Consider the following 62,500-nt stretch of genomic DNA (forward strand, 5'->3'; position numbering starts at 1 on the left):
CAAACATTCACTGTATAATGGAAGATTGTTGTTTTTCGCAATATTTTTTGAAATTTGGGCTCTTTTACTAACATTAACACTTGCGCTGAGGCATCTTTTATGCTCATTTCTTGTCTTTAATGATTTATTCTGGGCTTTATTTTGTTTATTTGATGAAAATGAACAACAATACACACCATGGAAACATTTTTGTTTGATTCGTGTCGAATGAGATTTTTACCTAGAACCCAAAGGGGCACTATTCATGGAAAAATGTGAAAAATTAAAATTTCTAAAAATGAAATAAATGCCTTCTATACACCTCAAACATTCACTCTATAATGGATGATCGTTGTTTTTCGATATATTTTTGGAAATTTGGGCTCTTTTACTAACATTAACACTTGCGCTGAGGCATCTTTAATGCTCATTTCTTGTCTTTAATGATTTATTCTGGGTTTTATTTTGTTTATTTGATGAAAATGATCAACAATACACACCATGGAAACACACTTGTTTGATTTGTGTCGAGTGAGAATTTCACCTAGAACCCAAAGGGGGGGGATTGGCACTTTTCATGGAAAAACGTGAAAAAATTAAAATTTCTAAAAATGAAATAAATGCCTTCTATACACCTCAAACATTCACTCTATAATGGAAGATTGTTGTTTTTCGCAATATTTTTGGAAATTTGGGCTCTTTTTACTAACACAAACACTTGCGCTGAGGCATCTTTTATGCTCATTTCTTGTCTTTAATGATTTATTCTGGGTTTTATTTTGTTTATTTGATGAAAATGAACAACAATACACACCATAGAAACATTTTTGTTTGATTCGTGTCGAGTGAGATTTTCACCTAGAACCCAAAGGGGTATTGGCACTTTTCATGGAAAAATGAGAAAAATTAAAATTTTTTAATTTAAATTAAATGCCTTCCATACACCTCAAACATTAACTCTATAATGGAAGATTGTTGTTTTTCGCAATATTTTTGGAAATTTGGGCTCTTTTACTAACATTAACACTTGCGCTGAGGCATCTTTTATGCTCATTTCTTGTCTTTAATGATTTATTCTGGGTTTTATTTTGTTTATTTGATGAAAATGAACAACAATACACACCATGGAAACATTTTTGTTTGATTCGTGTCGAGTGAGAATTTCACCTAGAACCCAAAGGGGGGGGGATTGGCACTTTTCATGGAAAAACGTGAAAAATTAAAATTTCTAAAAATGAAAATAAATGCCTTCTATACACCTCAAACATTCACTCTATAATGGAAGATTGTTGTTTTTCGCAATATTTTTGGAAATTTGGGCTCTTTTACTAACATTAACACTTGCGCTGAGGCATCTTTTATGCTCATTTCTTGTCTTTAATGATTTATTCTGGGCTTTATTTTGTTTATTTGATGAAAATGAACAACAATACACACCATGGAAACATTTTTGTTTGATTCGTGTCGAATGAGATTTTCACCTAGAACCCAAAGGGGGGGGTATTGGCACTTTTCATGGAAAAATGTGAAAAATTAAAATTTCTAAAAATGAAATAAATGCCCTCTATTCCCCTCAAACATTAACTCTATAATGGAAGATTGTTGTTTTTTCGCAATATTTTTGGAAATTTGGGCTCTTTTACTAACATTAACACTTGCGCTGAGGCATCTTTTATGCTCATTTCTTGTCTTTAATGATTAATTCTGGGTTTTATTTGTTTATTTGATGAAAATGAACTACAATACATACCATGGAAACATTTTTCTTTGATTCGTGTCGATTGAGATTTTCACCTAGAACCCAAAGGGGGGGGGTATTGGCACTTTCCATGGAAAAATGTGAAAAATTAAAATTTCTAAAAATGAAATAAATGCCTTCTATACACCTCAAACATTCACTCTATAATGGAAGATTGTTGTTTTTCGCAATATTTTTGGAAATTTGTGCTCTTTTACTAACATTAACACTTGCGCTGAGGCATCTTTTATGCTCATTTCTTGTCTTTAATGATTTATTCTGGGTTTTATTTTGTTTATTTGATGAAAATGAACTACAATACACACCATGGAAACATTTTTGTTTGATTCGTGTCGTTTGAGATTTTCACCTGGAACCCAAAGGGGGGGGTATTGGCACTATCCATGGAAAAATGTGAAAAATTAAAATTTCTAAAAATGAAATAAATGCCTTCTATACACCTCAAACATTCACTCTATAATGGAAGATTGTTGTTTTTCGCAATATTTTTGGAAATTTGGGCTCTTTTACTAACATTAACACTTGCGCTGAGGCATCTTTTATGCTCATTTCTTGTCTTTAATGATTTATTCTGGGTTTTATTTTGTTTATTTGATGAAAATGAAAAACAATACACACCATAGAAACATTTTTGTTTGATTCGTGTCGAGTGAGATTTTCACCTAGAACCCAAAGGGGTATTGGCACTTTTCATGGAAAAATGTGAAAAATTAAAATTTCTAAATATAAAATAAATGCCTTCCATACACCTCAAACATTAACTCTATAATAAAAAAAAGATTGTTGTTTTTCGCAATATTTTTGGAAATTTGGGCTCTTTTACTAACATTAACACTTGCGCTGAGGCATCTTTTATGCTCATTTCTTGTCTTTAATGATTTATTCTGGGTTTTATTTTGTTTATTTGATGAAAATGAACATCAATACACACCATGGAATCATTTTTGTTTGATTCGTGTCGAGTGAGACTTTCACCTGGAACCCAAAGGGGGGGGTATTGGCACTTTTCATGGAAAAATGTGAAAAATTAAAATTTCTAAAAATGAAATAAATGCCTTCTATACACCTCAAACATTCACTCTATAATGGAAGATTGTTGTTTTTCGCAATATTTTTGGAAATTTGGGTTCTTTTACTAACATTAACACTTGCGCTGAGGCATCTTTTATGCTCATTTCTGGTCTTTAATGATTTATTCTGGGTTTTATTTTGTTTATTTGATGAAAATGAACAACAATACACACCATAGAAACATTTTTGTTTGATTCGTGTCGAGTGAGATTTTCACCTAGAACCCAAAGGGGTATTGGCACTTTTCATGGAAAAATGAGAAAAATTAAAATTTTTTAATTTAAAATAAATGCCTTCCATACACCTCAAACATTCACTCTATAATGGAAGATTGTTGTTTTTCGCAATATTTTTGGAAATTTGGGCTCTTTTACTAACACAAACACTTGCGCTGAGGCATCTTTTATGCTCATTTCTTGTCTTTAATGATTTATTCTGGGCTTTATTTTGTTTATTTGATGAAAATGAACAACAATACACACCATGGAAACATTTTTGTTTGATTCGTGTCGAGTGAGATTTTCACCTAGAACCCAAAGGGGGGGGGGTATTGGCACTTTTCTTGGAAAAATGTGAAAAATTAAAATTTCTAAAAATGAAATAAATGTCCTCTATACCCCTCAAACATTCACTGTATAATGGAAGATTGTTGTTTTTCGCAATATTTTTTGAAATTTGGGCTCTTTTAATAACATTAACACTTGCGCTGAGGCATCTTTTATGCTCATTTCTTGTCTTTAATGATTTATTCTGGGTTTTATTTTGTTTATTTGATGAAAATGAACAACAATACACACCATGGAAACACACTTGTTTGATTTGTGTCGTGTGAGAATTTCACCTAGAACCGAAAGGGGGGGGCACTTTTCATGGAAAAATGTGAAAAATTAAAATTTCTAAAAATGAAATAAATGCCTTCTATACACCTCAAACATTCACTCTATGATGGAAGATTGTTGTTTTTCGCAATATTTTTGGAAATTTGAGCTTTTTTACTAACATCAACACTTGCGCTGAGGCATCTTTTATGCTCATTTCTTGTCTCTAATGATTTATTCTGGGTTTTATTTTGTTTATTTGATGAAAATGAACAACAATACACACCATGGAAACATTTTTTTTGATTCGTGTCGATTGAGATTTTCACCTAGAACCCAAAGGGGGGGGTATTGGCACTTTCCATGGAAAAATGTGAAAAATTAAAATTTCTAAAAATGAAATAAATGCCTTCTATACACCTCAAACATTCACTCTATAATGGAAGATTGTTGTTTTTCGCAATATTTTTGGAAATTTGGGCTCTTTTACTAACATTAACACTTGCGCTGAGGCATCTTTTATGGTCATTTCTTGTCTTCAATGATTTATTCTGGGTTTTATTTTGTTTATTTGAAGAAAATGAACAACAATACACACCATGGAAACATTTTTGTTTCATTCGGGTCGAGTCAGATTTTCACCTAGAACCCAAAGGGGTAGGTATTGGCACTTTTCATGGAAAAATGTGAAAAATTAAAATTTCTAAAAATGAAATAAATGCCTTCTATACACCTCAAACATTCACTCTATAATGGAAGATTATTGTTTTTCGCAATATTTTTGGAAATTTGGGCTCTTTTACCAACATTAACCCTTTCGCTGAGGCATCTTTTATGCTAATTTCTTGTCTTTAATGATTTATTCTGGGTTTTATTTTGTTTATTTGATGAAAATGAACAACAATACACACCATGGAAACATTTTTGTTTGATTCGTGTGGAGAGAGATTTTCACCTAGAACCCAAAGGGGGGGTATTGGCACTTTTCATGGAAAAATCGGAAAAATTAAAATTTCTAAAAATGAAATAAATGCCTTCTATACACCTCAAACATTCACTCTATAATGGAAGATTAATGTTTTTCGCAATATTTTTGGAAATTTGGGCTCTTTTACTAACACAAACACCTGCGCTGAGGCATCTTTTATGCTCATTTCTTGTCTTTAATGATTTATTGTGGGCTTTTTTTTGTTTATTTGATGAAAATGAACAACAATACACACCATGGAAACATTTTTGTTTGATTCGTGTCGAGTGAGATTTTCACCTAGAACCCAAAGGGGGGGGGTATTGGCACTTTTCTTGGAAAAATGTGAAAAATTAAAATTTCTAAAAATGAAATAAATGCCCTCTATACCCCTCAAACATTCACTGTATAATGGAAGATTGTTGTTTTTCGCAATATTTTTTGAAATTTGGGCTCTTTTACTAACATTAACACTTACGCTGAGGCAACTTTTATGCTCATTTCTTGTCTTTAATGATTTATTCTGGGTTTTATTTTGTTTATTTGATGAAAATGAACAACAATACACACCATGGAAACACACTTGTTTGATTTGTGTCGTGTGAGAATTTCACCTAGAACCGTAAGGGGGGGGCACTTTTCATGGAAAAATGTGAAAAATTAAAATTTCTAAAAATGAAATAAATGCCTTCTATACACCTCAAACATTCACTCTATAATGGAAGATCGTTGTTTTTCGATATATTTTTGGAAATTTGGGCTCTTTTACTAACATTAACACTTGCGCTGAGGCATCTTTTATGCTCATTTCTTGTCTTTAATGATTTATTCTGGGTTTTATTTTGTTTATTTGATGAAAATGAACAACAATATACACCATGGAAACACACATGTTTGATTTGTGTCGAGTGAGAATTTCACCTAGAACCCAAAGGGGGGGGGGATTGGCACTTTTCATGGAAAAACGTGAAAAATTAAAATTTCTAAAAATGAAATAAATGCCTTCTATACACCTCAAACATTCACTCTATAATGGAAGATTGTTGTTTTTCGCAATATTTTTGGAAATTTGGGCTCTTTTACTAACACAAACACTTGCGCTGAGGCATCTTTTATGCTCATTTCTTGTCTATAATGATTTATTGTGGGCTTTATTTTGTTTATTTGATGAAAATGAACAACAATACACACCATGGAAACATTTTTGTTTGATTCGTGTCGAGTGAGATTTTCACCTAGAACCCAAAGGGGGGGGGGTATTGGCACTTTTCTTGGAAAAATGTGAAAAATTAAAATTTCTAAAAATGAAATAAATGCCCTCTATACCCCTCAAACATTCACTGTATAATGGAAGATTGTTGTTTTTCGCAATATTTTTTGAAATTTGGGCTCTTTTACTAACATTAACACTTGCGCTGAGGCAACTTTTATGCTCATTTCTTGTCTTTAATGATTTATTCTGGGTTTTATTTTGTTTATTTGATGAAAATGAACAACAATACACACCATGGAAACACACTTGTTTGATTTGTGTCGTGTGAGAATTTCACCTAGAACCGAAAGGGGGGGGTATTGGCACTTTTCATGGAAAAATGTGAAAAATTAAAATTTCTAAAAATGAAATAAATGCCTTCTATACACCTCAAACATTCACTCTATAATGGAAGATTGTTGTTTTTCGCAATATTTTTGGAAATTTGGGCTCTTTTACTAACATTAACACTTGCGCTGAGGCATCTTTTAAGCTCATTTCTTGTCTTTAATGATTTATTCTGGGTTTTATTTTGTTTATTTGATGAAAATGAACAACAATACACACCATGGAAACACACTTGTTTGATTTGTGTCGAGTGAGAATTTCACCTAGAACCCAAAGGGGGGGGGATTGGCACATTTCATGGAAAAACGTGAAAAATTAAAATTTCTAAAAATGAAATAAATGCCTTCTATACACCTCAAACATTCACTCTATAATGGAAGATTGTTGTTTTTCGCAATATTTTTGGAAATTTGGGCTCTTTTACTAACACAAACACTTGCGCTGAGGCATCCTTTATGCTCATTTCTTGTCTTTAATGATTTATTCTGGGCTTTATTTTGTTTATTTGATGAAAATTAACAACAATACACACCATGGAAACATTTTTGTTTGATTCGTGTCGAGTGAGATTTTCACCTAGAACCCAAAGGGGGGGGGTATTGGCACTTTTCTTGGAAAAATGTGAAAAATTAAAATTTCTAAAAATGAAATAAATGCCCTCTATACCCCTCAAACATTCACTGTATAATGGAAGATTGTTGTTTCTCGCAACATTTTTGGAAATTTGGGCTCTTTTACTAACATTAACACTTGTGCTGAGGCATCTTTTATGCTCATTTCTTGTCTTTAATGATTTATTCTGGGTTTTATTTTGTTTATTTGATGAAAATGAACAACAATACACACCATGGAAACATTTTTTTTGATTCGTGTCGATTGAGATTTTCACCTAGAACCCAAAGGGGGGGGTATTGGCACTTTCCATGGAAAAATGTGAAAAATTAAAATTTCTAAAAATGAAATAAATGCCTTCTATACACCTCAAACATTCACTCTATAATGGAAGATTGTTGTTTTTCGCAATATTTTTGGAAATTTGGGCTCTTTTACTAACACAAACACTTGCGCTGAGGCATCTTTTATGCTCATTTCTTGTCTTTAATGATTTATTCTGGGTTATATTTTGTTTATTTGATGAAAATGAACAACAATACACACCATAGAAACATTTTTGTTTGATTCGTGTCGTGTGAGATTTTCACCTAGAACCCAGAGGGGTATTGGCACTTTTCATGGAAAAATGAGAAAAATTAAAATTTTTTAATTTAAAATAAATGCCTTCCATACACCTCAAACATTAACTCTATAATGGAAGATTGTTGTTTTTCGCAATATTTTTGGAAATTTGGGCTCTTTTACTAACACAAACACTTGCGCTGAGGCATCTTTTATGCTCATTTCTTGTCTTTAATGATTTATTCTGGGCTTTATTTTGTTTATTTGATGAAAATGAACAACAATACACACCATGGAAAAATTTTTGTTTGATTCGTGTCGAGTGAGATTTTCACCTAGAACCCAAAGGGGGGGTATTGGCACTTTTCTTGGAAAAATGTGAAAAATTAAAATTTCTAAAAATGAAATAAATGCCCTCTATACCCCTCAAACATTCACTGTATAATGGAAGATTGTTGTTTTTCGCAATATTTTTTGAAATTTGGGCTCTTTTACTAACATTAACACTTGCGCTGAGGCATCTTTTATGCTCATTTCTTGTCTTTAATGATTTATTCTGGGTTTTATTTTGTTTATTTGATGAAAATGAACAACAATACACACCATGGAAACACACTTGTTTGATTTGTGTCGTGTGAGAATTTCACCTAGAACCGAAAGGGGGGGGCACTTTTCATGGAAAAATGTGAAAAATTAAAATTTCTAAAAATGAAATAAATGCCTTCTATACACCTCAAACATTCACTCTATAATGGAAGATTGTTGTTTTTCGCAATATTTTTGGAAATTTGGGCTCTTTTACTAACATTAACACTTGCGCTGAGGCATCTTTTATGCTCATTTCTTGTCTTTAATGATTTATTCTGGGTTTTATTTTGTTTATTTGATGAAAATGAACAACAATACACACCATAGAAACATTTTTGTTTGATTCGTGTCGAGTGAGATTTTCACCTAGAACCCAAAGGGGGGGGGTATTGGCACTTTTCTTGGAAAAATGTGAAAAATTAAAATTTCTAAAAATGAAATAAATGCCCTCTATACCCCTCAAACATTCACTGTATAATGGAAGATTGTTGTTTTTCGCAATATTTTTTGAAATTTGGGCTCTTTTACTAACATTAACACTTACGCTGAGGCAACTTTTATGCTCATTTCTTGTCTTTAATGATTTATTCTGGGTTTTATTTTGTTTATTTGATGAAAATGAACAACAATACACACCATGGAAACACACTTGTTTGATTTGTGTCGTGTGAGAATTTCACCTAGAACCGTAAGGGGGGGGCACTTTTCATGGAAAAATGAGAAAAATTAAAATTTTTTAATTTAAAATAAATGCCTTCCATACACCTCAAACATTAACTCTATAATGGAAGATTGTTGTTTTTCGCAATATTTTTGGAAATTTGGGCTCTTTTACTAACACAAACACTTGCGCTGAGGCATCTTTTATGCTCATTTCTTGTCTTTAATGATTTATTCTGGGCTTTATTTTGTTTATTTGATGAAAATGAACAACAATACACACCATGGAAAAATTTTTGTTTGATTCGTGTCGAGTGAGATTTTCACCTAGAACCCAAAGGGGGGGTATTGGCACTTTTCTTGGAAAAATGTGAAAAATTAAAATTTCTAAAAATGAAATAAATGCCCTCTATACCCCTCAAACATTCACTGTATAATGGAAGATTGTTGTTTTTCGCAATATTTTTTGAAATTTGGGCTCTTTTACTAACATTAACACTTGCGCTGAGGCATCTTTTATGCTCATTTCTTGTCTTTAATGATTTATTCTGGGTTTTATTTTGTTTATTTGATGAAAATGAACAACAATACACACCATGGAAACACACTTGTTTGATTTGTGTCGTGTGAGAATTTCACCTAGAACCGAAAGGGGGGGGGCACTTTTCATGGAAAAATGTGAAAAATTAAAATTTCTAAAAATGAAATAAATGCCTTCTATACACCTCAAACATTCACTCTATAATGGAAGATTGTTGTTTTTCGCAATATTTTTGGAAATTTGGGCTCTTTTACTAACATTAACACTTGCGCTGAGGCATCTTTTATGCTCATTTCTTGTCTTTAATGATTTATTCTGGGTTTTATTTTGTTTATTTGATGAAAATGAACAACAATACACACCATAGAAACATTTTTGTTTGATTCGTGTCGAGTGAGATTTTCACCTAGAACCCAAAGGGGTATTGGCACTTTTCATGGAAAAATGAGAAAAATTAAAATTTTTTAATTTAAAATAAATGCCTTCCATACACCTCAAACATTCACTCTATAATGGAAGATTGTTGTTTTTCGCAATATTTTTGGAAATTTGGGCTCTTTTACTAACACAAACACTTGCGCTGAGGCATCTTTTATGCTCATTTCTTGTCTTTAATGATTTATTCTGGGCTTTATTTTGTTTATTTGATGAAAATGAACAACAATACACACCATGGAAACATTTTTGTTTGATTCGTGTCGAGTGAGATTTTCACCTAGAACCCAAAGGGGGGGGGTATTGGCACTTTTCTTGGAAAAATGTGAAAAATTAAAATTTCTAAAAATGAAATAAATGCCCTCTATACCCCTCAAACATTCACTGTATAATGGAAGATTGTTGTTTTTCGCAATATTTTTTGAAATTTGGGCTCTTTTACTAACATTAACACTTCACTCTATGATGGAAGATTGTTGTTTTTCGCAATATTTTTGGAAATTTGAGCTTTTTTACTAACATCAACACTTGCGCTGAGGCATCTTTTATGCTCATTTCTTGTCTCTAATGATTTATTCTGGGTTTTATTTTGTTTATTTGATGAAAATGAACAACAATACACACCATGGAAACATTTTTTTTGATTCGTGTCGATTGAGATTTTCACCTAGAACCCAAAGGGGGGGGTATTGGCACTTTCCATGGAAAAATGTGAAAAATTAAAATTTCTAAAAATGAAATAAATGCCTTCTATACACCTCAAACATTCACTCTATAATGGAAGATTGTTGTTTTTCGCAATATTTTTGGAAATTTGGGCTCTTTTACTAACATTTACACTTGCGCTGAGGCATCTTTTATGCTCATTTCTTGTCTTTAATGATTTATTCTGGGCTTTATTTTGTTTATTTGATGAAAATGAACAACAATACACACCATGGAAACATTTTTGTTTGATTCGTGTCGAGTGAGATTTTCACCTAGAACCCAAAGGGGGGGGTATTGGCACTTTTATTGGAAAAATGTGAAAAATTAAAATTTCTAAAAATGAAATAAATGCCTTCTATACACCTCAAACATTCACTCTATAATGGAAGATTATTGTTTTTCGCAATATTTTTGGAAATTTGGGCTCTTTTACCAACATTAACCCTTTCGCTAAGGCATCTTTTATGCTAATTTCTTGTCTTTAATGATTTATTCTGGGTTTTATTTTGTTTATTTGATGAAAATGAACAACAATACACACCATGGAAACATTTTTCTTTGATTTGTGTCGAGTGAGAATTTCAACTAGAACCCAAAAGTATTGGCACTTTTCATGGAAAAATGTGAAAAATTAAAATTTCTAAAAATGAAATAAATTCCTTCTATACACCTCAAACATTCACTCTATAATGGAAGATTGTTGTTCTTCGCAATTTTTTTGGAAATTTGGGCTCTTTTACTAACACTAACACTTGCGCCGAGGGACCTTTTATGCTCATTTCTTTTCTTTAATGATTTATTCTGGGTTTTATTTTGTTTATTTGATGAAAATGAACAACAATACACACCATGGAATCATTTTTGTTTGATTCGTGTTGCGTGAGATTTTCACCTAGAACCCAAAGGGGGGGTTTTTGCACTTTTCATGGAAAAATGTGAAAAATTAAAATTTCTAAAAATGAAATAAATGCCTTCTATACACCTCAAACATTCACTCTATAATGGAAGATTGTTGTTTTTCGCAATATTTTTTGAAATTTGGCCTCTTTTACTAACATTAACACTTGCGCTGAGGCATCTTTTATGCTCATTTCTTGTCTTTAATGATTTATTCTGGGTTTTATTTTGTTTATTTGATGAAAATCAACAACAATACACACCATGGAAACATTTTTGTTTGATTCGTGTCAAGTGAGATTTTCACCTAGAACCCAAAGGGGGGGTATTGGCACTTTTCATGGAAAAATGTGAAAAATTAAAATTTCTAAAAATGAAACAAATGCCTTCTATACACCTCAAACATTCACTCTATAATGGAAGATTGTTTTTTTCGCAATATTTTTGGAAATTTGGGCTCTTTTACTAACATTAACACTTGCGCTGAGGCATCTTTTATGCTCATTTCTTGTCTTTAATGATTTATTCTGGGCTTTATTTTGTTTATTTGATGAAAATGAACAACATGGAAACATTTTTGTTTGATACGTGTCGAGTGAGATTTTCACCTATAACCCAAAGGGGGGGGTATTGGCACTTTTCATGGAAAAATGTGAAAAATTAAAATTTCTAAAAATGAAATAAATGCCTTCTTTACACCTCAAACATTCACTCTATAATGGAAGATTGTTGTTTTTCGCAATATTTTTGGAATTTTGGGCTCTTTTACTAACATTAACACTTGCGCTGAGGCATCTTTTACGCTCATTTCTTGTCTTTAATGATTTATTCTGGGTTTTATTTTGTTTATTTGATGAAAATGAACAATACACACCATGGAAACATTTTTGTTTGATTCGTATCGAGTGAGATTTTCACCTAGAACCCAAAGGGGGGCACTTTTCATGGAAAAATGTGAAAAATTAAAATTTCTAAAAATGAAATAAATGCCTTCTTTACACCTCAAACATTCACTCTATAATGGAATATTGTTGTTCTTCGCAATATTTTTGGAAATTTGGGCTCTTTTACTAACATTAACACTTGCGCTGAGGTATTTTTTATGCTCATTTCTTGTCTTTAATGATTTATTCTGGGTTTTATTTTGTTTATTTTATGAAAATGAACAACAAAACACACCATGGAATCATTTTTGTTTGATTCGTGTCGAGTGAGATTTTCACCTAGAACCCAAAGGGGGGGGTATTGGCACTTTTCATGGAAAAATGTGAAAAATTAAAATTTCTAAAAATGAAATAAATGCCTTCTATACACCTCAAACATTCACTCTATAATGGAAGGATGTTGTTTTTCGCAATATTTTTGGAAATTTGGGCTCTTTTACTACCATTAACACTTGCGCTGAGGCATCTTTTATGCTCATTTCTTGTCTTTAATGATTTGTTCTGGGTTTTATTTTGTTTATTTTATGAAAATGAACAACAATAAACACCATGGAAACATTTTTGTTTGATTTAAGTCGAGTTAGATTTTCACCTAGAACCCAAAGAGGTAGGTAATGTCACTTTTCACGGAGAAATGCGAAAAATTAAAATTTCTAAATATGAATAAATGCCTTCTATACACCTCAAACATTTACTCTAAAACAGAAGATTGTTGTTTTTCGCAATATTTTTAGAAATTTGCGCTCTTTTAGTAACATTAACACTTGCGCTGAAGTATCTTTTATGCTCATATTTTGTCTTTCAGGACTTATTCTGGGTTTTATTTTGTTTATTTGATGAAAATGAACAACAATACACACCATGGATACATTTTTGTTTGATTTGTGTCGAGTGAGATTTTCACCTAGAACCTGAAGGGGGGGGTATTGGCTCTTTTCATGGAGAAATGTGAAATATTAAAATTTCTAAAATTGAAATAAATGCCTCCTATACAACTCAAACATTCACTCTAAAAAGAAGATTGTTGATTTTCGCAAAATTTTTAGAAATTTGAGGTCTTTTAGTAACATTAACACTTGCGCTGAAGTATCTTTTATGCTCATATGTTGTCTTTCAGGATTTATTCTGGGTTTTATTTTGTTTATTTGATGAAAATAAACAACAATACACACCATGGAAACATTTTTGTTTGATTTGTGTCGAGTGAGATTTTCACCTAGAACCTGAAGGGTGGGGTATTGGCTCTTTTCATGGAAAAATTCGAAAAATTAAAATTTCTAAAATTGAAATAAATGCCTTCTTTACACCTCAAACATTCACTCTATAATGGAATATTGTTGTTCTTCGCAATATTTTTGGAAATTTGGGCTCTTTTACTAACATTAACACTTGCGCTGAGGTATTTTTTATGCTCATTTCTTGTCTTTAATGATTTATTCTGGGTTTTATTTTGTTTATTTTATGAAAATGAACAACAAAACACACCATGGAATCATTTTTGTTTGATTCGTGTCGAGTGAGATTTTCACCTAGAACCCAAAGGGGGGGGTATTGGCACTTTTCATGGAAAAATGTGAAAAATTAAAATTTCTAAAAATGAAACAAATGCCTTCTATACACCTCAAACATTCACTCTATAATGGAAGATTGTTGTTTTTCGCAATATTTTTTGAAATTTGGGCTCTTTTACTAACATTAACACTTCACTCTATGATGGAAGATTGTTGTTTTTCGCAATATTTTTGGAAATTTGAGCTTTTTTACTAACATCAACACTTGCGCTGAGGCATCTTTTATGCTCATTTCTTGTCTCTAATGATTTATTCTGGGTTTTATTTTGTTTATTTGATGAAAATGAACAACAATACACACCATGGAAACATTTTTTTTGATTCGTGTCGATTGAGATTTTCACCTAGAACCCAAAGGGGGGGGTATTGGCACTTTCCATGGAAAAATGTGAAAAATTAAAATTTCTAAAAATGAAATAAATGCCTTCTATACACCTCAAACATTCACTCTATAATGGAAGATTGTTGTTTTTCGCAATATTTTTGGAAATTTGGGCTCTTTTACTAACATTTACACTTGCGCTGAGGCATCTTTTATGCTCATTTCTTGTCTTTAATGATTTATTCTGGGCTTTATTTTGTTTATTTGATGAAAATGAACAACAATACACACCATGGAAACATTTTTGTTTGATTCGTGTCGAGTGAGATTTTCACCTAGAACCCAAAGGGGGGGGTATTGGCACTTTTATTGGAAAAATGTGAAAAATTAAAATTTCTAAAAATGAAATAAATGCCTTCTATACACCTCAAACATTCACTCTATAATGGAAGATTATTGTTTTTCGCAATATTTTTGGAAATTTGGGCTCTTTTACCAACATTAACCCTTTCGCTAAGGCATCTTTTATGCTAATTTCTTGTCTTTAATGATTTATTCTGGGTTTTATTTTGTTTATTTGATGAAAATGAACAACAATACACACCATGGAAACATTTTTCTTTGATTTGTGTCGAGTGAGAATTTCAACTAGAACCCAAAAGTATTGGCACTTTTCATGGAAAAATGTGAAAAATTAAAATTTCTAAAAATGAAATAAATTCCTTCTATACACCTCAAACATTCACTCTATAATGGAAGATTGTTGTTCTTCGCAATTTTTTTGGAAATTTGGGCTCTTTTACTAACACTAACACTTGCGCCGAGGGACCTTTTATGCTCATTTCTTTTCTTTAATGATTTATTCTGGGTTTTATTTTGTTTATTTGATGAAAATGAACAACAATACACACCATGGAATCATTTTTGTTTGATTCGTGTTGCGTGAGATTTTCACCTAGAACCCAAAGGGGGGGTTTTTGCACTTTTCATGGAAAAATGTGAAAAATTAAAATTTCTAAAAATGAAATAAATGCCTTCTATACACCTCAAACATTCACTCTATAATGGAAGATTGTTGTTTTTCGCAATATTTTTTGAAATTTGGCCTCTTTTACTAACATTAACACTTGCGCTGAGGCATCTTTTATGCTCATTTCTTGTCTTTAATGATTTATTCTGGGTTTTATTTTGTTTATTTGATGAAAATCAACAACAATACACACCATGGAAACATTTTTGTTTGATTCGTGTCAAGTGAGATTTTCACCTAGAACCCAAAGGGGGGGTATTGGCACTTTTCATGGAAAAATGTGAAAAATTAAAATTTCTAAAAATGAAACAAATGCCTTCTATACACCTCAAACATTCACTCTATAATGGAAGATTGTTTTTTTCGCAATATTTTTGGAAATTTGGGCTCTTTTACTAACATTAACACTTGCGCTGAGGCATCTTTTATGCTCATTTCTTGTCTTTAATGATTTATTCTGGGCTTTATTTTGTTTATTTGATGAAAATGAACAACATGGAAACATTTTTGTTTGATACGTGTCGAGTGAGATTTTCACCTATAACCCAAAGGGGGGGGTATTGGCACTTTTCATGGAAAAATGTGAAAAATTAAAATTTCTAAAAATGAAATAAATGCCTTCTTTACACCTCAAACATTCACTCTATAATGGAAGATTGTTGTTTTTCGCAATATTTTTGGAATTTTGGGCTCTTTTACTAACATTAACACTTGCGCTGAGGCATCTTTTACGCTCATTTCTTGTCTTTAATGATTTATTCTGGGTTTTATTTTGTTTATTTGATGAAAATGAACAATACACACCATGGAAACATTTTTGTTTGATTCGTATCGAGTGAGATTTTCACCTAGAACCCAAAGGGGGGCACTTTTCATGGAAAAATGTGAAAAATTAAAATTTCTAAAAATGAAATAAATGCCTTCTTTACACCTCAAACATTCACTCTATAATGGAATATTGTTGTTCTTCGCAATATTTTTGGAAATTTGGGCTCTTTTACTAACATTAACACTTGCGCTGAGGTATTTTTTATGCTCATTTCTTGTCTTTAATGATTTATTCTGGGTTTTATTTTGTTTATTTTATGAAAATGAACAACAAAACACACCATGGAATCATTTTTGTTTGATTCGTGTCGAGTGAGATTTTCACCTAGAACCCAAAGGGGGGGGTATTGGCACTTTTCATGGAAAAATGTGAAAAATTAAAATTTCTAAAAATGAAATAAATGCCTTCTATACACCTCAAACATTCACTCTATAATGGAAGGATGTTGTTTTTCGCAATATTTTTGGAAATTTGGGCTCTTTTACTACCATTAACACTTGCGCTGAGGCATCTTTTATGCTCATTTCTTGTCTTTAATGATTTGTTCTGGGTTTTATTTTGTTTATTTTATGAAAATGAACAACAATAAACACCATGGAAACATTTTTGTTTGATTTAAGTCGAGTTAGATTTTCACCTAGAACCCAAAGAGGTAGGTAATGTCACTTTTCACGGAGAAATGCGAAAAATTAAAATTTCTAAATATGAATAAATGCCTTCTATACACCTCAAACATTTACTCTAAAACAGAAGATTGTTGTTTTTCGCAATATTTTTAGAAATTTGCGCTCTTTTAGTAACATTAACACTTGCGCTGAAGTATCTTTTATGCTCATATTTTGTCTTTCAGGACTTATTCTGGGTTTTATTTTGTTTATTTGATGAAAATGAACAACAATACACACCATGGATACATTTTTGTTTGATTTGTGTCGAGTGAGATTTTCACCTAGAACCTGAAGGGGGGGGTATTGGCTCTTTTCATGGAGAAATGTGAAATATTAAAATTTCTAAAATTGAAATAAATGCCTCCTATACAACTCAAACATTCACTCTAAAAAGAAGATTGTTGATTTTCGCAAAATTTTTAGAAATTTGAGGTCTTTTAGTAACATTAACACTTGCGCTGAAGTATCTTTTATGCTCATATGTTGTCTTTCAGGATTTATTCTGGGTTTTATTTTGTTTATTTGATGAAAATAAACAACAATACACACCATGGAAACATTTTTGTTTGATTTGTGTCGAGTGAGATTTTCACCTAGAACCTGAAGGGTGGGGTATTGGCTCTTTTCATGGAAAAATTCGAAAAATTAAAATTTCTAAAATTGAAATAAATGCCTTCTTTACACCTCAAACATTCACTCTATAATGGAATATTGTTGTTCTTCGCAATATTTTTGGAAATTTGGGCTCTTTTACTAACATTAACACTTGCGCTGAGGTATTTTTTATGCTCATTTCTTGTCTTTAATGATTTATTCTGGGTTTTATTTTGTTTATTTTATGAAAATGAACAACAAAACACACCATGGAATCATTTTTGTTTGATTCGTGTCGAGTGAGATTTTCACCTAGAACCCAAAGGGGGGGGTATTGGCACTTTTCATGGAAAAATGTGAAAAATTAAAATTTCTAAAAATGAAACAAATGCCTTCTATACACCTCAAACATTCACTCTATAATGGAAGATTGTTTTTTTCGCAATATTTTTGGAAATTTGGGCTCTTTTACTAACATTAACACTTGCGCTGAGGCATCTTTTATGCTCATTTCTTGTCTTTAATGATTTATTCTGGGCTTTATTTTGTTTATTTGATGAAAATGAACAACATGGAAACATTTTTGTTTGATACGTGTCGAGTGAGATTTTCACCTATAACCCAAAGGGGGGGGTATTGGCACTTTTCATGGAAAAATGTGAAAAATTAAAATTTCTAAAAATGAAATAAATGCCTTCTTTACACCTCAAACATTCACTCTATAATGGAAGATTGTTGTTTTTCGCAATATTTTTGGAATTTTGGGCTCTTTTACTAACATTAACACTTGCGCTGAGGCATCTTTTACGCTCATTTCTTGTCTTTAATGATTTATTCTGGGTTTTATTTTGTTTATTTGATGAAAATGAACAATACACACCATGGAAACATTTTTGTTTGATTCGTATCGAGTGAGATTTTCACCTAGAACCCAAAGGGGGGCACTTTTCATGGAAAAATGTGAAAAATTAAAATTTCTAAAAATGAAATAAATGCCTTCTTTACACCTCAAACATTCACTCTATAATGGAATATTGTTGTTCTTCGCAATATTTTTGGAAATTTGGGCTCTTTTACTAACATTAACACTTGCGCTGAGGTATTTTTTATGCTCATTTCTTGTCTTTAATGATTTATTCTGGGTTTTATTTTGTTTATTTTATGAAAATGAACAACAAAACACACCATGGAATCATTTTTGTTTGATTCGTGTCGAGTGAGATTTTCACCTAGAACCCAAAGGGGGGGGTATTGGCACTTTTCATGGAAAAATGTGAAAAATTAAAATTTCTAAAAATGAAATAAATGCCTTCTATACACCTCAAACATTCACTCTATAATGGAAGGATGTTGTTTTTCGCAATATTTTTGGAAATTTGGGCTCTTTTACTACCATTAACACTTGCGCTGAGGCATCTTTTATGCTCATTTCTTGTCTTTAATGATTTGTTCTGGGTTTTATTTTGTTTATTTTATGAAAATGAACAACAATAAACACCATGGAAACATTTTTGTTTGATTTAAGTCGAGTTAGATTTTCACCTAGAACCCAAAGAGGTAGGTAATGTCACTTTTCACGGAGAAATGCGAAAAATTAAAATTTCTAAATATGAATAAATGCCTTCTATACACCTCAAACATTTACTCTAAAACAGAAGATTGTTGTTTTTCGCAATATTTTTAGAAATTTGCGCTCTTTTAGTAACATTAACACTTGCGCTGAAGTATCTTTTATGCTCATATTTTGTCTTTCAGGACTTATTCTGGGTTTTATTTTGTTTATTTGATGAAAATGAACAACAATACACACCATGGATACATTTTTGTTTGATTTGTGTCGAGTGAGATTTTCACCTAGAACCTGAAGGGGGGGGTATTGGCTCTTTTCATGGAGAAATGTGAAATATTAAAATTTCTAAAATTGAAATAAATGCCTCCTATACAACTCAAACATTCACTCTAAAAAGAAGATTGTTGATTTTCGCAAAATTTTTAGAAATTTGAGGTCTTTTAGTAACATTAACACTTGCGCTGAAGTATCTTTTATGCTCATATGTTGTCTTTCAGGATTTATTCTGGGTTTTATTTTGTTTATTTGATGAAAATAAACAACAATACACACCATGGAAACATTTTTGTTTGATTTGTGTCGAGTGAGATTTTCACCTAGAACCTGAAGGGTGGGGTATTGGCTCTTTTCATGGAAAAATTCGAAAAATTAAAATTTCTAAAAATGAAATAAATGCCTTCTATACACCTCAAACATTCACTCTATAATGGAAGATTGTTGTTTTTCGCAATATTTTTAGAAATTTGCGCTCTTTTAATAACATTAACACTTGCGCTGAAGTATCTTTTATGCTCATATTTTGTCTTTCAGGACTTATTCTGGGTTTTATTTTGTTTATTTGATGAAAATGAACAACAATACACACCATGGAAACATTTTTGTTTGATTTGTGTCGAGTGAGATTTTCACCTAGGACCTGAAGGGGGTGGTATTGGCTCTTTTCATGGAAAAATGCGAAAAATTAAAATTTCTAAAAATGAAATAAATGCCTTCTATACACCTCAAACAATCACTCCAAAACAAAATATTGTTGTTTTTCGCAATATTTTTAGAAATTTCTGCTGTTTTACTAACATTAACACTTGCGCTGAAGCATCTTTTATGCTTATTTCTTGTCTTTCAGGATTTATTCTGGGTTTTATTTTGTTTTTTTTGATGAAAATGAATAACAATGCACGCCATGGAAACATTTTTGTTTGATTTGTGTCGAGTGAGATTTTCACCTAGAACCCAAAGGGGTAGGTAATGTCACTTTTCACGGAGAAATGTGAAAAATTAAACTTTCTAAAAATGAAATAAATGCCTCCTATACACCTCAAACATTCACTCTAAAACAGAAGATTGTTGTTTTTCACAATATTTTTAGAAATTTGCGCACTTTTAGTAACATTAACACTTGCGCTGAAGTATCTTTTATGCTCATATTTTGTCTTTCAGGACTTATTCTGGGTTTTATTTTTTTTATTTGATGAAAATGAACAACAATAAACACCATGGAAACATTTTTGTTTGATTTAAGTCGAGTTAGATTTTCACCTAGAACCCAAAGAGGTAGGTAATGTCACTTTTCACGGAGAAATGCGAAAAATTAAAATTTCTAAATATGAATAAATGCCTTCTATACACCTCAAACATTTACTCTAAAACAGAAGATTGTTGTTTTTCGCAATATTTTTTAGAAATTTGCGCTCTTTTAGTAACATTAACACTTGCGCTGAAGTATCTTTTATGCTCATATTTTGTCTTTCAGGACTTATTCTGGGTTTTATTTTGTTTATTTGATGAAAATGAACAACAATACACACCATGGATACATTTTTGTTTGATTTGTGTCGAGTGAGATTTTCACCTAGAAACCTGAAGGGGGAGGTATTGGCTCTTTTCATGGAGAAATGTGAAATATTAAAATTTCTAAAATTGAAATAAATGCCTTCTATACACCTCAAACATTCACTCTATAATGGAAGATTGTTGTTTTTCGCAATATTTTTAGAAATTTTGGCCTCTTTTACTAACATTAACACTTGCGCTGAGGCATCTTTTATGCTCATTTCTTGTCTTTAATGATTTATTCTGGGTTTTATTTTGTTTATTTGATGAAAATCAACAACAATACACACCATGGAAACATTTTTGTTTGATTCGTGTCAAGTGAGATTTTCACCTAGAACCCAAAGGGGGGGTATTGGCACTTTTCATGGAAAAATGTGAAAAATTAAAATTTCTAAAAATGAAACAAATGCCTTCTATACACCTCAAACATTCACTCTATAATGGAAGATTGTTTTTTTTCGCAATATTTTTGGAAATTTGGGCTCTTTTACTAACATTAACACTTGCGCTGAGGCATCTTTTATGCTCATTTCTTGTCTTTAATGATTTATTCTGGGCTTTATTTTGTTTATTTGATGAAAATGAACAACATGGAAACATTTTTGTTTGATACGTGTCGAGTGAGATTTTCACCTATAACCCAAAGGGGGGGGTATTGGCACTTTTCATGGAAAAATGTGAAAAATTAAAATTTCTAAAAATGAAATAAATGCCTTCTTTACACCTCAAACATTCACTCTATAATGGAAGATTGTTGTTTTTCACAATATTATTAGAAATTTGGAATTTTCTACGAACATTAACTCTTGCGCTGAAGCATCTTTTATGCTCATTTCTTATCTTTCAGGATTTATTCTGGGTTATATTTTGTTTATTTGATGAAAATGAACAACAAGACACACCATGGAAACATTTTTTTTTTGATTTGTGAATTGAAAAAACTGTTTGAAAAAATAAAAAAATGCAAAAATGGCAGATTTGCCTTCTAAACACCATAATTGTTTAACCCATAACAAAATAAGGAGATTTTATGGCTAAATATGTGAAATATTGGCCGATTTATAGCCCAGAAGAATTATGATGCATCACTATAGTTAACCCTCCCCGAACACCACCTTGACGTGGTGAAAGGGCTTGTGCGTTCCTATGACACCTAGAGCTGGGCTGGCGGGATTAATAATAATTGCTCCTGGTAGGTTCACCCATGCCAGATAGGTCGAAGGTTAGGAGCCAGACGAAATATAGTCCACGCAGCGTCTTTTTCTCAGTGAGGCGGCTGCAATGGCGTCTGACCCCAGTGGGGCGGCCAGTAAGTGATGGTGTCAAAATAAAAACACTATTGAGGAAGGCAACGGGAAACCACCTCAATTATCATTCCCAAGAAAAATATGATGGGCTATCGAGCGATTTTGAATCCTGGCAACTACGGGACTCGGCCCAATCGGCCGTGTGTCGTGCCCGGCAGCGGGGGAGGCAAGGCTTCCACGCTCGTCATCCCACGAAACCCTTGCAGGGGAAAACCGGCAGCAGCAGGACAGAAGACATAGGAGAAGAAGACCCAATTAGTAAGAATAGGAAGGTGGAATGTTAGGACAATCATGAGGACAGGAAAATTAGAGAATATCAAGCGAGAGATGGGAAGGGGAAAAATAGATATTTTAGGGCTATGCGAGGTGAGATGGAAGGATAGCGGGGATTACTGGAGTGATAATTATAGAATAATATACAGCGGCGGGGACGAGAGCCAATGAGAGGTTGCCATAATATTGAATTAAGAGGCAGGAAGAAGCGTAGTCAACATAGAACAAGCACTGGGTTTTATAGTAGTTTATTTATAGTAGAGATAAAAGCAGAACCGACGAACTTGGCCATTGTTCAGGTATACATGTCATTGAGCAACTATACGGTGGATGAAGTCGGTAGGATATACAATCAATTAGAGGACATAATCGCGTGTGTACTTCAGGGAAACATTTGATAGTGATGGGGGATTGGAATGCAATGGTAGGCGGAGGAAGAGATGGTGATGGGGTCTACGGTTTAGGCACGAGGAATGACCGCGGGGAGAAAGCAGTTGAGTGCTGCAGGAGACGGGTTAGTCATCACCAACACTTGGTTTAGACACCACAAAAGACGCAGGTATACATGGAAAATGACAGGTGACTCAGAAAGGTATCAGCTAGATTATATCCTGGTTAGACACAGGTTTAGGAACAGAGTGATAAATTCGCACAGCTTCCCGGGAGCGGATGCGGACTCTGACCACAATTCAGTGATTATGAAATGTGGCGTCCGTTTCAAAAGGTTTAGGCAGGGGCGGCGAGTTAGAAAATGGAATGTAGAAGCATTAAATGGTTTGAAAAGGAAGGAATACAAACAGGCGGTCGAGGAAATCATTAAAGATGGCAAAGAGCTAGGTACTATCCACGAAAAATGAGAAAATGTCAAGAAAGGGTTGTCTAAAGCCACCGAAGACAATATTGGAACGGTTAATGCTAAAAGGATTAGGAAACCATGGATCAAGGATGAGATGATTACAAGGATGGATGAGTGGAGAAAATGGAAGAATGTAAATACAGAGTTAGGCAAAATGAAAGACAAAGAATTAAACAATAAATTGAGGTGGGCAACAAATAAGGCAAAAGAAGCATGGTGGAAAACGCAGTGCAAGGATATGGAAAGTCTGCAGAGGAAGGGTGAAATTGGTGCGCTGAACAGCAAAGTTAAAGCTTTATCGGGAAGTAAGAAAGGGAGATCTATGCTAACAGTGAGAGATAAGGCAGGTAAGGTAATAGTTGACACAGGAAACATCCAAGAGAGATGGAAGGAGTATATAGAAGAACTGTATAGTAAAGAACTTCGGCCAACAAAGTTAGACATTGAAACAGAATATGATGTAGAGGAAGATAGCTTAGGTCCAGGTATACTAGATGAAGAGATGAAGAGAGAAAGGGCATTAAGGGAGATGAAACTAAATAAGGCCGTGGAGGTGGATAACATTCCCGCTGAACTACTGAAATGTTTAGGAAAGTTTGGGAGGAAGAGGCTATATGGGCTGATTCGTAGTATCTTTGAGAAAGGAATATGGCCAGAAGACTTTGTGAGATCAATTTTAGTTCCTATTCCAAAAAACATAAAGGCTACATCATGTGAGGACTACAGGATAATAAGTTTGATATCCCACGCAGCTTAAGTTGTCCTCAGGATCATAAACAAAAGGATAGAGAGTAGAGCAAATGATTACTTAGGGGATGATGAGTTTGGGTATAGGAAGGGGAGAGGTACGTGGGATGCCATTGCAGTAATGAGATTATTAATTGAGAGGAATATAGAATGCAACCACGAGGTATTTGCTTGTTTCGTAGATTTCAAAAAAGCATTTGACAGAGTGAATTGGGAAAAACTAATGAGTATATTGCAGAAAATAGGAATAGATTGGAGGGAAAGGAGGCTAATCCACAACCTGTACATGTCTCAGACTGCTCAGGTGCGGGTAGGAAACAGGAAGTCCGGATGGGCAGTGCTAGGAAGAGGTGAAAGGGAGGGTTGCCCATTATCACCGTTGCTGTTCAACCTGTATTCAGAGGAAATGATTAAGGAGGCATGGGCAGAACTGGAGGTAGGAATGAAAGTGGGCGGGGAATTCGTAAAATCAGTTAGGTTTGCTGATGATCAAGCTTTAGTTTGTCAGTCAGCCAAGGGGTTGCAAGCATTGCTCAGTGAATTGGAAATTCAGTGCAACCGGTATGGGATGAGAATCAATATTAATAAAACAAAGGTTATGCGATTTTCTAGAAAGAAAAAGGCTAACCTAAACATTAAAATAGGAGGGCAAAAACTAGAGCAGGTAGAACAGTTTATGTATCTCGGAAGTGTTTTGGGCCAACACGGTCAAAGTAGTAGGGACGTAAGGAGAAGAATTGCGCTAGGCAAAGAGGCTTTCACAAGGAGGAGGGAGTTGATGACAGGGACATTGAGTAAGGATGTTTAGAAATGACTCGTAAAAACTGGGTTGATATGGAGCGTAGCTATGTACGGTGCGGAAACGTGGTCATTGAATCAGGAGGGTAGACGTAGACTGGAGGCTTTTGAAATGTGGGTGTGGAGAAGAATGGAGAAGGTGAAATGGACAGAGAAGAAAACAAACGAGGGAGTACTTGGTATGGTGGCGGAAGAGAGGGGTTTGTTGGGAGCAATCCTATGGAGGCAGGAAAAGAGGACGAAGAGGGTATTGGCCGGCAGTGGGACGTTGAAGACTGTAATTGAGGGGAGAATGTTAGGCAAACGAGGAAAGTGAAGGAACAGGATAGGGATGTTGGATGGGATGAAGGGAGGAAGAAAATACTCAAGAGATGAAGAGGGAACTGATGTGGAGTAGGATGTTGTGTTTTGCTAGGGGTCACAAATTATTTAATTAGTAATTATGTCCATCCAAAAACCTACCTTAACTGGTAGATTACCTCATAATAATTACTATAGTTATGCTATTCTACTCTTTTGAATCATTAATTCTGGGTTTTTTTTATTTTATATTCTAACAATGAACCATTATAATACCGTTGACGCCATTAGGTTCTATTTTATAGGATTTATTTTTTTTCATTGAAGCCAGTGGGGGTTATTGCTACTTTTCAAGGAAAAATACGAAAAATTTAAAATTGCCTTCTAAACATCCTAAATGTTTAATCTTAAACAAAAGAAGCACCTCTTACTGCATAACAATTTTAGTATTGGCAGATTTATTGTCCAGGAAAAATGTGATGAATCATATTTATTACGCTATTCTACTCTTAAGAAACAAATTCTGTGTTGACACCTCCAAAGTTTTTGTCTCTCTGACAGAAGAATTTTCACAGTAAGTGTGCAAGCTCAGAATATGTTCACTGTCGAGCTAAGACAAGTTGAGATAGCATCACGAACAACGGGATTTCTCACTTCCCACAGTTGCCTCTAGATGGCAACACCTTTAATAATGATCAGTGACCTAGTTGGTACGTAGAAAGACCTGTTGTAGAGACTTCAGAAATTGAACACGTATGTCTTGGAATTTGAATATTTTACAGCTGCCGTACAAATATGCTTTCGATCTCCCCAAAAGTGTATCTATGAGAATTTTGGCAATAGTGATACCAGCTTGCTACATTTTCAATAAGTGATTGAGGGCCTACACTGCCAAATATATTATTTCCTATGATCATCATGCCGTTTCATTTCCCAATTTGAAGTACAACAAGAGTTAGACGTCAATGCTTTACTTCAACAACATTGAATGCTTACCTCTTTGACTACCTGTATTGTGTATAATGGGCATTAAATAACCAAATTGTAAGTTAAATCAACCATTCTTACAATATATAGTGAAATTATTTTTTTAAATTACTTTAGCTCTACTTGTTGCACCAATACACCAGGGAACGTCACAAATTAAAATCATATCAACAAAATGTCTACCAAACAAACTATCCATTAAATGTAAACGGATGTATCAAATATGCTAAATAACTTCTTTTTATATTTTTATCAATAAAGTACCTTTCTAAACTTTATGGAAAGTTAATACACTTGTGATATGCTTCCATTTTTATAACACATTTTATTATATGCAGATATCATCAATAGTATTTCTGCTGAGTTCAAATAAAAATACTTTATAAAAATACTTTATCACTCATTGAAGGCCACAATGGAAATTGGTGTAATATCACAGTATAAAATCATATTTAAAGAGTCTAAGCAGAAAAGGAAAGACATTACACAATGCCATTAGGGGCTTTGTAGATATTGTCAGCAATTCCACTGCTGGTAGAAGAGCCCAGGAACTACCAGGTATAGGACAATCAATACTAGCATTTCTTCAAAATAATTGTTCAACTTTGGCCCAACGAAATACACAGAGAAAGGCACCGAGGATTAAAGTCTATACAATTTAGACTTAGTCACACTGCATTACCTCATATTTAGGCACAAAATGCACATATACTTTTCTAATGTCCACTTTAAACAATTTGATCCCGATACTCAAGTGGATTAGCACCTCACAGCAGTGTGATGGCAATTCTACCTGGAAAGAAAAACAGAAAGTGCATCCTGACATTTTTATTAAGTCATCGAAAGTTACATGTATAACACAAAATGAGATCATATAGAAAAATTACCAAAGCATATTAATGGCCAACAATCACTTTATGTTGATAATCTTTAAATATGCTATCATTGCTATCCTCACGAGCTAAGTAATAAGATATTTAAGGTGAATAAAGAAGTCTCCTGTATGGTAGAATGAGTTGGTTTTTTTCCCATACTGAATTCTACTCAAGAGCTCAAAACTAATCAAGAAATGCAATCTTAACCTCATCTCCAAGTTAAAAGTTGGACGTGCTGAGCTACCTTCTACTCGAAGGACACACGGAACCTAAGTAAAATCCTGAATGATAACTTGCCATAGTAAAAACAATTTGAAATGTCTCAATTCCAATAATCAATATGCCATTACAGCAACTAGAGGGGAAATGAGCAAAACCTTTAGCTGCAGTGCCTCCTAAATATTTGCTACATTTTCAATATTAGCATGATTGAGATTATAAGCTTTGAGCAGGATCTCACTCCCTATTATGGTAAATTAGTTGGCTTCAGTCCTTGAGAACACATTTGTAATTAATATTGAAACATGCATTATTATTACTGTCATTTTCCAAGTTACATTAAGAATATTCACCTTCATTCAAAGTTTTTCATTTTAATGTGGGCTGTCCAGAAAGAAACCTCCATCATACTATAAAAAATACACAGGTGTGGGTACAAAACATTTATCATTTTCATCATGAAGCTACATATCTCGACTGTTTTTATACATTGATGCCAGAGAGATGTAAACATTCATCACATATCTAGTCTTCAACTTCCTTCTGCATAAAAACATGTCGCCTGAGATCACAGACAACCGATGGCGGTATCTTGGTTTCCCGTCGAGACCTGTGCTCAAAACATGTAGTAGCCTAACTTTTCAGACGTATTTCTATGAACAGAGTGGTAGAAATCTATGAACAACTTTCGATAGATTTCAGATATCGTAAAACACAAGTTTTCACCAACTTTTCGTCAAAATTCTGGTGAAGTTCCTGGTTCACCAAAGCCAGGCGGCCAATTCCATCATTATCATGGACATTTATGTACACTTTCAATTGAACAACATCACTGACATACTCGACTCTTGTCACTCACCAAATTTGGTCCATACACAGCGCAAATTCTCGATGAATGTCAGCTGCTTTGAAGTTTATTGCAAGTTTGAGTTTAGGAGGGGGAGAGATATGCGTGATGCCATTGCAGTAATGAGGTTATTAATCGAGAGGAATATAGAATACAACCAGGAGGTATTTGCCTGTTTTGTAGATTTCAAAAAAGCATTTGACAAGAGTGAATTGGGAAAAACTTATGATTGTATTGAAGAAAATAGGAATAGATGGAGGGAAAGGAGGCTAATCCGCAACCTGCACATGTCTCAAACTGCTCAGATGCAACAGGAATGGGATGAGAATTAATATTAATAAAACAAAATTTATGCGATTTTCTAGAAAGAAAAAGACTAAGCTTAACATTAAAATAGGAGGGCAAAAACTAGAGCAGGTGGAACAGTTATGTATCTCAGCAGTGTTTTGGATTAACACGGTCAAAGAAGTAGGGACGTAAGGAGAAGAATTGTGCTAGGCAAAAAGGCTTTCACAAGGAGGAGGGAGTTGATGACAGAGAATTTGAGTAAGGATATTAAGAAAAGACTCATAAAAACTTTGATATGGAGCGTAGCTATGTACGGAGCGGAAATGTGGTCATTGAAGCAGGAGGATAGACGTAGACTGGAGGCTTTTGAAATGTGGGTGTGGAGAAGAATGGAGAGGGTGAAATGGACAGAGAAGAAAACAAACGAGGGAGTACTTGGTATGGTGGGCAAAGAGAGGGGTTTGTTGAGAGAAATCCTATGGAGACAGGAAAAGAGGACGAAGAGGGTATTGACCGGCAGTGGGATGTTGAAGACTGTAATAGAGGGGAGAATGTTAGGCAAACGAGGAAAGGGAAGGGGCAGGATAGGGATGTTGGACGGGATGGAGGGAAGAAGAAAGTACTCAGAGATAAAGAGGGACCTGATGTAGAGTAGGATACTGGATTTTGTTAGGAATTACAAGATATTTATTTAGTAGCTGTGCCAATCCAAAAACCTACCTTAACCGGTAAATTACCAATTAAATATATGTATATGTGTGTATATATTATATATATATATATATATATATATATATATATATATATATATATATATATATATATATATATATATTTATTTATATATATGTATACACACACATATATACATGTATATATATATACATATATATACATATATATACATATATATATATATATACACATATATATACATATATATATATGTACATATACATATACATATATATATATATATATATATATATATATATATATATATATGTACATATACATATATATACATATATATATATATATACACATATATATACATATATATATATGTCCAATAGCAGTGCTAGTTGCCCAAGACCCAATCAACCGTCTGTGCCTGGCAGGTCGTCGACTTAGTAACAAGGCGTAATGGAGTGCCCAGCCACACACCACATGCCCCCAGCCACACGTCCTTCATTGTTACCAATTTCCTGGCCCAGAGCACCTTCCACATAGTCCCCCAGACCCCATACTGTCCCGACTTGGCTCCATGTGACTTTATTTTGGTTTCCCAGCTGAATATAGACTTCAAAGGAAAGCATTGGGAGACGGTGAAAAACAACCAAAAGCATATTACTCAACGTTCTTGAAAGATATTCCTGTCGAGGAGTTTCAGAAGGCACACACATCTCTGTAAATGTATTGATCAAGGGGAGAGTATTTTGAAGAATTTTATGCATTTGTACAAGTACCATGAATACATCTACTTTCCTCAGAGAATGCATGTTACTTTCATAATGGAACCTGTATATCTTGAGCTAAGAGCTCTTACCAGGGCTCCTGCCCTCAAGGGTTTCTAGAATGTCGAAAAGCATTGCAAAAATCAAGGCATCACATAGGGTCATCCCTGACATGCATGTGCAACCGCATTCTGATCCATAACCAAATAGTGCTTTTCCCATTCTCATTAGCTTGTTCATTCTCTCTAGCCAGATAATTCACATTATTGTGTTCATCATTGATTAAGAAATAAAGGTGACTAGAATCATTGAAATATCAAAGTTAGTTGTGTCATGTTCTGGTTTATCTCTTTATTTATTTTGCTTCACGACAATTAAATGTTAGTGTGTATCAGGAATTAGTGAATGCCATGAAAGTTCTCTATGTACAATATTTATACACAGGATGTGGCTGCAAAATTCAATTTGAAATTCTCACCATTTTATACCACATGCGGAGGTTGCCATTGGCACCTCAACAAGCTTGGCATATGGACTGAACAGTCATAACCTCAAAATGGTCGCAATGCCGACAGCAAGTGCAGAGTACAACCGAAGAGCCACAATTATTGAAAGTGTATGCACTGGCCACTCAGTGACAGATATTATTTAGTTGTTAGGGTACCCAAGCTTGACAGTATTCAGATCTTAGGGTACCCGAGATTGATAGTATACCATGCCATAGCAAAGTATAATGGAACGGATAAGTCCCAGCTATAATTTTGCAACATTGGCAAGAAACTCACTCGAAAGAGCACATTGTCAGGATGCCTGATGCCATTTATTTATTTATTAACTTCATTGGGCAAGGTCGAGACCAATGGTCCCTTCTTCCACCTAACCCTTACATTACAGACATTAAATTGTAGACCATCACAAACAACCAAGCCCTAGATGGAGGAAAATCCACCCAAGTGGGAATCGAACCCGCGCCCTCTGGGTTGATAGGTAAGGACATTACCCCGCCGCCACTGAGGCCAGCACTTCTATGGACCTCATATTAGACGGTCCAGGGAAATCAAGTAAATTGTCATCAGTCGTCAGTGTGAGAGAAAAGATTATGCATAGAATTGCCAAGGAGGACCTCTGCTACAAGTCTTACACAATTAACCATCCGGTCCACAACCAAACTTTTACCATTCATTCTATAACTGGGTATCCACCTACTGTACGTCAGTTATACCTGCATGCACGTCACGCAGCTAAGCGGTTAGGCGACTAGGCTGGCACAGGGGAGGGGAGTTCCCCCTCCATCCCTCATCACGAGCAACAAAGGAGAAGTACAGTCATCGGTCTTAAGGTCGTATTAGAGCCGAGCAGATGCTAAAGCAAGTTTTCTAAGTATAGTGAAAAGCAAACAATTATAACGCACAAAATTTATTGTTAAAGTGAGAAAAATATAGAAAATTATTAATATTATAAATAAATAATCGTATAGAACAATGGAAGATTCATCAAGTTTTCGATGTAATATGTAAGTTTAATATTTCAAAAAATGTGAATAATAATCGGAAATCTTTTTCCAAAAGAAGCACCTGTTCTCAGAGAAGAGAGCCTTTAGATGAAATATTTGAAGCAGATGAATGCGATAATGACCAAAACAAGCTCGACATATGCAGCATATGTGAAAAACAATCACGGAAAAAACCACACGTGTGGAAAGATTTTTAGCTTCAGGAATTTTATGTATTCCTCGCTATTCTGATAACCTCTGGTGTGTTTAATTCAAATACTGACAATGCAAGGGAAATGTGGAAGTCATACTCAAATCCTTTACATTGTGCAGCAATAGGGATCAGTTGCTTCAGGAAAATCGCTCGTTTTATACGATTTGATGATGCCAATACTCGTGCTCAGCGCATGGAGAGTGATAAGGCTGATCCAATACAAGACCTTTGGACAATGCTCAATAGTAATTTGGCAAAATATTATAAGCCTACAGAGCACCTGACAATCAACGAGCAACTTTGTGCACACCTGGGTAATTTGTATCCACTTGCTGTACAACTTTACACAGGAAAATTGAGTGCCGGGCATGAGACAAATGTTGATGAGAGAGTTATCAAACACTTGGTGGCACCGTACTAAGTATCCAGGAGAAATATTACAATGGATATTTACTTCACTACTCTGCCATTTGCAAAATGTTTACTATCCTGGGATTTTGGGATTTAACAATTGTTGGCACTTTGAAGAAAAATAAGTCGTGCATTCCACCAGCAATGGTTGCATCAAAAATATGAGAAGAATTAGCCACCGTGTTTGGCTTTCCTGAAAAAGTAGCCATGAGCAGTTATGTGCCAAAAAAATGCGACTAATTATAATATCATCAATGCATCAGGACGCAAAGATTGGTGATGGTGCAAGGAAAAAACTCAAAATATTTGAATTTTATAACTGGTCAAAACCTGGAGTGGACACAATGGATGAAATGCTTGGCAGATATACTACAAAAAGATCAACTCACAGGTGGCCTCGAACATTTTCCTATAATATTCGCGATATCTCCTACCTTGCAGCATATATTCTTTACTATGAGAATAATAAATTGCTCTCAAAAAAATTTATAAATAACGATTATTTTATCGGCAACTGGGCAGAGAGCTGTGTACTCCCTTAGTCAAAAATTGTTCAAATAATGCAAAAATCATGAGTCATTACGTAACCATATTGGCGATAGAAAGTTTTTTGGGTCAAGCCATAAATCCACATGTGCGACTAACAGCCGGGAAACCTCAGGCACAGTTAGACCCAACCAGAAGGAAAAAGATTACGGGTGCATGCCGTATTTGTCTCCAGAGCCAATTCAAAAATGTGGCATAAGTCATCTTTGGTACGTGAGTTCCCTGTTTGTGATGAACATTGCATTACGACCAAGACATGAGTATGCAAATAAATTAAATGCTTGTTATTTGCAATAATTAAATCCTAGTTTTTTGTATGGAACTGTGCTATTATAAATAAAAGAGAAAAACCAAAATGAAAAAACCTGGAATGATGTTTTTTTGCCTATTATCTTTATTATTCTTTATAATAAAAATTGTTAAAATGAAGGAAATTACAAACGATATATTTGATTATATATTTGAAAGTCAAATTATATACACTCTTTGATAAAGTCTCTTAAGTGTGTATAAACCCGGCTTTCATACACAAAGACCTTAGTGGGTACCCGGGTACTCGGTCATGATGGAGGGGGTATTAAGTTTGATACTCAATAACTGTTACTGTATTATTAATTGCCAAAAATTGGTATGAAACTACTTCAATTTTGGTGATACAGGCGGTCATAAAATTTTTTCAAGGGAAAGTCTTTTTATTTTATCTGCGAAGCTGAAATGGATACCCAGTTATGGACTGGACGGTTAAAATAATACAGATGCCTTCATTAGTTGGGTGAGTTGAAAATTTCAACCTGCTTTTGTGTTCCTCAAAAAACAATACTCCTGGATGAATCATTTTTTCAATGCAAAAAATTACGCACGTGCAGCATGGCCGCAAGGGTCAGCAACAAGTCCATATGCATACAAAAACAAAAAAGAATCACAGAAACACAAAAAAGAAAAGAGACTCCCACGTTTTTGAATTTTTGGAGGTCAAGCCACCTTTATCAATGAAGAAAAGGAAGGAACTCAGTTCAGAAATATATCCCCAGTCCACGTTTGACTCTCTTTCTTAATAGTTATGATGTTGTTGTATTTTGTTCTTTTTTATTTTTGTTTCACTGTAAATTGGTGCTACTGCTGTAAAAGAATAATGTTCAAAATAAATAAAATAAAATTAGACAGTGTACCACACCCCTAAATATTAGGATAAACAAGTGCAGGAATTCTTCCCCATCTTGGATACTCCGGGTCCCGAAGCATGCCTTCCAACACAACACTCCCTTTGATAAATGCTATGGTGTCTCCATTCAAGCATCCTTCACACCCTCTGACCCTATTATCAAACTCAAAACAATAGAACAGGCATACATCTGGCTCCTTGATTCCTGAAATGAGCCAGGAATCAATATCAGATAGTGATTACCCTAAACTCCAGGTATTTTTATTCTCCCTCCGCTCCCAAAACCTTCCATATCACTCCCACACTTTCAAACATTCCCCTACTAACCCTTTCCATCCGAAATCTTTCCCCACCTTCCCCTTCCATGTGTCATTCTCATCCTTCTGTCCTCTTCTTTTGAAAATTTCTCTCAATGCCTTCATTCCAAAAAGGGAGGTGGTTGGGCCATGGAAAATTTGGAATATGCATGAGCGTCCTTTTCTATGGTTCTCTGTTTTTATCGGCTGGTGGTACAAACACAATTTTTTAATTGTTTTTTGCTCTTACAAATCGAGTTTGCATTCCCAGTTGCTTCATTCCACAATAGAGTAAAATATGAGCACGATCCACAATCCTAAATAATGTATATATAATTTTCTATTTACAAACCTTGGGCTTGTTTTATATTTTTTCAGCATGGAATGCAATATTGTATTTTACATTAATTTAATGAGAAAAGTTTTTTACCAACTGAGTACTTCACTTCACAGGCAAGATCTTGTAATGGATAATGCTTATTTTATGAGGTCCCACTGTGTTTCATCCTTCACTTTACATCCTCTAATTATCCCGTCCTCAGAAGAGCCTTGCCCTTACATTCCAAGTTCCTATTCTAACTAGTTCAGTCATTCTCTGTCTCTTCTTTCCTTCTGTTGGTTTGGTTTGGTAAGGATTTCGTGAGATGGTAATGGCGGAAGCCTTCACTCTTCCTCTGCTGTAACTTAACTAATTTAAGTTAATTCACTAAGGCATTACCAATTCCTTAAGAACATACACATTTGAAAGAAAGGTTGTAGGGAAGAAACCAATACGAAGTACCAGAGCTGCTTTCTTCAAGAACATGGAGCATGAGATGGACTTCAGATCATATGCTAGCCAGAAGGAAGCAGCAGTGAATAGAGGTTATTGCTACAAGGCACTGCCTTTGTGTTTGACTGATGATGAAGCTAAAACATCCAACTTCAGGGTGTCAAAATATTGATATGTATAACAGGAAATGTCATATGAACAACTGATGTGGAGGGCACTTTGAGTGAGTATGCCATCCATCAGATGGGACGTTTAGCCGCGGACCCCTTGGCGCCTTTCGTTATTAAGAGTAGGCTAATGCCAATGCTGGGTTTCTCTTCACCCTTCATCCTTCCCCGTCCATCCTCTTTGTGCAAATGACCTCAGCTGTCGGTCGCCTCCCCTCAATACTACTACTACCATGAACAACTTACAACATAAATGTTAAATAATGTTTATAACTTTTGCCCAGATTTTTCTTTGTGCCTATTTCAATCCTACTCTTAACTTTCATATTTGATTTACCAAGAATTTTCCAATTCACAGGTAACACATGTATAAGTGTCGTCTACAAAATCCACTTCACCCATGCATGCTATAAAATGATGATCCATCCAAACTAAATAGGAGGTACTGGACATTCTAAAAATATTGTTACCACCTAAACCCACATTATTTCATTGAGTATATCACTGAAAACAATGTCAGCATTTGCATCCAAAAATAAAACTATGCTCTCCACTTGTCTTCCAAGTAGCATGACTTCACTAGGACAGAGGTTAAAAAAAATCACCATTTCTTTACCTGATGGCTTATTGCATTGGAAAAATTGAATCATTTGAAATCTTTTGCAAAGAAAGGAACACATTCCAAAGAAACTGCGGGAGATGCCGCAACAGTAACTTTTAACGGAGTCATCCGCTAATGTGCATTTCAATGCAACAATTTCAGAGTGTAAAAATCATTCGCCTTGACTGGGATTCGAGCTTGCATTGAAATGCACATTAGCGGATGACTCCGTTAAAAGTTACTGTTGCGGCATCTCCCGCAGTTTCTTTGGAATTTGTCAAAGTGAAAACACCATAAGTGTTTAAAGTTGGCTTTAACCTCGTGGACTGTGGCGCGTTGCGCACGACTACGAATGCCTGTGACATTGTATGCATGGCATTTCGTCACAACATCTAGTTCCTTTAAAAGCCCCAAAATTTCAGAGTTTAAGAGGACGCCTCAGTAGCTTAAGTGGCTAAAGCACTCGACCGGATATTGAGGGATCTGGGTTCGAGTCCCAGTCAAGGCGAATGATTTTTACACTCTGAAATTGTTGCAAAGGAACACATATTCTTAGATGGACACCTAGAATCCCATAGTCTCCGTTTCAAACAGGCAACAAGTTTTTTGAGCACACAAATTGCAAATGCATGCACCTTAATATTTGTTGCTGGGTTGTAGTGGTCACCCATTTCACTACAGAAGATTCTTGCAGCAAAAAAGAAACTAAAAAGCCACAAAATACCCCACAAGCAGTCAAACAAGGTTTCCTTTGCATTAAAAAATCATTTAAAAAATGTAAGGCTCAAACATTATACTGAAATACTCAATATTTGCAGTACTCGTTGTATTATGATTTCAAACTAACATTATCATTATGTCATTCAGTTCAGGAGTGCATTTCCAGATTTGAGTGATGGGGGACAAAACTGACACAGCAACTGCGAGATGCACCTCAAACAAGCAATTCATATCACACACAATCGCCCCTTGCCTCAATTGGCCTACAACGAATATCTCAATTGTCTCTTTCAAGTTATTCACGTCCCTTTAGTTGATGAAAATTATTCAATGAGTGCTCAATCAGTTTGCAGCTGGCATACCTCTGCCTGACATCCTGATGCAGGGGTGTGAACAGCGCAGTCCTCCCTCACTTCTGTCGCAGCAGGGGTGGAGCGGCAACAGGGTCATGCCCAATGGGAATGCCATTCTCATCCTCCCTCTCCTCAAACTCATCCACTTTGGCAATCTCAGCACCACTGTGGAGTTGCAAGAAGGGACCAATGGGTGCTGATTCGTCATCTGGTACTGGCACCAACAATCGAGTCGTCTCCCCAATTGGCTGGTAGCGAGAAGCTCCACCTCTAAACCTGCGGCTGAGCGAACTCCCTGTGCATGCACAAATATTGTCATGCCATTTAAGCAATTGCAAGAGTTAGTCGAAGCCTTCCACAAGATTAAAAAAAAATTACAATCTATGTCAATTTTCAAAAGAAACAACACTAATAACAATCATACACAGAAATATGCTTAATATACAACTTGTTATAGCAAATAAAATTAGTTGAAAAATAGTTTAACCAAGAGTAATATCCAGTAAATAAGGTACATTAAATGAAGAATACAATGTATATTTCCACTGCTCTTTATTTACGTACTAGTTTCAACGCTTAGGCATCATCATCATGTACTAATTAATCAAGTCGCGGCCCATTAGCCGTATTTTCCCATTGATAATGCACGCGTCTATACAAAAATACTCAGATGGTCAAAAAAATGACGATGCGGGTTATGTATTGAAAATTGAAAAAATCCAAACATCTACATAACTATGTACACAATAATTTAAAGAAGTCTTGCAAAAATAAATTAGTCTGGAAGCATGCCTTTTTAATTGCATTATATTTTATACAGATCTGCTATTGTTACAGTTATATCACCTCATAAATCTATGAGAAAAAGAGGAAACATATAATTTCTATACTTTGTTTATTCCATTACGTAGTACTTCTTCTTAACTCTATTTAATAGCACTGCACATATACATAGGGTACGTCATATTATATACACGTACGTATAAATATAGGATAGGTAGATCACTCAAATCCAAGAAATTTGCCAGCTGAATGACAGTTACATGAATTAAGCGCATTTATTATCTCTTAATGTCACTATTAAGATTGTGTGTTGGGCAAAATTATTTACAATTCAACAATGAATACTTCAAACAAGTGGAGGGCCTAGCCATGGGGTCCCCATTATCACCACTACTTGCTGACCTGTACATGGACAAATTCGAAAGAAAAATATTCAACAGCCCCTCAATTTTTACAAAGAATATTTACTGTTGGTTTCGTTACATAGACAATATCTTTGCTATTTTGACAGGCACTGAATGACAGTGAGAAAATTTTATGAACACACTAAATCCCAATGCGAAAATATCAGTTTCAATTGCAAGAAAGAACAAAATAATCAACTAAATTTTCAAGATATAACAGTGTCCAGAAAGGGACAGGGCTTTGAAATTGCAATTTTCCGGAAAAGTACCACAGACCACATCATCCCCTCCAACTCCCGCCATCACATACCTCAGAAGCTTTCCACTTTTCATTTCCTACTAAACAGACTGTTGGCCATTCCTTTATCTAAAAATAATTTTGTTCAAGAACTCAAAACGATTAAATATTCCACAATGAAAAATGGCAGCAAAGAAAATTTAATTGAATACATTCTACAAAGAAAACGTTCCAATAAAGCAAACAATGTTTTGTTCAAACCAGTTAATGTGGAGGAAATAGTTTACAAATGGTGTTAACTCCCTTATTATGAATTGATTATACAAAAGATAGCCAACCTCTTTCCAAGGAAAATATTTCGAATAGTTTTTTACAATACGCATGACATAAAATCATTCTTGAATACTACAAAAGACAAAGTCGAAAAACAAATAAAAGTGGCCTTAATAAGTTAACTTGTAAGGACTGTAGTGCTATACATGTGCATAGGTCAAACGAGGAGATCATTAAAAACACGGGCAGAGGAACATAAACGTTTTAGAACTTGTGACCCAAGCAATCTCACTTCGCCAAGCATCTATGAGAAGAAAATCATGGGAGTGATTTCAACCCAGAACTCTTACACCAGATGGACAAAGGAATGAGGATGGATAAGTGGGAAGAGCTGGAAATCAGAAGGAATTTAAAAATGGGTCATTTGGTTAACGATTTATTGTTTGAATTCCTCACCCCAATCCTGGAAGCACCCCTTTCCTTTGCAAAAAGACTAACAACCCCCCCTTCCCTCCCACCGTGAACCCACAAGTCACCTTTCCTGACGCTTAACATCCCTCTCCCCCTTCCCATTTATGCCGATTGCAACCCCATTTCTTTCCTCCTCTCCCTCATGAATGGAATATTAATGGACCACGACTTGATTAATTTGTACCTGATGATGACGCCTAAGCATAGGCGTCATCATCAGGTACATTAAATGTTAATATTATATTATTACAACAGTACAGCAATTAAAACAGTACACCAATAGTTTTGTGGAAACTAACATCACATTTGGTTGGCTCTCATGTTTTTCCTCTTCTTTTGGCAGAATGAAACATATTTCATGGTGAAAAATGGTGATACTATTATACTCAGACAGCAGGTTCAGTTCTGCAATCAGACTAAACAAATTGCTGTTGTTTGCATTCATGATAACCATATTAGCTAGGGAAAACATTCACATTTCTGCTTATACAGAAGTTCATCTCCCTGCAGTCATCTGCCTACTTTCTATGTCCTGAAGGCACAATGGAAATGTGAACACTACTCAAAATGTGAACGGCAGCAACCCAGACCAAACTTTCAATACTTATCTCTCATTTAAATAATTAAATTTTCATTCTGAAAATTGTGTCGTGCTGTTTTTTCACATTTCTTTGTATATTGAAGCACTAATATTCAATGAATAAATTTCCTTCCTATTGTTCATAAGAGATTGTGAGTCAAAAAAATCTTTACAAAGTCTGGTTACAAGTGATTATGATTATGAAAATGATGGTTACGTAGAAGATACTTTACATTAGAGTCACAGCTACAGTCATGGCTATGGATGGTGAGACCAATCGGCAATTATTGCATATAAGAGTGAGGATAAAAGGAGTTCCTCTATAAAATGAAAACACCAATGATTAAATAAGCTAATCCTCCTCACCCACAACTCCAAAATGCTCTCCTATATCCCGCTGCACATCTGAGACATCCCACATGAGAAGGAAGGCATCACAGCAGGACTGGTTGCTACCCCAGAGGTCAATATACGGTTTGTAGGTGAATGAAAAGTGATGAGCGACAGCCGCGAGGAACATCTCGATACAAATGAGGAAGTCCTGAGAAAACAATAACGCTAGGTCACACACATACACAAAGAGAGAGAGAGAGGGGGCACGGCACATGACAAGAGCACCTCATTCAATAGACCCCTGCCAAGGGTATCACCAAAGTCAGTCACCGAAAGGGCAGACGGCTGCATCCTCATGTTTCACTCTTGGGCACTGATTTCTGGCTCGTGCTACAAACTACTTCGGCTAGGATCTTGTGAATGTGCGGGCTGAAGAACAGAAACTAACTACTGAAATTGTGTTCTCACCAAATTCATTAATCCTGATGATGGTCGAATATGAGTCTTAAAAACTGGAGCAAGATGAAATGAAGACTGGAATCACAGTAAACCTAATATTTATGTTATCGGAATCCACTTATTCCTGCAATTCACAACATTTTTAAACATTTCCATAAATTCCATATATTTTCCTATTATTCCTAAGTATGTGGAGACGCTCATTTACACAATTTTGTTTTCAATTTCCTTGCCTTTTGCATCGCTACTGCAGCTGGATTAAAAACATTTCACATTCTAAAACAGTTCCTCATGCATATCAGCCTTTGTTAAAAAAACTTTTCTGAATTTGTTTTGTAAATTTACACAATTAAAAAGAAAAGAAAGAGAGCTGTAATGCAAATGGTTTTAGTGAAGAATTTGTAATTGTCAGCATGGTACAACCACCACTAGTGATGGGCTTATCTGAACTACTTAAACTCGTAATCTCAGTCTGCCTGGGAAAGATTCATGCAATGAAATGAATACATGACACGACTAGGAGGTAGCTATGTAAATTATGCATTGGAATAACACCCCTGGGAGACATTCATTTCTCACATAAGTTGAAATCATGAGGAATGAAAATGACATCTGACCCAAACATGATGAAGTGTGAAAAGAGCAAGACCTTTTGTCTGACAAGTTGGATCATTTGTACTGCCTTGGTGCAAAAGTCAAACAGTGATGCACTCCTGAATAATAAAAAGTCTCCAAACTTGCTTTATCACATCAAAACTACACTGAATCATATATAATTCTATTTTCATTACAAAATTTTTATGTTTGACAACAGATTTGCATTGGTTGGACGACGAGGTAGCTCAAATACTCATAACTTTTCCTCCATTACTCAGGAACATAAATCAAAATAAAATTATTATAACAAATTGATGGAACTCATACTGATCTGACAAAATGTCTAAGATTGCCAACTTCTCCACTGAATACAAAAGAGAGATATGGTCATTTGATTCTGAAACATGTAAACCAGTTCAAACATTTATCGAAAATGAGAAAATATGTAAAGAATTTCAAAATTGAAAAATTAGAAGAATTGCTGAAAGAGTGGTTTTTAAACGCTTGATCTTTGACTATCCCTATGAATGGAATCATCATTAGAAAAAAGCACCACACATCACCAGAAGATTGGGAATGGAAAATTTCAGTGTCCAATGGCAGGTTGGATAAGTTTAAAAATAAGCACAATCTTGTAAACAAGGCTGTACTCAATGCGAAAACTCACTCGAAGGTGTCAGAATGGAATAAGCATCTTGTAAGTTACAGCCCAAAAGACATTTTCAATGCAGGCAAGTTATACAGTTATTTCTCAATGAACACAAATATCCAGGAAGACTGCTATGCTTTAGGGAGGAACAATGTCATGGAAGAGTGCATAGCAAACAAAGGGAATTATTAAACATAGATGAATATGGAAAAGAGAAGCTTTAGCCACTAGTGCTTGGTAAATGAAAGAATCTTAGGCACTTCAAATAACATTGCCAACTACATAAACAGTAAATTCCAAAGTATGGATGACCTCAGAAATATTTGAGAATCAGCTTCATGCTCCGGGATTTCACCACAGGAAAATTCTGCAGTTTATGGTCAGCGCCACCCAGCCCATCCACCCTTGAGTACACTTGAGAAATGTGCAGTTACAATTTTGTTCACTTTGGAAAATACTACCTTGATCAAAAATTTCCCGGAATTTATTCAGAAAATTAAAAATACAAGTTTATTCATCTAAATCTATATTGTCCCCTTCAAAGTAATCCCCATCGACTGCAACACACTTATGCCAGCGCTTGATCCAATCCTCGAAACATTTTTTATATTCGGTTTTCGGTATGTCCATCAGTGCTTCCTGCGATTTTTCCATTACTTCCTCTCGGCTGCTAAAACGCGTTCCCCGTAATGGTTTTTTAACTCGATTGAACAGAAAGAAGTCACAGGGAGCCAAATCAGGTGAATTCGGTGGCTGTTGGATGGTATTTGTTGCATTTTTCGTCAAAAAATTACGAATAATGATAGCACTGTGCGACGGTGCGTTATCATGGTGCAAAATCCACGAGTTTTCTGCCCACATTTCTGGTCTCTTTCGGCGAATTGCTTCACGCAAACGTCTCATAACGCCCAAATAATACTCTTTGTTTACTGTCTGGCCTTCTGGCAAAAATTCATGATGCACTACACCGTTGTAATCCATGAAAACCGTCAGCATTGCCTTCTTTTTTGACTGAAAACGACGTGGTTTTTTTGGTCTCGGCTCATTTGGTGAACGCCATTCACTTGCCTGATGTCTGGATTGCGTGTCGTACTCATAAACCCACGTCTCGTCTCCAGTAATGATCCTTTTGATGAATGTGGGATCGGATTCAGCCTCGCAAATCATGTCTTTTGCGACGTCAACACGGTCTCTTTTTTGCATGAAATTGAGGTCTTTTGGAACCAACTTTGCTGCTACACGACGGAAACCCAAATCATTAACCACAATGTCTTGGGCGGATCCATAGGCAATGTTCAAGTCCTCCGCTATTTCTCTGATGGTTAATTTGCGGTTATTGACCAACATTTCTTTTACTTTATCAATTTTTTCACCGACTTTCGATGTCGATGGTCTGCCACTGCGTTCATCATCTTCGATTGACTCACGACCACTTCTGAACCGCTCGTGCCACTGGTAAACGACCGTTTTTTTAGAGAATCGTTGCCAAAACACTTTTCCAACATTTCCAACGTCCGTGCGCCACTAAATCCGTTTTTTATGCAAAATTTAATACAAGTTTGTTGTTGCAAATTTAAATCCATTTCTGCAATTGTAAAAAATCGCCAACACACACAGAGATAGATGTACTCTTGGCTACGTAACTTTTGCAAATGTCAAGTTATGACACTAAGATTTAAAGGGAATATCAACAACAGATGTACCAATTTAACAAAAAAAACAGAACTCAAATCGGAACGATGGGAGCGCCACACGGTGGTTATTCCGGGAACTTTTTGTTCAAGGTAGTATTAGGCTTATGCAAGGAGATATGGAAGGATAGCAGGGATACTAGAGTGATAGCTATGGAGTAATATACAGCGTAAGGGACTAGAGCCAACTAGAGCTTGCCAAAATACTAAATAAAGAGGTAGGAAGAAGCGTAGTCAGCATAGAGAAAGCAACGGATTGAATATCACTAGAAGAGATAAAAGCAGAACCGACGAACTTGGTCATTGTTCAGGTATACATGCTACCCAGCAATATAAGAAGGAAGAAGTTGATAGGATATATGTTCAGTCAGAGGGCATAATTGCTTTTGTTCCTGCAGGGAAACATTTGATAGTGATGGGGGATTGAAATGTGATGGAAGGCGAAGGAAGAGATGGTGATGAGGCAAGGGACTACAGTTTAGGTATGAGGAATGACCATGGGGAGAAAGCAATTGATAGGGGACAAGTTGGTTATCACAAACTTGTTTTCGAAACCCCAAAGGCGTTGGTATACGTGGAAAATTCCAAGTGACTCAGAAAGGTATCAGTTAGATTATATTCTGGTTAGGCACAGGTTTAGGAGCAGAGTGATCAATTCCCACAGCTTCCCGGTAGTGGATGCAGACTCTGACCTAAATTTAGTTGTTATGAAGTGTATCATTCATTGCAAAAAGATAAGGCAGGGGCAGCGGGTTATTATTATTATCAGGTAATCTCCTTGTTAAGGTAAGTTTTCGATTGACACAACTACCAAATAAATATTTCATGACTCTTGACAAAAGACAACCAAACATCCGACACTACAACCTCTCACAAGTCTCTCTCTTCATCTCCATGTACTCCCTTCCTCCCTTCATATTATCCAACATCCATATCTTGTTCCTACCCTTTCCTCGTTTGCCTAACATTCCCCCTCTATTTAAAGTCTTCCATGACCCACTGCCGATCATGCCCATCATCCATTTTTTCTGCCTCCTTAGGGCTTCTCCCAACAAGCCCCTCTCTTTGCCTACCATACCAATCACTTCCTCATCTGTTTTCCTTTCCGTCCATTTCACCTTCTCCATGCCCACATCTCTCAATATACTCCCATCTACATCTATCCTCCAGCTTCAGTGACCATGTTTCCGTAGACCATGTTTTCTGTATATAACTATGCTCCATATCAAAGTTTTGAAGAGTTTTTTCTTAACATCCTTACTCAATGAAAGCCTCTTGCCCTAGCGCATTTCTTCTCCTCACTACTTTGACTGTGTTGGTCCAAAACACTTCCGAGATACGTAAACTGTTCTACCTGCTCTACTTTTTGCCCTCCTATTTTAATGTTTAGCTTAGCGTTTTTCTTTCTAGAAAATTGCATAATCTTTGTTTTATTAATATTGATTCTCATCCAATATCTCTCGCACTAAATGTCCAATTCACTCAGCAATGCTTGCAACCCCTAGGCTGACTTATGAAAATAACTATGTTGATACTAATTTATCAGCAGTATTTTTTAGGAATTTATCTTCCTAAAAAATGCAAAAGTCCTGGCAGATTTTTGCAGTTGCATCCTCAGCAAATTTATTTATTAAAATATCTATTAAATATGAAATATACAAATGATACAAATTCTCTCATGCTCTGCATAATACTCATCCCCATAATATAGATTCAGGTGACATAATATGCAAACAAGTAGTTACATAAGATTTCATGGCACCTTTCATCTTCCATAAACTTCTTGGTGTCTAGACTTTTCAAACTTCCAGTCGACAGAAAAAGTTACCAAGCCCAGTCATGGACTTGCATCTGGAGATATCTAGAGAAGAAAACTTTCTAAAGTTTCTCCAGGAGAGAAAATTTACAGAGTTGACCCACAGTTGTACTCATTTTTCTTCACTTTGACGCAGTTGGAACGATCATATTGCTTGCATTTCCAATCTATTCCAATGCTGTAATGATTACTCACTGAAGTGTTATACTTTGGGAGCTAAAACTTGCGGGGATCGAGATGGTGCGGGGGCTAGCGTACTGGCTTCCCACCCAGAGGGCCCGGGTTCAAATCCCGGCGGTGTTGAATATTTTTCAGAGGTATCTCGATCCCTGCTTGAGGTGCTTTGTGGAGGGCACTTTGAGTGAGTACGCCGTCCGTCGGATGGGACGCTAAGCTGCGGACCCCTTGGCGCCTTTCGTTAAGAGTAGGCTAATGCCGACGCCGGGTTTCTCTCCACCCTTCATCCTTTCCTATCCATCCCCTATGGCGCAAATGACCTCAGCTGTCGGTCGCCTCCCCTCAAAACTACTACTACTACTAAAACTTGCATTAATGAAATGTTAAATGCCTTTGGAGGTTTTTTATCCTTCAAAAGGTTCATCCCCAGTAATCCAGCTGAGTATTATAAACAGAGGATGTATTTCATGGATGCAAACAAAGTGTTATTTTTGTAATTTAACACATGCAGAGAAAAAAACTGATGGAATTGCACTGCAAGAGGATGATTGGAAAAGCTTACAGGCCTGTAAGTCCATCTTGGTGCTGCAATTATCAGAGTCACTCTTCAGATCCAATAGAAACATTTCCACAGATAATTGGTCCACTTCAATTGAGTTAGTAGAAAACATAAAGGATACAATGGTCCAATATCTTGTTTGAACTGTTAAAAAAACTAAAGAGGGAACTTTCCTAATTTAATATGCATTATGTAAATCAAGGGAAGAAAGATATCAATTCTTCAATAATTCTATCATTGATCAATCATTTCATACGTTACCCATAAAAACAAGGACATTTTTTTGTTTTCCTCCATGCACCAGTGAGAAAAAACAGATCAGGAGACGGTAAATTGTGAAATTACTAAAACTAAAGAGGTGGCACTCTTTTCTCAAATTTTAAACTTTCATTGGTTAAACTCTTGATTTGAATCCAGCAGATAATGAAAGGACAAGAATGTTATCACAGAAGATATGAGAGCCGAGTTAGTGAGTTGACTTGCATTGAATATGATGCCAAACCCCAAAATCAAATGAAGTATACATTGCACAAATTCTCAAATCATCTTTAGGTTCAGAAGATGCTGGGGAGAGGAGAGGGTCTACCGAAGAGGAAAAACCTACCATCATGCCCAGCACACTAACATCTTTCCAGCAGCATAAACGTTAGAAACATTTTCCTTTGTTGGGATTGAACATTAAAGTCATGCAAATACTCAATGACTGAAGAAGGTAAGCTAAAAATGTCCACTTCAGATGCCAATTTCACTACGGTTCACACGAGTTAACTTTTACTCTAGTCCATCATAATCTTCATTTTGGATATCATATTCTATGAGTTGCATTCATCCATCAATATTAATGTTATAATAATTATAGCGGGAGTTAGGTTGGAATGGTTAGTTAAAACCAGTTAGGTGACTTACCTGAAGCTTAGAGGAAATGTCCTTAATGCTACTTGAATCATTGGTGCCAAAAACTGAAGAAATCACCCCAGTGTAGACAAGAATGGCGATGATAACACCTTGACTGAAATAAAAACACAATGTAAGCAATTCAATCAACAGTGAAGGTGCGTAACCTCTGATAATGCCACACATACAAGAATGAAAAAAATACTACGGCTTTGATGCACAAAAATTTTCCAATCGGTTTCATTGGTGCGAGCTCTTCCCTATTAGCCTTATAAAATAAAACGAGGCAATACATTGCCACGAACTGGGAGAAGTTATTGACAGCAATCATGTACGGAAACGCATAATCTCCTCTGAATTCCCCTTCACCGTACACATGATTCATTTCACAGATACTGAAAGAGGGTTGACAAAACCAAATTACTAATTATTTAATTTGCAGAAAACTCACTATCACAGAAAAATTTGGGTCATGGACCTACTCACAACGACACAATTGTTGTAAATGGTCTCACCACGGTATACTGCAAAATTCCATGCTTGCACATATGCACGAACTCACTGGTAGAATCAAATACCAATTAAATGTTTGCGTGTTAATAAATTTATTTAAAACTCCAACTCGAAAGTCTACATACCTTCCCATTTCCCACGGCTGTAAGCAGCACAGTGGAAAAATGTGATTTACTTGCGGCTTCATCGCTAAACTGGCTTCAAGGTTCATTCTAGAATTGAGGTAGTTTAGCAGGTATGCCATAAAATTGTAAATAACATAGGCTTCATAGCATTCACGCAGAGAATCAAGATAAATTGATACTGCAGGAAAGGCTAGCCCAAGCCACTAAAATTGAAAATAAAAAAATAAGTAACTGTCGGTAGTGCAATCAAATAACCTCGGTCACCGATTCAACTTACAGCATTTAGTGCATATATTGGTACCATCCAGAGAATCCTGTACCACCGAAAGATAGGAATTATTAAAAGCAATGAGGAAATATCCTTTTAGCCACAACGTCTCACCCGGTATGATGAAATCACCAACCTGATAATATGCTTCTGAAGGTGTGGTTTTGTGTAGTGAACAAGGTGCTGAATTATACCCCAAAATGAAATTGGCAATGACATCATTACAAAAACGCCGCCAATTATTGCACCCTGATCTTCTTTACGGAAACCTCTTTTTACGGCATTGGCAATAATCATAGGCAGAATAACGACAATAACTAACGCGTACACCGACATGACCACAGGCCTTATCCATAATCTCCATTTCGAGAGGAGAGCACCAAGACTTTGACAAGACATTTCTGTACACTTGGGTTTTGAAAGTGAAGATTGAAAATTTTTTCAACGAAATTTCATGCATTTCATTTTCGCTTATACAATATCACTCAATGTAGTTATCTCATGCGCACATTATGTAATTCATAGTCGCTGCTATTGATGACGATCATCATCGCACGAATCAAGAATTCGACTTCAATCTTCAAAACCCGTGCACTAAAACGCAAAAAGAATCACGTCAACCCAATTTTTTCGATAACCTGGACAGATACACTCAATAGTTACCACACATCCCAACGTCGAGCAGTAGGATTGAATTAAATAGCTAATCTAAGTTTTTCTCACCACCGTGGTAACAATTGTTTTGCACACTCCCCAGTTAAGACCTTTAACTCTGTTTTTTTGAGGTCCCCGATCGAAGAGGGAGTTGTTTTACGATCATGCTACGACGTAGTTATAATATTGGTTGATAGATAACGCTGGCGTCACATGACCGCGCTCAGATTCTGTCTAATATACAATCTTCGTAATTTAAATACCTCAAATGCAATTTCTGGAGACAAAGCCAAGGACAATCTGTCTGAAATAATCCAAGATAGCTACAAAGATGGAAGACTTTCAAAGGAGTGTGATGATCGCGATACCAAAGAAGACGAGTACAGGGATATGTGAGGAGCACCGAACCAGGAGTCTACGCGATTAATAAAACAAAGTATGGAAAGGAAAATTGGCGGTAACCTATCAGAAAACCAATTTGGCTCTAGGAAGAACAGAGGGATCAAGAAACCATACTCTGCCTGAAAATCATGATAGAGAAAACAATGCATGTGAGCAAGCAACTGTATGTGTCATCCGTGGACTTGGAGAAAGCCTTCGACAATGTGGAATACAACAAGATGTTTGGACTGCTGGAAAAACTCAGAATAAATTACAGCGACAGAAGTATAATCTATCAGCTATACCAGAAGCAAGTAGCTACAATGTGAATGAGAGATGGGGGCTAAAATTAACCAAGAGTTTGACAAGGATACAACCTCTCACCTGCATTGTTCAACATGACCCGGAGGAGGCAATAAGAGAAGTATAAGGCATCGGATTAAACTGAATTAGGATCAATGGAGAAGATATAAACATGTTACGCTTCGCCGGCGATATTGCAATGATTGCAGAAAACCTAGAAGATCTTCAAAGGTAACTAAACGCATTGGATCAAGTTTTACAAAGATACGACATAAACGTAAGCATGATGAAGACTAAACTCCTTGTATGTGGAAGAGATAAACGGAATACAGTAGTCACTCTGAAAGGACAAGAATTAGAGCAAGTGGATTCCTTCACCTATCTCGGAAGTACTATCATATGGTATGGAAGAAGTACTACAGACATCAAGTGAAGAATAGCTCAAGCTAAGAGAGCATTCCCAATGGAAAGACAGCTGCTGTGTTCAAAGAAGATAGAACTAAAGACAAGGAAACAATACGTGAAAACATTCATATGGGGCGTGGCACTCTATGGATCAGAAGCATGGACCATCGGAAAAGTAGACCAGAAAAGACTAGAAGCCTTCGAAACCTGGTGCTAGGGCAAATAAAAAAGAAAGTATATGATAAACATAACAGTTTCAGGTTTAACTTTGTGGACTTCCTTCATTATGAGGGTAAAAAGAAACTTGACATTTCCACCTGATAATGATGCGCAGCATCGAGACCATGGTCGTGAAATATTAAATCTTTCTGGTGTAAATGTTAAGTTCCTTTTTACTCTCATAAGAAAGTACATTGCAAAAAATACCAATCAGATAGGGTAGGATGGAGGGCTGCAGTCAACCAATGTTAGGATTGAATGACCAATGATGATGATGGTCTATGATTCCCAATTACCTAATATACCATACTGCCCAAAACTCGTTTTTAATAGCTTTGGATGAAGTGACTCACTTGTCCGGGGTGATACCAACCAGCAGAGTCACCCTGCCTTTCGTTATCTCTCTGATTTTTTGAACCATTGACACGTGAACTCCACCTGTGCTATGCGATCCGTAATTGCCCCATGTATTATTCATTTTTTCCATTATTATTAAGTTTTATTAACAATGTGAGGCCCCGATATCAGGAAGTAACTTTGATGACATTCGTGGGAAAGAAAAACATCTGTATTGGCCTTTATGTATTTATTGAATGGAGAAACACATACAAGTACAACTCAAACTACAGATTATTAATGCAACAATTCCTGAGTGTAAATATCATTCGCCTAGACCAGGATTCAAATCCAGATCCCTCAATGTACGGTTCAGTACTTTAGCCAGTTAAGCTATCGAGGCATCCTCTTTAACTCTGAAATTTTGGGGGCTTTTAAAGGAACAAGATGTTGTGATGAAATACCTTTGGCTTTAAATTACTGACCGAAATACCATTGTCACCAGACTGCTTTATGAATACATATGTGATTACCGAAAATTATTCTAAAAATCAAATAACACATGGCATGTGAAAACTTGAAAATCGACTGCTTCAGATACTGTTAGGGTTATTAAATTGGAGATATTTTCCCGGTGACCTAAATATGCTAATTCACGCCTACCTGCAGTGATGATGCCCTGGCCAATAGCAGAAAGAAGTTCTTCTGAGGGGCAGGTTGTGTTTTGTTGGTCATCATCAAAAAGAAAACAAAAAGATATCCCATAAAAAATTAGGTTCTGTTGTCCTTGACAATCAATCACCTTTCACATCCTTGTGAGCAGCTTTTTAATACCGATATCTTACTTTTCTCCCACCATGTCACAAGTCAACTGATGACTACTCCTTGTACTCCCTCATCTGACTTGAATTTCTGTCCTCCAAAGGGTATTTTGAGAGCGGGAAACAAGTGGTAGTCGCTGGGGGGGCAATGTCCTCTGGGCTGTAAGGAGGGTGGTCGATGATATATCCCAGCAGCCAAATTCATTGAGTAGGGTGGTCATTGTTTGATGTGACGCATGTGGACGTGCATTGTCATGATATGCATGAACACACTCCTTTGGTGAGCCTGCCCCTTCTTTTGTTTTCGATGGCTCGTCGAAGTTTCTTTATAATCTCGTTGTAGCTTTCTGAGTTGATAGTTGTTCCTTTCGGCGTGAAATCCACTAACAGATCCCCCTTCCTGTCCCAGAAAACGGTAGCCGTAACCTTTCCCACTGACTTCTTTGTCTTAAATTTTTTGGGCTTTGGTGACGCCATTGTTTCAACTGTTCCTTCATCTCCAGAGTGTAGTGATGGACCCATGTTTTGTATCCAGTCACTATCGAATCCAGAGATCAGACAAGGAAGTGCAAGAAGCAGTTGTTGGTTGGATTCACAACGCAGTGGGAGAAAGGTACGACGCCGGTATTAAAAAGCTGGCTACAAGGGTGCAAAAAGTGATTGATCGTCGAAGTGACTATGTAGAAAAATAGCTAATTGCTCAACCTTTCCAATGATGTATGCAAAGTTGAGAATAAATTTGATTTTCCATGAAAAAAAATAGGAGGCCTTACTTTTCAATACTCCCTCGTAACATCAACTTTTCTTTGTTGCAAGATGGTTCTCCTGTAATTTATTGAATATATTTATGAAAAAGAGAGGGAAAGTCAGTCAAAAGATCACATCCATCATCCATGGTATTTCCTTGGGTCTGGTTGGAAAGCAATTACCAATTAATGCAGTGTTCAATGCTTTCCAGAACTGGTGAGTATTGGGATTGTGAATATGTCCAGTTTTGCCTAATAATATTGAAAAAATTTTCCATGAGACCTTGATGAAGGCTTCTTGTGTTGAGGTGCCAGAAATGCTTAGTTTTCAGTTCAGCCCACAACAACATTATCACCGCTCTAATGGTTGTGAACTATCCATCCTGCAAAGGAGGACGGATCATATTTTTCTTTCCCAGGAACCCCCATGTCCTCATATGGATCACTGGCAATCAACACTTGCCAAAATCAGAAAGGAATGCTAGTTTTTGGCAGCTGGCACTGAAATATTTTAAAGATGCTACCATATTTTCTCAGTAATGGCTCTGCAGTTAAGGAATAAAATTATATTACATTTGTGGTATTGCAAAGGAATACTGACCAATATTACTCACAACCAGGGTGAGGAAGAAGTTATAGTGTCACATTGTTAATAATGTTTGTTAACATGTACACCATTAAATCAAGGCAGATGTGACTGTAATGTAATGAGACAGGCTAAACCAATATTAATCTTTAAAAAGCAGTTGCACAAAGGGAAAACTATTTATTTATTTAAGTGTAATGTGAATGACATCACCCCAAAGTTAAAATATAGGAAAAAAAAATAAATAGTGAATGCAAAAATTGTAAAATTTAGTCCCAGCTATGACAGAATATAAAAGAACTAGAACAGCAAATTGGCTTCCTATCTCAAAAAGAAAAGTACAACAGAATACTAACCGCCTCCCATTTTCCTTTAAATCAGTATCAAATTGACAATGTGTTTTCAACAAAAGTAAATCAAAAGGACCTCCTGAATGAAAAATGACCCTGATGTTGCATTACTGCCACTCAGTTGGGAATATTGTCTTTATAACATGTTTTTTAGTCTCTATATAATAAAAACAACACTAACTATTCCCTCAACTATCACCGTCATGACACCAGAGGAAGGCACAACATCCATCCATCATCCATTATTAGACCCAAGGCATTAAATTAGGGCCCATGGAAATGGGTATCAGATTATATAACAAATTACCCAAAAGTATAGAGGATACTAAGGCAACTACTGTATTCACATATAAATTAAATGGATATCTACAATGTAGCATGCTCTAATCAGTTGTTGAATATCTCGCCAATATTCCTGATCTAAAAGTCCATACTTTTAGTTCATAGCAATGCTCTTAAGTCTAGTTTATATTGATGCTCGGTGATTTTAAATTAATATTTGTGTGTTTGTTACATTAATGTGTGTGTATTCGTGTTACATTTAATGTAAATGTCAGTGCCACATTCTGTATCTCAATTGAGCCTGTATACATAGCATTTTTTTGGACGTGCCTTATATCATGAACATACACCATCCAACTGGGATTTTTGTAATATGATCTTTGGGCAAATAAAATGTGTTGTTATTATTATTGAGTGATTTCCAATTACATTATACCACAAACACAGCTGCCAGTCTGTGGCATTAGGCAGTGGTACGCCCAGCCCTGTGTATAGATTACACTCCCGCCTTCAATCACCAGCTTCTCATCTTCCAAGCAGAGGCAATGGCAGTATACTTGGTACTTACCTCTTCTTGGACTATATATACCGAACCATTCTTTGAATACTATATTTGTAAACAACCACTCTGTGCCGGCTGTGCTGCCTCACATTTGGGGACCAAACCTCAGTTCGGTAACATTTTCATTTCCTTATTGAATGAAAAGAAACCATCACACGTGACTTCGAGATGCATCTCCTTGGCAGCCAATTTTGCCACCCGTCCTGCCTCAGTAAAACTGCTCTGGTTGGACACATTGGCCCTCTATGGGGACATATACTGGGATAGAGGTTTGTATCAGCAGGCAGAGAAATTTTGGTTCTCAAAGGGCCATGCCTCCAGTCTTCCCTGACTACATGGCCCTTTGGCAGCATCTCAAAGCTGGAAGATGGGCTTGTTATCGAACGCTGTCCATGGGGACAAGTCATGAATGAGATGCAATCCACCAAACACTTTGGGAATAGCAGTGGCACGGGAGGCACATACTGGCTTACTCTTCGATAGAATACCATGCACGGCCGGTGATTCAAGGAGCTCGACTAATTTGGAATCATTCCAAGAGTCATGGAAAATGTTCGGCTGGTTTGAGGATGTTCGCACCATGTGTTGAAAGACTAAGCACACTTGGATCGTCATATGGGTATTCATGAATCTTTGCTGATGAGGGTCCCTTCCCCAGTACTGTCTTCCCCTATTTGGAAGATGGAGGAGTTCTTCTTACGGGATCATACTGGGGTTTGTTAGGGGCAGGGATGACCCGGAAACCCAGTCCACTGCACGATACTTCTACAGAAGGGTCCTCCTCTAAGTCAGTGGCCCCCCTCTCCATATCAGCATCCCAGAATTGTCAGAAACACTATCTCATGCAGGATTGATAATTCAAATTTCAAAGTATCAGGCAACAGAATATTTGGTTTATTTTTCTACTCAATGCACACACATTTAATTCACTATTGTTAAATACATTTTTAAAATCTTTTTTAACCTTATGTAAAGTTCTGAATTGATAACGATTTTATAGGACATTGTAATTAAAATGTGAACTTTTGGTTCATGATAATGATCTATCTTCTGTCAACTAAAAATAAGTAACTAAATCTCAAACCACACTATATGGGTATACTTACTGGTAATATGCATAGAACCCAATTTAATTGATGAATATGTGAGGAAAAAATGAAAAAAATTACTGCACATAAAGTGATGAATGCAGGAAAACAAGGCTTCTGGAGTGATACTTGAATTTCCATTATTTATCCATGAATGTACAAACATATTGACAATTTTTTCCTATGTTAGAATGTAATTTAGACAAGTACAGATTGTGTATTATGTGCATTGCATTGCATGCACTAAATTTTTTACATTAAATAATAGATTTCCATAGAACATGATAAAAATTTAATCTCTAGGAATAACAAAATATACAGAAATATAGATTTATCTCATGTCATTTGGCTTTCAATTTCCATATTTACAATTTTAAGTATTATTCAAAAACACAATAAATTAACGTGATGGTTCACATTTCACCCATCCAAGCAAAAGAATGAAAATGGAACATTTAGTTGGCAATTCTCTTCTATGTACACTGAAAGTGTTACAAAACTATATTTTGATGACTACAATGTGACAAGATGAGTTTGAAAAACAGAAAATATATTTGACATAAATTCCAGACAAAACAAAATACTTTCAGTATCTCATTAAAGTCTGAACTATTTCTCATAAATATATATTTTCTAGGGCTTCTTGATACAGATGTCAGCTGCTGGTCCATTTATCATGAATCTTCAGTCAACTGAGAATAATTAGTTAGAGCTCACACTCTGCCATATATATATACTAATTATACCTAGTGGTGAGATGCACAGCAACAAATTTCATAGACGCAACCCATAATATGCATGGCAAAAATAGAAAATATTTATCCAACAAGTACCAAATTAATGAATAATGGATGTTTTAAAGACTTTATACAGTTTTCATTGGCCAAACAAGTGATGATGGCATTACTTAAGGCAACTCCTACCGAAGGTTAATTAGTCTTCTAATCTCAAATTAGAGTGATTTTATAGAACCCACCTGATTATGTGTTCTTCATCTTGTCTTGATTTATAACCTTCTAGAAGGGTATTTTTCAAGGAAAAATACAGTCGCAGATTATGCCAACTAGATAGTGTCTTTAAAATATCATTTCTAAAAAAATGTGACATCGTTCCACAATTAATCGTAATGTACTAGAATGGTCCGATAAGGACCATGAAATGATCTGCGTAAAATTATTAAGCGAGAATAACAAAAACTTCTTAAACATCATTGCCGTTTATAGAAAACCCACCGATGGCCTCCAGATAATAGAGGCCCTTGCCGCCTCGTGCGCGGAAAACCCAGGTAGTTGAACCCTAATAGCGGGGGACCTTAACCTCCCCAACGTTCATTGGAGTGGCCCCACGGCAAGAGGTGGCAAAGCCCAAGAGCTCGCTAATCGTCTCATTCAAAGAGAGGGTTTTACCCAAGTTGTAAACAAGCCCACAAGGGAGGGGAACATCCTTGATGTGTTTCTAGCTAGACCATACAATATGTTCTCGGAAGGAGAGGTAATTCCTGGTATAAGCGACCACTCAGCGGTATGTATCAATATTCAATGGGAATTCCGGGTACCCGAGAATAGGGTAGTAAGAAATTCGGTGTGGAGATACAGCAAAGGAGATAGCAATGGGTTTCGTACCTTGTTGAAGGAACGTTGTCAGGACTGGGCTTGTACAGGGGGAACTGTAAACGACATCTGGAACAGTTTCAAAGACATTGTCAACGAAGGGCTGGAAAAATTCGTTCCAAAAATGACTCTCAAAAGTAACACCGACCCCGAGTACTATAACTGCTCAATAAAAAAACTAAAGAGAAAGGCTAGGAGGAGTCACTCTATGATCAAGTATGGGAACCCATATCTGTGCAAATATAAATCGATAGTAAAAGAACTGAATAGGGAAAAGAGGGTAGCAAAAGAAGAATACTTAGTGAACATTCTCACTAAAAACGATACAAATAAATTTTACAAATACTTAAGAAGACGAAAAAACAGCCAGGTGAAGGTAGGCGTGATCCAAACCGAAAGGGGGGACATTATAACAGACGATGAAGGGAAAGCAAATGAGCTCAACAAGTGGTATGGAAGTGTTTTTAGCAAGGATTTCAGTGGAAACCTCCCCCCACGTGTTTTTCATGTTTGTGAAGGGGAGAACGTATTATGTCCGGGTGAACTAGTCATCACACCTTCAAAGAGTAATATTGTTATTCCTAAGTATATGAAAATCTGTGACCGCGAAGTCATGGACAAAGTAAAAAAGCTTAAAGTCAACAAATCGATTGGCCCTGACAACATCTCTGGAGACGCACTCAAATTAGGGTCAGAGGCAATGATACCGTATCTGCGCACCATTTTTAACATCACGTTAAATAATCATCAAATCCCCGATGATTGGAGGAAGGCTTATGTAATACCAATTTTTAAGGGTGGGACCAATAGCAGTGTAGAGAACTATCGCCCCATTAGCCTAACGTCTGTAACCTGTAAACTAATGGAGAAGAAGGTCGCAAAATATCTACGTGACCACTGGGAGGATAAGGACTGGCTACTTAAATACCAACATGGCTTTCGCAAAGGGTACTCATGCGAAACCCAACTACTTGGACTCTGCCAGGAAATATCAGACTGCTTAGACAAAGGTAAAGAAATAGATGCAGTTATACTCGACTTCTCAAAAGCCTTCGACAGGGTTCCCCATGACAGATTGTTAGATAAAATTGGAAAACTAAATATTGATAAAAGAGTACTACTATGGACGAAGGCCTTCCTACAAGATAGAACCCAGCAGGTTCGTGTTGGGCACAAAATCTCAGAAGAAACCCGCGTCACATCCGGAGTACCTCAGGGTAGCGTGCTTGGTCCTCCTCTGTTTCTTTGTTACGTGAATGACCTTGCTGAATGTGTCAATTCCAAAATACGATTGTTCGCTGATGACTGTATACTCTATAGGGAAATCAGCAGCAGCAGTGATCGCGACGTTCTGCAGGGTGACATAGATAACGTGGCTAATTGGATCAAAATCAACAAAATGGAGATAAACATTGCAAAAACTATCCACATCTCATTCTCCAAAAGGAAGGCAGGTGAGGGAAGGGTATATAAAATAATGGGAGAAACGATTGTAACAAAAGATAATTGTAAATATCTAGGGGTACACCTAAGTAAAGACTTAGGGTGGGGACTTCACACAGATTATGTGGTAGGCAAGGCCTTTAAATCGCTCCACTGGGTCATGCGGAGCCTCAAAGGAAGCACTAAATCAACTAAAGAATTGGCCTACAAAACAATTGTAAGGCCTATTGTCGAATATGCGACCACAGTATGGGATCCCTTTGAAATAGGGCATGTGAAAAAATTAGAAGCAGTGCAAAGGAAGGCTGCCAGGTACGTTTTAGGGCGACATAGGCAGACTGACAGTGTAAGTGACATGCTAGGCTCACTAGGATGGGGGTCACTAAAGAACAGATGGAAGCTGAATAGACTGTGTGCCATTTTTAAAATATTGAAAGCTGACGGAGGCTGGAAAGAACTGAACGAGAGTGTAAATAAGCCATGTTATCTCGGCAGGAATGATCACCCGCTTAAAATCAAATACATGCCCCAAAGGACAAACACCGCCAAGTTTTCGTTCCTAAATATGGGAATCAAAGAGTGGAACCAGCTGCCTGATGAACTCTTTAAGCCCTTACCCAAAAGCATTAAATCATTTAGGCGTGAATGCAAAAGGTATACATGATGGGATTGTTAAATGCAATACGGCAGAAGGTGTATGGCTGTATCAAAATATATTGTTTTTTCTCATTTTTTTATTTTGTAAGTCTACTATACGACTATTTAATGACACAGTGATATGTTTTAAGAATGACTACTGTTTGTTATATCATGTCATTGCCACCCGGCTTATCGCCTAACAGCAATGTATCCCAAATAATAATAATAATAATAGTTACAATGACCAAGATATTTATGTTAACGATTCTGAAAGATAATGATGAATGACAATGATATTGATGAGTATTCTGAAATCAAATATTACTCATGAAAAAAAACTGGGAAACAAGATATTTTTATTTATAAGTTATTTTAAAAATCTCTAATTTATTAGGGTATATCAGATTTTTCTGAAAATTAACTGTATTTGGTGTATACAAAACAAATATTTTTTAGTGTGTCCATTTTATTTGTGTTATCAAACTGAATTAAAAGCCTCCCACGTTTTAATTTTATTTTTATCTATTGTGTTAACTATCTGGGGCTGAATTGGTGATTTTTTTCTCCAAGTATCCAAAGTACATATTCAAGCGACCGCACAAAGCCCCTAAAATGTTTGCATGTCTATGTAATTTGGTGTGTGTTGCCGTAGTCCAGGGGGTAGAGCATTGGACTACTGACCGAAGGGCCCGAGTTCTATTCCCAGCCAAGCCTCTTAGGGAACCTGCAGCTCCACCCATGCTATATGATTTTTTGGGCACTAGATCTTCCTGGGAAACAATAACCGGCACAGGGAAAGGAACTGACCCCCTTACCCTGATGTGTGAATTTCACATGCCATTGGGCATGTAGAACTGGGTGAACTCTACCATCACCTACCAAACCAACCTTTGGGTTGATTACTGTGTTAAATAGATCATATGGACTTTAGACTTTTCTCTGTACAGTGAACCATACTGTTTTAAGACCTAGCAGCATACTATTTACAAAGGACTGGAAAAAGTTATTGATGATCTCCATGCCAAAATCAACAGTATGGCTTTTTTGCTCCAGAAACTTCTTTTATATTACTTCATTTAACATAACATTGTTTCCTTCAGATAAGGATAATTTCATGCAGAAACTGAGCTGTAAAATGAAAAGGCTGTACTAGAATTGATGCAAAATTAACTTTATGAAAGTTTCATAATTCTCACCAAGTTGTAAGCAAATCTGTGTATCATGTCAATGGTACTCCTTTTATGAAGTCTTGATGAGGTATTAACACAGTAAAATTGGTGACGGAAGCATATGTATGCAAGGAGCAAATGGTGGTTAAGAGGTAATTCAACATGCTGAATGGTGTCAACATTGCACATAAATAATCAAATACAACAAGTTAAACTGCCCACAGAGTCCCTGAACAATCTAGAGATGCCATCATACCTCAAGGTTATAGAAACAGATTTTCTTAATAACAGTTTGATAGAGAATTAGATCATAAATAATGACCATGGGGTGCATTCCATTATGCACAATGCATGCAATTATGTATAACATTATGGATAATTATCTCTTGAAGATACCATGGTTGGAGAAAGTAATACTTGCTGCAAAGTCAGATGAACTGGTAGCTGTTATCTTCACCTGACAGAAATAAATAATTTTTCAAAGATATTATCAAACATGTAGGTTTGCATGAATTCACTCAGCCTTGTGGGAGTTTGTGGAAGACAATTCTCAACTGTTTTGATAATTGGATGTAAAACAATGGATCAATTCATATGTGTGTCGTCAAAACATCATATCACAGCTATACACTCAGTATTATTGGGACTCGGAACAAATTTAAGAGAAACCAAATTGGAAGGGTCCACGCAAATGGCTTCAGATACTGTGATGCTTACACAGTCTACATAGATATACAAACTGTTTAGCCAATCAGCATTCCCCATGTAGGCACTTATACCAAGACAACATTAAGGCCGCTGCTGTCAGGGAGACATGCCCTGGCTAATGTCCAATTAGGGCAGACTAAGACTAAGTGGTAGCTCTTGGCTAGCACCCATACAGATAGCATATTTGTACTTGGAGGATAGAAGCATACAACGTACAAGTGAGGAGAAACAAAGATTAAATCCATTGGTCACCTAAGTGCTTTGAGGGTACCTAACATGAACTTTCCTCACTGCATCAGAAGCTGATGTGCGCACCAGGGCAGGGTTGCTGCTTATTGGCATATTAGCAAAGCCTTATATCGGCATTAAACACCAATATGACATAAGAAAGAAAAACAAAGAGCAGGAGAAAAAAACAGGGCACGTGATGATGGCAGAGACCTACTGCACTGTGATTATTCAGGCCAGGAAAGATGAATTCATCATCATCTCATTCTCAAGGTGGTTCAATCATTCTGAATGAAAATATTTATATTTAGCCCAACTCTGCTCTGTAAATAACTTCCAGGTCCAATTTTAGTGGAAGTTTAACATAACTATATCAATAGGTGTAAAAACTGTCAGGGTGCACTGGGTGATTCAAAATATCAGCATAGCTACAGAATATGGATTTTTGGATTCTAAAACTTTTCCTTTTGTCACACTTTTGTCTGGTCTTTTCAAAAATGAGGCACATTCTTAAAATCATGAAATTTTCAGTCAGATTGGATGGTTTTGGGTCAATTATTAAATACTGACAGATTTCGATTCACTGAACCATGAACTTAGAAAGTATGTTACTTCAGTCACTTTTATAGTTAAGTGTTATATTATGAATATTTTATATGCATGGGAAAAAGTTATCAGTATATATTATTTTTCGGTGGCTTTTAACTAGATAAAATCATGCAAGGGGTTGAAGAAAAGGATGAAATGCTAACTTGGTCAACTCCCATAGACCATAAATAAAAAAATTGTTTTCTGGCAGACAGAAATTTCACTGCAAACAAAGGAAGCTATATCCCTACTTATCATTACTTGGGTATATATTGATTCCTTCAAGAGAAATCAATGCATTTGAAAAATCTGTATACAATAGGCATTAGTTTTTAACTTTAACTGTAAAAATTTAAACATGTATTTACAAACATATTTTCAACAATAGGAGCAAAAATTACATAAAACTGTTCAAATTACCATCTGCATCCTTCCAATTTGGGCACCCTTTTATTAAGTTGGGGTGAGGTAAATGGGAGCATTCAACTGTTATGTATTTATGGCTTTAGGTCTGTTTTTAGGAATCAGAAAATGGTTCAATCGTTAAACCACCAACAGTAAGTTTGGACCTGTCTTGATTTAGGATGAAATTTGCATCATTCAAAACAATATAGATGGTAAATTATCAATGAAGGTCGAGAAAATGCATTTTTTGACTTGTTTTTGGGACCATGCATGTATTTCTCTTGTTTGAAACATCGAACTTAAAATTACATTCATAAATTCATACCATGCACTTTAGTGTATACAGGTGTACGTAGATATTACAGCATATTTGCTTTCGGGCATTACTGACCACACACCATTGAAGTCCTTTGTTCCGTCATTTTCAACCAGACAGTCACTGGCGTTGCACAGTTGAGAGGCACATGAGGCATTTTTTGAAAGTGATCCCTGCTAGATTTTCTTCGGTTCATTCTTTCCAAGTTGTTTCTTCTGCCACTATACTAGTCATCATAGCATCACAAATGCACTGATAAAATGGGAGAATACTAAAATACATATCAGGCGCAATACTAATACGTAAAATCTATTTAAGTATGATAACTAGAAATATAAAAAAATGTTAAAATATAGGGGTTTTAAAAACTACTACAACAATATAGTTATTTAAAAACATATATTCTTACAATTTTTTTAAAACTGCTCCCTCTCCAATGTTTTCCTTGACACTTAAAAAAATCCCTGATTTGTCTCCCTTTGCCACATTTGTCGTAACGCTGAATCTGTTCTTTGCATGACTATATTATAATGCATACATGGAAGTAAAAGAACTGTAACACCAGATTGTTTTGTGGAGGGAATACTCTGGCCAAGAGATGCTATTACTAGTAATCTGACAGCAGAGGCCCAGAAGAATCAATGTTTAACATACATGGTCCACTGTAAAAGTAATGCGCATTGTCTGGGAAAAATAGATTTATTGATCATACTCGTACAAATGCTTAAAACTCTCCAAAATACTCTCTCCCTGCATCAATACCCTTGCAGTGACATGTCTGCCATGCCTGGAAGCCACCCTGACACTCCTTGACAGGAAGGTCTCTCAGAAATGTTGTAAAATGTTTTTGGATGTTTTCCATGGTCTCCCAATGCTTTCCTTTCAGCTCTCTCTTCAGTCCGGGAAACAAAAAATATCGCACAGAGCAAAGTCGGGACTGTAAAGGGGCTGTGGGACCACTGGGGTGGTGCTCTGGGCCAGGAAGATGGTAGCAATGAAGGATGTGTGGCTGGGTGCATGTGGCATGTGGCTGGGCACTCCATTGCGCCATGTTACTAAGTTGAAAAATACACTTCACGTGGAAGCACATCTTTTCACTCAGACTGCTTAGACCAAACGCAACCGGCTGCGTTGGAAGGGCAGACCCCCTACCACATTTCCCGACCAGTTTCACCACGCTCTATGTAATACTTGAGGGAGGAAACATCCTCAGTTAAAGTATAGGAAGATAATTGTTGAGAGCAAGACCCAATAAAGGTTATTCCATGTTAAGGCATTTTTCCTTACTAAAAAAATCACGCAAGTACAGTTTATTTTCATAATTCAATCATGATGCCATTATAAAATGCCCACCAAATATTTCACCTTAATGTTAAATGCCCTTAAAAGCCAAAATCTCCTCAAGGAAGCAAACATTGCATCACTACTAAGATAATAGTAGTTATCAATGATATTTACTATACCAGCTCAAGAGCTAAACATTTTAACATTGAAAACAAACTCAACGACAATGAAAGCACTGCAGCCATTTGACCACAAAGTATCATTGCATAAGAATCACAAATTCAACATTCAGATAACCT

General features: G+C 35.9%; 1 protein-coding gene across 2 annotated transcripts; it reads right to left on the reverse strand.

The window, feature by feature from the left end:
- Positions 1-26,191: 26,191 nt before the first annotated feature.
- On the reverse strand, positions 26,192-47,714 carry LOC139697478 (transmembrane protein 184C-like). Of its 2 annotated transcripts, XM_071596201.1 has the most exons (9): positions 47,215-47,714; positions 47,088-47,124; positions 46,811-47,013; positions 46,659-46,733; positions 46,361-46,567; positions 46,185-46,287; positions 39,364-39,538; positions 36,258-36,543; positions 26,192-26,621 (listed from the first exon to the last, which is right to left on the reverse strand). In XM_071596201.1, the coding sequence occupies exons 1-8, from the start codon at positions 47,475-47,477 to the stop codon at positions 36,305-36,307; spliced, it is 1,302 nt and encodes a 433-aa protein (XP_071452302.1). In that variant the 5' UTR covers positions 47,478-47,714; the 3' UTR covers positions 26,192-26,621; positions 36,258-36,304. The 2 variants fall into 2 exon arrangements, with proteins under 2 accessions (XP_071452302.1, XP_071452303.1); XM_071596202.1 differs by lacking the exon at positions 39,364-39,538.
- Positions 47,715-62,500: the final 14,786 nt, after the last annotated feature.

Source organism: Hetaerina americana, unplaced genomic scaffold (assembly GCF_022747635.1).
Source record: "Hetaerina americana unplaced genomic scaffold, ioHetAmer1.1.p SCAF_777, whole genome shotgun sequence".
In the NCBI taxonomy this organism is placed as follows: domain Eukaryota; kingdom Metazoa; phylum Arthropoda; class Insecta; order Odonata; family Calopterygidae; genus Hetaerina; species Hetaerina americana.

What these genes read in the sequence shown, in the direction of transcription:
- LOC139697478 (XM_071596201.1), bottom strand. Translation starts at nt 47,477, where the DNA reads ATGTCTTGTCAAAGTCTTGGTGCTCTCCTCTCGAAATGGAGATTATGG. An exon ending in ACATTTCCTCTAAGCTTCAG is followed by an intron (nt 39,539 to 46,184) that starts GTAAGTCACCTA and finishes TTGTTTTCTCAG; the next exon opens with GACTTCCTCATTTGTATCGA. An exon ending in AGAGCATTTTGGAGTTGTGG is followed by an intron (nt 36,544 to 39,363) that starts GTGAGGAGGATT and finishes GTGCATGCACAG; the next exon opens with GGAGTTCGCTCAGCCGCAGG.